Here is a 68,708-nt window from a genome sequence, read left to right as displayed (position 1 = left end):
TCACTGTGTCACCCTGCAGGGGGAGGGGCAGACTCACAGCTCCTTCTGTCTGTGTCACTGTGTCACCCTGCAGGGGGAGGGGCAGACTCAGCTCCTTCTGTCTGTGTCACTGTGCCACCCTGCAGGGGGAGGGGCAGGCTCACGGCTCCTTCTGTCTGTGTCACCCTGCAGGGGGAGGGGCAGACTCACAGCTCCTTCTGTCTGTGTCACCCTGCAGGGGGAGGTGCAGACTGACGGCTCCTTCTGTCTGTGTCACTGTGTCACCCTGCAGGGGGAGGGGCAGACTCACGGCTCCTTCTGTCTGTGTCACTGTGTCACCCTGCAGGGGGAGGGGCAGACTCACAGCTCCTTCTGTCTGTGTCACTGTGTCACCCTGCAGGGGGAGGGGCAGACTCACGGCTCCTTCTGTCTGTGTCACCCTGCAGGGGGAGGGGCAGACTCACAGCTCCTATCTGTGTGTATGGAGCACATTTCAGATGAACCCTATATAATGATTATTTCCTTGGCCAGCAGAGGAGGTGAAGCCAGAGAGAGAAGCTGTGAAGGACACCAAAATGAACATTCAGAAGGAAGAAGTGAAGAGCAGCAATGGGAGGAAAGAAGAGAACAGACCAGAAAGACCAAGATTTATGTTTAACATCGCAGATGGTGGGTTCACAGGTAAGGAAAGCCAGTGGGGCAGACCAGACATACCTTCGCACATATCGGTTGTGTGTAAGCGGTGATGCCCCTCAAATCTGCTTGGGGTGCTACATGGGACCCCTCAGGTAATGATTTTCCATCCTGTTGCCTGCAGAACTCCATACCCTGTGGCAGAATGAGGAGAGAGCGGCCATCTGCTCCGGCAGGCTGAATGACATCTGGCATCGCCGGCACGATTACTGGTTATTGGCCGGCATTGTGGTGTATCCTTCCCTGCACCAATCACAATGTTCAATTACTGCCCTTTGTACTCAAACGCCTTTCGATCTTTACGTTGCTTTGCATGGGTGGAGGGTTCCGTGCTCCGTCCCCAGGGGCGACTGTGAACAGTTTCTGTAGTCCTATAGGCTGTGTCTCTACTAGGGCAGTGTCTGTTTCATTTGCTTAACCCTCTCACAGACATGGCTACGCTCGCTGGCAAGACATTCAGAACGATTCCCCATTCGCCATCATCAATGAACCCTTTAAATCGGAGGCCAACAAGGGAAATTTCCTGGAGATGAAGAACAAATTTCTTGCTCGGCGATTCAAGGTCTGGCTCCGCCTTTCCACTTTTTATTATTCACCTGCGCCGTTCCCCCAACAACTCACCTTGTGTTGGTCTCATCTGTCTATCTTTGCCCCACCCACTCACCTTGTGTTGATGTCATCTGCTTATGTTTGCCCCTCCCATCTATCTGAGTTTGTCCCACCCACTCAACTGTGTAATCCCAGCCATGTATCAGTTTGCTCTGCCCTTATGTTTGTCCCTCCCATCTATCTGTTTGTCCCACCCACTCAACTGTAATCCCACCCATGTATCAGTTTGCCCCACCCACTCACCTTGTGTAGATGTCATCTGCTTATGTTTGTCCCTCCCATCTATCTAAATTTGTCCCACCCACTCAACTGTGTAATCCCACTCGTGTCAGTTTGCTGTTTGTCCCTCCCATCTTTTTGAGTTTGTCACACCCATTAAACTGTAATCCCACCCATGTATCCATTTGCTCTGCCCACTCACCTTTGTGTTGGTCTCTCCTGCTTATGTTTGTCCCTCCCATCTATCTGCATTTGTCCCACTCACTCAACTGTAATCCCATTTATGTATCCATTTGCCCCACCCACTCACCTTTGAGTTGGTCTCGCCTGCTTATGTTTGTACCTCCCACTCAACTTTGTATTCCCACCCATGTATCAGTTTGTCCCACCCACTCAATTTTGTAACCCCACCCATGTATCAGTTTGCCCCACCCACTCACCTTGTGTTGATGTCATTGTTTATGTTTGTCCCTCCCATCTATCTGAGTTTGTCCCACCCACTCAACTGTGTAATCCCACCCATGTATCAATTTGCCCCACCCACCCAACTGTAATCCCACCCATGTATCTGTTTGCTCTGCCCTTATGTTTGTCCCTCCCATCTATCTGCATTTGTCCTGCCCACTCAACTGTGTAATCCCACCCATGTATCAGTTACTTTAACCCTAATCGGGTTAAGTAAAGGGGCAGCTTGGCGTGACCTGTCTCTGTTGCTCGTTCCTTAGCTGCTGGAGCAGGCCTTAGTGATTGAGGAGCAGCTACGGAGGGCAGCCTATCTCAACATGACCCAGGACCCCTCTCACCCAGCCATGGCCCTTAACGCTCGCTTCTCCGAGGTGGAATGTCTCGCCGAGAGTCACCAGCACCTCTCCAAGGAGTCCTTAGCGGGGAACAAGCCAGCCAATGCCGTGCTTCATAAAGGTACCCGAGGGGAGACTGTTAGGGGCAAATATGCTTAATGGGGCACAGATACTGTTGGTTCTGGCTACATGTTCCGCGGAAACAAAAGACTGTAGCAACGTTGTTTCATTGGTATATGTGGCCACAACCAACAGAGCAGAGAATTACACTTTCCGTTATTTATTTTATCTGGACTCTCCGTGTTATAGTTCAACCACAATCGCGAAGCAAGGTCTTGATCCCCCATTCAAGTAAACACAAGGGATTCTGGAAACTAATTCCAAAGAAAATCCCATATACATGGGTTTATCCTGTAGGCTAAACCTGCTGGGATTAGTTCCCAGAATTCCTTGTGTTTATTTGCATACGTATGAGGCGGTCTCCTCAACCTTGTTGTCTGTGTATCCCCATTGAAGGAAAGGGAGCTCCCCCTAGTGCCAATTGAAAATAACTGCAGGTTCGGCCAGGATTCGGCCTTTTTTCAGCAGGATTCTGCCGAATCCGAGTGCCTGAAGGTCGAACCAATTAATTAAAATCAATTCTTTTGCATATGCAAATTAGGATTCGGTTTGGTAGTCGGTCGAATCGTTTTACGAAGGAGTCGGGGTTCGGCTGAATCCCAAAATCGTGGATTCGGTGCTGGGGTTGACCTTTGAGTTAACGGTTAGTATGTTATAGAAAGGCCAATTCTAAGCAGTTTTTCAATTAGTCTTCATTATTTATTTATCATGATTTTTTTTTTAACTCTTTGCAGCTTTCAAATGGGGGTCACTGACCCCTGAGCTAATAAAAACCTATTGCTCTGTGAGGCTCCAGTTTTATTATTGTTACTTTATATTATTTATTTTTCTATTCAGTCCCTCCCCTATTCATATATCAATCTTTCATTCAAACTACACCCTGGTTGCTAAGGTAATTTGGATCCTAGCAACCAAATACCTGCTGAAAATCCAAACTAGAGAGCTGCTGAACAGAAATTGAAATAATTGAAGATTTACAAATAATAAACAATGAAGACCAATTGCAAATTGTCTCAGAGTATCACTCTCTACATCATACTAAAAGCTGTACAGGGCTTACTTGCACCCTGAGGCCCCTGGATCAGTTGCTTAAATAGTGGGAGCCGCGGGTGCGACCTGCCCCCCACAGAAGGGCCCCCCCAAGGTCACTGCACACCCAGACAGGGGGGGCCCCAGTCCCTTTTTAGTACCAGGGCCCAAACTGGAGAGCTGCCGAACAAAAAGTGAAATAATTAAAAAAAACTACAAATAAAAAACAATGAAGACCAATTGCAAATCGTCTCAGAATATGACTCTCTACATCATACTAAAGGTTACCGCAAAGGTAAATGACCCCTTTAGTTGCTAGTCAGAGATAAGTATCAATAGGCATTAATAGGAGGCACGAAGGTTGGGCGCTGGGATATCAAACCTAGGCTCAATGCCATTGGCTAAAAGATAGTTTGCTCCTCGTAGGAGCGCTACATCAAGTAGGGGTGCGCCCAGGCTATTGGGTTGCCAAGAGAGGCAGGGCCCGATGGGTGAGGGGGTAAGAAGGAGTCGGGGGAGAATATTGGTAACTGTATAGAGGAAAGAAGGGGCCTAGTGGAAGTCTTGTCAGCGGTTGACAGGTACCTGGTGTCTAAGCTCCTCCTCCCTTTCCAGTGCTCAACCAGCTGGAGGAGCTGCTGAGTGATATGAAGGCGGATGTAACTCGCCTCCCCGCCTCCCTCGCACGTATCCCGCCCATCGCGGCAAGACTGCAGATGTCAGAGCGCAGTATCCTGAGCCGGCTTGCAAGCAAGGGGAGCGAGAGCACAGCTCCTCCGGTGAGAGGAAAGGGTGCAGAGGGGGAGGAACCCGTTGGATTTCTGTTACAACAGAACCCAGTATCCTCATTGGCCGACGCAAAATTTGATCCCACCGTGCAGTTTAGAATTGGCTGAAAAGTGATAGTCGAGCAGTGAGGCTTATTGTACGGGAATCTGTCTCACAGGGGGATGGGGTAAAGAGACTGGAAATACACATCCCATTCTGAGTCCTTTATCTTTCTGTCTCCTACAGGTGTTCCCTCCTGGCCCTTACACCACTCCTCCCATGTTTGGGGCCACATTCCCCAGCAACCCCCAGTCGGCAGCACTCACGGGGACGAACTATAACCAGATGCCTCTCGGCTCTTTCCTGTCTGGTAAGAAACACTGCTTACAATGGGGGGGGATCAGATAGGATCTGTGCCACTGTGACAGAATGCTCTGTTATACAGATAGCTAGAATCTCAGCCATAAAGCAGGGCAGGACTGCTGCTTACAATGGGGGGGATCAGATAGGATCTGTGCCAGTGTGACAGAATGCTCTGTTATACAGATAGCTAGAATCTCAGCCATAAAGCAGGGCAGGACTGCTGCTTACAATGGGGGGATCAGATAGGATCTGTGCCACTGTGACAGAATGCTCTGTTATACAGATAGCTAGAATCTCAGCCATAAAGCAGGGCAGGACTGCTGCTTACAATGGGGGGATCAGATAGGATCTGTGCCACTGTGACAGAATGCTCTGTTATACAGATAGCTAGAATCTCAGCCATAAAGCAGGGCAGGACTGCTGCTTACAATGGGGGGATCAGATAGGATCTGTGCCACTGTGACAGAATGCTCTGTTATACAGATAGCTAGAATCTCAGCCATAAAGCAGGGCAGGACTGCTGCTTACAATGGGGGGGATCAGATAGGATCTGTGCCACTGTGACAGAATGCTCTGTTATACAGATAGCTAGAATCTCAGCCATAAAGCAGGGCAGGACTGCTGCTTACAATGGGGGGATCAGATAGGATCTGTGCCACTGTGACAGAATGCTCTGTTATACAGATAGCTAGAATCTCAGCCATAAAGCAGGGCAGGACTGCTGCTTACAATGGGGGGATCAGATAGGATCTGTGCCACTGTGACAGAAGGCTCTGTTATACAGATAGCTAGAATCTCAGCCATAAAGCAGGGCAGGACTGCTGCTTACAATGGGGGGTGGATCAGATAGGATCTGTGCCACTGTGACAGAATGCTCTGTTATACAGATATCTAGAATCTCGGCCATAAAGCAGGGCAGGACTGCTGCTTACAATGGGGGGTGGATCAGATAGGATCTGTGCCACTGTGACAGAATGCTCTGTTATACAGATAGCTAGAATCTCAGCCATAAAGCAGGGCAGGACTGCTGCTTACAATGGGGGTATCCATAAATCTATATTATGTTTTTACCCCTTCAGCTTCTAACGGACCCCCAGTTCTTGTGAAAAAGGAGCGAGAGATGGATTTGCTGGACAGAAAGGAGAGCCGAGGAGGGGAGGTAATCTGCATTGATGACTGAAGCACTTACCCCCGCCTCCCACTCGCTAAGCCAATGGGTGAAGCCCAGTATTAAGGGCGACCCAGGATGGAGGATGACAAACCGGGACTGTCTGTATAGCGCTGCCGCTTTCAGTGTCACACAGGGGGGCTACCAATCGGCCCCCTCTCCTGCTTGGTGACATACAAGTGCAATGAATCCTGTTCCCGCCCCTCCCAGAAAGGGGCCGAGCAGTGCTACCCCCTGAGTCTCCCCCGTGACCCCGCCCCCTTTCCAGTGACCTCTGTTCCCGCCGACGTTGTATACCATGTATATACTCACACACATCGCTTCCCGTATACCGCTGCCTGGCCTGCAACGCCTCGTGTGGTTCTGTCTTTCATATGGTCTGCTCCTCCCCGCCCCGTGATGTACATATAAATTATACTTTTTATTTCTGTCCGCAAGAGAACTCCGCCTCCTTTGTCCGCCGGTACTTCTTGTAACTTTCAGTATAATGCAGAGACAATTTGCAGTTGGTCGTCTTTTTTATTAGTATTGGTAGTTCATAAATTAATTTTACCTTTTTGTCCCGCAGCCGCTCCAGTTTGGAATTTCAGCTAGGGTTGCTAGGGTCCTGTTTACCTTAGCAACCAGGGAGTGGTTTGAGTGAGAGACTGATATATGAATAGGAGAGGGGCTGAATAGAAAGGTAAGTAATATAAAGTAACAATAACGATAAAACTGGAGCCTCACAGAGCTGCCGGGGTCACTGACCCCCATTTGAAAGCTGGAAAGAGTCAGAAGAAGGCGGCAAATCAAAATCTATATAAAATAAAAAATGAAGACCAATTGAAAAGTTGCATAGAATTGGCCATTCTGTCACTTTTTAAAAGTTAAAATGGTCGAGAGATATTCTGAGACAGTTTGCAGTTGGTCTTCATTTTTTGTCTCACAGAGCAATAGGTTTTTGGCTGCCGGGGTCAGTGACCCCCATTTGAAAGCTGCAAAGAGTCAGAATCTATTAAAAAAAAAATGACCAATTGAAAAGTTGCATAGAATTGGCAATTCTATAACTTTCTCTAGTACGGCCCTACCTGTCAGTGCAGACGCCATGGGTTAAGTATCCCTTCCGGAGGCAGGACAGAAGAAGAAAAAAAAACTTCTCGGCTCCTCCTTCTCCCTATAAACCAGTGCTCCTCCTTTTGGCTTCAGTTTTTTCTTCTTCTGTCCTGCTAGGAGGTTAGGACAGACTGCATTTTGCTTTATTTTATTTATTTATTTATTTATTTATTTATTTTTTTCTCTGTGGATATCTTTGGATTGCACTGGTCTATGCACACCACAGGTCTGCAGACCAAAATTCCCCACAAACGCTATCACTGTTGGGGCATCCCTGGGCTACACGCCACACCACAGGTCTGGCCAGCCTTCAGGTGTGATACTGGGGCCATTACCATCTCCCAGAGATCGGTACCCCCTACCTCTCTTTCCCCCGTTGCGTGCACAAGCAGACTGCACGGACAGGAAGGCGCCTCCAGGACGCGCGGTTTGTACAGAGGCGCGCACCACTAAGGATGCGCGCCATCTCTGTGCGAGGCGCGCGCACGAACGTAGACGCGCGTGCCGCGTCATCATAGTGCGCCTCCGATTCGCGCCATGTACTAGAGGCGCATGCGCAATCAAGCGCTCACATTAACACAGCGGCTGTACACGGGAACGGAGCTGCAGTGCTGATACAGCGATTCGGCTCCTGCCTGCTTACATGCTCATGTTATGAGGTACAAATTGTAGTTTCACTACAGTACACCTTACACTCTCCCCTACCACATGACATAAACCTATCTTACATAGGTATTACTGAGATATCTCCCAATCTGTCCCCCCTTTTACTAGATGGAGCCTAACAATCCACTGGAAGAGCTTAGGAAGGATATGGCCACTACTACACCTACATCAAAGGCCAAAAAAGCTACTGACAAGAGGGCCACCACTCAATTCAAAAAATGCAGAGTCTGTAAACACACTCTGCGCAAAGGGGAACAAGGAGAGTGCATGGACTGTGCGGAGCCAACAATAACCGCACCAGTATTATCTCCCCAACCAGATACGGCACTGACTGCGATAACTCATACTCAGAACAGTGCCAATCAAACTCAATCCACTCACATACCCATCACACCAGAACCGGACAGGGAACCTAGCCCGTCCACATCTGCAAAACCACCACAACTAGAGGACTTGTTCGATTGGATAAAATCGACTATACAGTCCACTATCAGACAGTCCTCTACGCACACTAGGAAACGCAAAGCACAGACATTGCTTGACGCTAATTCCTCTGACACGGAGCTCAGTGAACAAGATAGTGAACCAGAGGCGGGTGAAATATCAGATAGTGACTCCGATACGGATGACTCAGGAAGAGATCAACACTACCACTCTATCGCGGGGCCGGACACGGCAAAGCGACTACTACGAGACATGCTAACCACATTAGAGATCAAAGATGAGAGAACAACTGCATCCAAAGCCGACAGGGTACTGGGGATACAGGCCAAGAAGGCTAGAACATTTCCCGTCTTCAATTCCATTTCCCAATTAATCGACAACGAGTGGGCAAAGCCAGATCACCGCCTTAATCTAACACAACGCTTCCTCACCACTTATCCCATACCAGAAGAACAACAAAAACTCTGGGACAAAGCCCCCAGAGTTGACTCCGCAGTGGCCCGCCTTTCCAAAAATACGGCATTACCCACTGAGGAGGCCACTTTCAAAGAACCTATGGATAAGAAAATGGAGGTCGCCCTCAGGAAAGGCTTCACTCACGCAACAGCAATCCTCAGGCCTGCAGTAGCATCAGCAGGGTTGGCGAGGACAGCAAAGTTTTGGTGCCAGGAACTAATCAAGCACCCGCCGTCCTCACCACAAGCACTGCAGGAGGCTCTAGATCAAATTGGGGCTTCCCTAGCCTTCCTATCAGACGCTGCCATGGACACAGTACGATTAGCAGCCAAAACCAGCATGGACACGGTGGTAGCCAGACGAGCACTATGGTTACGCCATTGGTCCGGAGACACAGCCTCAAAATCCAAGCTCCTTAACCTCAAGTTCACGGGAGACACTCTCTTCGGACCCGACCTGAAACAAATAATTTCTGATGTCTCCGGGGGCAAGAGCTCCTTCTTACCCTCAGGCAAGAAGGCCAGGCCCGAACCCACCAACAGACCCTACAACAGACAGTGGAATACTCAGGGCCGTTCGTTTCGCTCCTTTCGCAACTCATCATACCGCACATCGCAAGGTAGCGGAGACACCAGGAAGAATAGACCATCCTGGTCGCAACAACACAAACAAAACAGGAAAGCGGGACCCGCAAAACCCGCCTCTACATGACTGCGCACCGAGGTCAGAGAGCGTAGGCGGACGCCTTCAAAAATTTGTGGCAACCTGGCAAACACACACACAGGACAACTGGGTACTGTCAATCATCAAAGAAGGATACAGAATCCCATTCGACAATCTGCCCCCTCGGACATTTACCCGCTCAGCCACTCCAAAGAATCCAATCAGGCAACTTGCTCTCACAAACATCGTAGAGGAGCTCCTGGCCAACAATGTAATCTCTCCAGTTCCTTGGCAGGAGCGCTACACAGGTTTCTACTCGAAATTATTCCTGGTAGAAAAGAAGGACAGTACTTTCCGCCCAGTCCTCAACCTCAAACCCTTGAACCCGTTTGTATCCACACAAAAGTTCCGCATGGAATCCCTGAGGTCAGTGAGCATGTCCATGACACCACAATGCTACATGACGACAGTGGACCTACAGGACGCATACTTACACGTCCCCATCAGGAAAGGTTCACAAAAGTACCTGAGGTTCACGGTCCAGGGAAGGCATTATCAGTTCAGGGCCCTCCCCTTCGGACTCTGTACAGCACCCAGAGTCTTCACAAAAGTGCTCAGCCCAGTTGTAGCACACCTCAGACGTATGGGAATAGCGCTCACTCCTTACTTGGACGACATCCTAATTCGCTCCCACTCCTACCAACAAGCCTCGAAAGACACACAGATCTGCATAACGACCTTGTCACAGCACGGCTGGGTGGTGAACTACAAGAAGAGCCACCTGTCGCCAACTCAGCGCATCCAATACCTAGGAATGTGGTTCGACTCCACATCTCAAACCATATCGCTACCAACCGAGAAGGTTCAAAGACTAACATCTGCAGCTCAGGACATGAGCGACCTGAGATCAACAACGGCAGAGGGGTGCCTCAAACTATTAGGTTACATGGCGGCTGCCTTGGAAGCACTACCATTCGGCCGTTTCCACATGAGAGGCCTACAAAACCATTTCCTAAGACACTGGAACAAGGATCACTCAAACCTATCACAAGACATCCCTATAACCAAACCAGTACGTCAATCCCTCGAGTGGTGGACTTGCCCACACAATCTAGCCAAGGGCAGGAAATGGACCTTACCACCATGGACAGTCATCACTACGGATGCAAGCCTCTCAGGCTGGGGGGCAATTTTCCCCCCACACACATGTCAAGGGACATGGACGGCCGAGGAGGCGAAACTGCCAATCAACGTCCTGGAAATCAGGGCCATACGAAACGCCATCTTTCATTGGTCCCCACACTTCACAGGCCAGCCCCTGCGCGTACAGTCGGACAATGCCACTGCGGTTGCCTACATCAACAAGCAGGGAGGCACCCGCAGCAGCCAAGCCATGCAAGAGGTATCCATGATACTCAATTGGGCAGAATCACACGTCCCGGCACTGTCAGCCGTCTACATACCCGGCGTCCAGAACTGGGAGGCGGATTACCTCAGTCGACAACGGATAGATCAAGGGGAGTGGGCACTCCACCCGGACATTTTCGACCTAATCGTGGACAAATGGGGATGCCCGGACATAGACATGCTAGCATCCAGGCGCAACTTCAAAGTTCCTATGTACTGCGCCAGGTCACAGGACCCGGGGGCGTCATACGTGGATGCCTTAGTCATACCGTGGACTTTCAACAAAGTCTATGCGTTTCCTCCGCTCGCTCTCTTACCTCGAATAATACGCAAGATTCAACAGGAACACACAGTGACAATTCTAATTGCCCCAGACTGGCCCAGGCGGACCTGGTATGCGGACCTTGTGACAATGTCGATAGCTCCACCATTGCGACTACCTCTCAGACCGGATTTACTGACCCAAGGTCCAATCAAACACGAGAATCCAGCAATGCTACATTTGACGGGCTGGCTATTGAAACCGACCTATGGCGGGCAAAGGGTTTCTCTAATTCAGCCATCGACATCCTGCTGAAAGCCAGAAAACCTACTACTACGAAGGTTTATTATAGAACTTGGAAAGCTTTTATGGACCACTCTGCCTCAACACACATGCCATGGCAACAAGCTTCCACCCAGACGATCATTGAGTTCCTAGCCAAGGGGTTTCACCTGGGTCTCTCTCTAGCTACCCTTAAATCTCAAATCTCTGCTCTCTCTCTTCTACTCCAGCACCACTGGGCAAGGGAATCAGACGTAGCTCAGTTCCTACAGGGCGTGGGTAGAACCAGACCACCATACAGGGACCCAACGCCACCCTGGGACCTAAACTTAGTCCTAACTGCCTTACAAGGTCCCCCTTTCGAACCACTAGGTGTTTGTGACCTAAAGTTCCTTACTTGGAAAGTGACCTTCCTGATAGCAATTGCGTCAGCAAAAAGGGTGTCTGACATAGCGGCTTTATCACACATAGAGCCTTGGCTTGTCATACACCAAGACAGAGCAGTTTTCAGAACAGTTCCGTCCTTCACACCAAAGGTGGTATCCCCGTTCCATATCAACGAGGAAATTAACCTTCCATCACTATGCCCACGACCCACTAATGCTAAGGAAAAAGCCCTTCACAAACTAGATGTAGTTAGAGCAATTAGATTCTATTTGGATAGATCCAAATCCTACAGGAAGGCGGACGCCTTCCTGGTCACTTACGGGGCAAACAAGGGCTCTGCTGCATCTAAACGTACGATAGCCAGATGGCTGGTCAACACGATAAACTATGCATACGACCTCAAAAAACAGCCCAAACCCTTTCGTGTTAAAGCACACTCTACTAGAGCAGTCAGCACTTCATGGGCGCTGTACAATTCCGCCACAGCAGAACAAATCTGCAAGGCAGCTACGTGGGCATCACTCTCCACGTTTGCAAAATTTTATAGACTCCAGGTTTTTCACTCTGCTCCAGCAGCTTTTGGTAGGAAGGTCCTACAAGCTGCAGTACAACACTAGAGCACACCAGGGAATTCACCCACCCTAGTTACGGGACAGCTTTAGGACGTCCCCATGGCGTCTGCACTGACAGGTAGGGCCGTACTAGAGAAAGGAGGATTTTTTAACTTACCGTAAAATCCTTTTCTAGACGGCCCGTACTGTCAGTGCAGTAAGCCCCACCCTTAGGTTATTGTTAGTTTAGTTCAGTTATACTGGTTGCACAAGTTTTAGTTACTACTTCTGGCTCCTTCCTAACTATTACTGTATTTACCTCTATCTACTCCTCCTAACTGGTCTATTATAACAAAAAACTGAAGCCAAAAGGAGGAGCACTGGTTTATAGGGAGAAGGAGGAGCCGAGAAGTTTTTTTTTCTTCTTCTGTCCTGCCTCCGGAAGGGATACTTAACCCATGGCGTCTGCACTGACAGTACGGGCCGTCTAGAAAAGGATTTTACGGTAAGTTAAAAAATCCTCCTTTTTCAAAATTAACTTATGGTCGAGAGTGATATTCTGAGACAGTTTTATTTGTAGTTTTTTCTTTTTAATTCATTTTCAGTTCTGCAGCTCTCCTGTTTGGAGTTTCAGCGGCTATTTGGTTGCTAGGGTTCAAGTTTCCTTAGCAACCAGGGAGTGGTTTGGATAAAAAAGGGACTGGTTTATGAATAGGAGAGGGACTGAATGGAAAAGTTACCTGTAGAACCGGAGCCTCACAGAGCAATAGGTTTTGGCTGCCGGGGTCAGTGACCCCCATTTGAAAGCTGCAGGCAAATAGTTAAAAAAACTATAAGAAATAAATCATGACGGCCAATTGAAAAGCTGCTTAGAATTGCCCATTCTATAACATACACTCTCATCAGTGCCCCAATATGGGGCTTGTCCAATGGGGTTTCCTACCCTGCCCGATAGTGTTTGTCTCGGTATTGGTCGTACAACGGTCAGTAGCGGCCAACTCCGTCTTAAAGGGGCGGCAGTAGAAGTATTTTCAGTTCAGCAGCTCTCCGGTTTGGAGTTTCAGCAGCTATGTGGTTGCTAGGGTCCAAGTTACCTTAGCAACCAGGGAGTGGTTTGAATGAGAGACTCCTATATGAATAGGAGAGGGGCTGAAAAAAGACAATTGACTTCTTCTTCCAGATCTTTGCAGTTTTTAAATAGGGGGGGGCAGGGGTCACTGACCCCGGCAGGCAAAAAAACTATTGTTCTTTGAAGCTCCAGTTTTATTGTTACTTTCTTTTCTATTCATAGTTACACAGGGTTGAAAAAAGACCAGAGACCATCAAGTTCAACCCTTACACGTAAACCCAGCTTGGAAGGGTTGAACTTGATGGACTCTAGTCTTTTTTCAACCCTATGTAACTATGAATAGAAAAGAAAGTGACAATAAAACTGCAGCCTCAAAAAACAATAGTTTTTTGGCTGCCGGGGTTGGTGACCCCCCCATGAAAAAACTGCAAAGAGCTGGAAGAAGAAGTCAAATAGGTAATGAAGACCAATTGAAAAGTTGCTTAGTTAACGTAAAGGTGAACCGCCCCTTTAAATGCTGAACTGGAACAAAGGAATTCAGTCCACAGCGACCACTTCCGGAATCTTCTGATACTTGATAAGGAAATAAGGGTAGGACTGGTCGTTGTCGAACACAACAAAGATGTCGGGGCGGTTGGTCTTGGACACACAGGAGTCGTAGAGGGGACTGGCAGGGTCCTCGGGAAATAAAGGCGGGGGCCGGCGTAGTGCCGTTTTGCCAAGCGCCGGCCGCCCCACTAAGACTTTGGCTAGGAACATAAAGTGCTGCCCGCTGCTGTTGGGGCTGGAGTACTTATGGGAGTAACTGGCGTTGGTGGAGAAGTAGCTGCCCTGGCCGTAACTGGTGGCGTGTTTGCCGCACACCCGCGCGTCGAAGTTCTGCTTGCAAATGGCTTCCACCAGCGAATGGTCCGTGCCGTGGAAAAGATGCCGCTCCAGGCTGGCCCTCTCAGCCTCGCTGCAGCTCCGAGCCATGTGATCCCGCTTTCTACAAGGAAAAAGGTTCAGATTTGACATTAAAGGGGAACTTCGCCCAAACGCAACTTTTGAAAAATATAATATGGTTTGGACTAGTTCAGTAAGCCCCGCCCCCTGTTCCCCTGCTGATCTGGCTGCCTGTCCTCAGTCTGCATCCTCCCAATCCCACAATCCCCTGCTGCACACGTGATGTCCATAAGAAAAGGAACATCCCAGTATAATGCATTGTGGGTTATGTAGTTCCTGTAAGCTGTGGAGAAGTTGTTACAATTTGTAACATCAGTGTTTTAGTCCCTCCCCCCCTGCCAGTATTTCAAATGATGCAGAAAGAGAAGAACCGTTTTGCAGCTGAAATTCAGTATATTAAAATGGTATTTATTCATATATTTGGTTTGGAAGGCGGAGTTCCCCTTTAAAGGGGGTGGTTCACTTTTAAGTTAACTTAGTATGTTATAGAATGCCCTATTCCTAGCAACTTTGCAGTTGGTCTTCATTATTTTATTTTATTTACAGTTTTTTAATTATTTTGCCTCAAATGGGGGTCAGTGACCCCGGCAGCCAAACCCTATTGCTCTGTGAGGCTCCGGTTTTATTGTTATTGTTACTTTTTATAACTTATATTTCTATTCAGCCCTTATCCTATTCATATTCCCATCTCTGCTTCAAACCGCTGCCTGGTTACTAGGGTAAACAAGACCCTAGCAACCAGCTAGCTGCAAAAATACCCAATGCAGAGCTGCTGAATAAAAAGCTAAATAACTGAAAAACCATCCAAAATAAAAAATGAAGACCAATTGCAAACTCTCTCAGAATATCAATGTCTACATCATATTCAAAGTTCATTTTAGGGGAACAACCCCCTTTCCGGTACGCGGGTAGAACTTGTCCTTGTTAAAATTTGAAAGCCAGAGCTTTCCTAGAGTCTTTCCTAATACACGGACAGACCCGCAAAGCTCCGCCCCCGCGCCATTCCAAGAATGGGACAATGACTCTACTCACCGTGCGTATTTCTCCCACTGGAAATAGTTCTGGATCCTGGAGATCTCTAGAACGACGTATTCGGTCTCTCTCATGGTCTTGTGAAAGCAGCGATACACACGGGGGAACTCTCCATCCTCGCAACGCAAAGGGACGGGGTCGAAGGCCGGCAGCGGCGAGACGTTGTCCATCAACCAGATTTTAGGGTACGGCGGAGGGTTAGGAGTGGGCGCCGCGCAGCAGCTCCCGGCACTTCGGAGAGTCCTACAGGAACAGAAATAAGGTGCAAGAGTTTATCCACACTCGGCTCAGATATTTGTATATAAATAACTAAGGTCATTTGGACCCTAGCAACCAGATAATGGCTCTAATTCCAAACGGGAGAGTTGCTGAACAAGTAGTAAAATATTTAAAAAAAAAACAACAAACAACAAATAATAAAAAATGAAGACCAATTGCAAGATTTTAGATCTGAAAGAGAACAAGGGCTTGAAGGTGGGTGGGGCCTGTATTTGATCCCAACTAAGATATAATTACCCCTTATTGGGGCAGAACAGCCCTATTGGGTTTATTTAATGGTTAAATGATTCCCTTTTCTCTGTAATAATAAAACAGTACCTGTACTTGATCCCAACTAAGATATAATTACCCCTTATTGGGGCAGAACAGTCCTATTGGGTTTATTTAATGGTTAAATGAATCCCTTTTCTCTGTAATAATAAAACAGTACCTGTACTTGATCCCAACTAAGATATAATTACCCCTTATTGGGGCAGAACAGCCCTATTGGGTTTATTTCATGGTTAAATGATTCCCTTTTTCTCTGTAATAATAAAACAGTACCTGTACCTGATCCCAACTAAGATATAATTACCCCTTATTGGGGGCAGAACAGCCCTATTGGGTTTATTTCATGGTTAAATGATTCCCTTTTCTCTGTAATAATAAAACAGTACCTGTACTTGATCCCAACTAAGATATAATTACCCCTTATTGGGGCAGAACAGCCCTATTGGGTTTATTTCATGGTTAAATGATTCCCTTTTCTCTGTAATAATAAAACAGTACCTGTACTTGATCCCAACTAAGATATAATTACCCCTTATTGGGGCAGAACAGCCCTATTGGGTTTATTTAATGGTTAAATGATTCCCTTTTCTCTGTAATAATAAAACAGTACCTGTACTTGATCCCAACTAAGATATAATTACCCCTTATTGGGGGCAGAACAGCCCTATTGGGTTTATTTCATGGTTAAATGATTCCCTTTTCTCTGTAATAATAAAACAGTACCTGTACTTGATCCCAACTAAGATATAATTACCCCTTATTGGGGGCAGAACAGCCCTATTGGGTTTATTTCATGGTTAAATGATTCCCTTTTCTCTGTAATAATAAAACAGTACCTGTACTTGATCCCAACTAAGATATAATTACCCCTTATTGGGGGCAGAACAGCCCTATTGGGTTTATTTAATGGTTAAATGATTCCCTTTTCTCTGTAATAATAAAACAGTACCTGTACTTGATCCCAACTAAGATATAATTACCCCTTATTGGGGCAGAACAGCCCTATGAGTGCATAGGAAGCACTTACTAATATCCTGACCACCATCCCAGGTCCCTCTTACCACAAATCCGCCATCATCTCCAGGGGGGATCTGAATAGGGGGCGGGCTCTCATGCGCCTCCTGGTGGCTGTCTGGAGGTTCTCCTGGTAGGACTTGCTGAGGTGTAGGACATAGCGGAACTGGAAGCTGCTGCACAGAACGTCATGGAAGCCTTCCCTCAGCCCTTCCTCGATGCTCTGCACAAAATTCTATAGGGAGATTTATCCAAATGAGTAAAACTATAAACCATTTTCATATAAATATACTTTATTAGCAGTATGTGCCATTGGGTAATCCTTAATAGAAAGTCGCCATTTTAAGTACTAAGCCCCGCCCCCTGGGATCATAGGAGTCACAGTGCACACAAACAAGCCAAGGCACACATACATGCTAGGCCCCATCAGCCAATGAATGGGCAGAGTTCTGCCTTTTGCTCCCATACTACTTCCTGTTACAGTTAGAGCCGCATCACTTCCTGTCAGCTGATCTCTGATGGAGCACACAAAATGGCGGCTCAAGGGAAAGGATGTAAAAGGACAATATTTACTGATATATTCTTTAAAAGTCCACTTAACTTAATTTCTTCACTCCCCCTCCCCATTCAAGTCTCTCATTCAAACCAGTGCCTGGTTGCTAAGGTAAACACAACCTAGCAACCGGATATTTGCAAATTGTTTCAGAATTCCACTCTCTGCAACATACTGTAAGTTAATTTAAAGGGGAACAACCCCTGAGAAAGAGAGATTGGAGCATAGAATTCTGTATGTAACACTTACCGGGCCGTATTCAACCCAATGGCTGTCCTTCTCCTCGTAATAATACCTGTAGCTGGTGTGGAAAGGGACGGAGGGACTGGTGGAGGTGGAGAGACGTCTGGCGCGGCTGAATATGGGGCTGTGATCGACCCCCATGGTGGTAAAGTCTACGGTAAATTTTTTGCCTCTGAAAAGTAAAGAAAAAAGCAAAAATGGGAGTCGTTCTCCTGTGCTCACAGGCGCCCCTAGTGGCAACTTGGAGTAGCACATAGAGCGCGCAGTATGGTCGCTGTACTTACTGGTGCACACATTTAACTTGTGTCCTTGCCGGGTCACAGAACAGCCGCTCCAGGGCCTCCTGTGCCCACCCCCCCACGGTGTACCATGTGCCGGTGCTTGCCACCTTCAGCTGCCAGGTGTAAGGGAGCATGGCGTGGTGCCGGGGGCACAGGGACCCCTGAGGGCACTTCCCAACCAGAAAGCGAGAACAGATCTCAATGTCGTCCTCCATGTGGATAAAGTATGTCGGGTCTGTCTGCTCCTCTGCCATGTCACTGTCACCCGTGGCCCCCTGTTGTGCTTCCCCGGCCCCCCATTCCAGTCTCTGCAGCTCCTCTTCCTCCTGGGTGGGCTCCGTGCCCGTGACTTTCCTACAGCTGGGCAGTGGGTACGGGGAGAAGCACATTCCGGGCAAGGAGAGCGGGAACATCTGTAGGGCAGAGATGGGCAACATGATGAACTCTATGTGTATTATCAGGGATAATGTACCCCCTACTGTAAATGATAAGGATATTAGCAGTCACTGAGGGGTTCTGTGCCCATATAAAGGCACAAGGCTGCAGGCTGAGTTATACAGGGAACTCTGAGTATCACTCATGTATTATAAGGGATAATGTACCCCCTACTGTAAATGATAAGGATATTAGCAGTCACTGAGGGGTTCTGTGCCCCCCATATAAAGGCACAAGGCTGCAGGCTGAGTTATACAGGGAACTCTGAGTATCACTCATGTATTATAAGGGATAATGTACCCCCTACTGTAAATGATAAGGATATTAGCAGTCACTGGGGGGTTCTGTGCCCCCCATATAAAGGCACAAGGCTGCAGGCTGAGTTATACAGGGAACTCTGAGTATCACTCATGTATTATAAGGGGTAATGTACCCCCTACTGTAAATGATAAGGATATTAGCAGTCACTGAGGGGTTCTGTGCCCCCCATATAAAGGCACAAGGCTGCAGGCTGAGTTATACAGGGAACTCTGAGTATCACTCATGTATTATAAGGGATAATGTACCCCCTACTGTAAATGATAAGGATATTAGCAGTCACTGAGGGGTTCTGTGCCCCCCATATAAAGGCACAAGGCTGCAGGCTGAGTTATACAGGGAACTCTGAGTATCACTCATGTATTATAAGGGATAATGTACCCCCTACTGTAAATGATAAGGATATTAGCAGTCACTGAGGGGTTCTGTGCCCCCCATATAAAGGCACAAGGCTGCAGGCTGAGTTATACAGGGAACTCTGAGTATCACTCATGTATTATAAGGGATAATGTACCCCCTACTGTAAATGATAAGGATATTAGCAGTCACTGAGGGGTTCTGTGCCCATATAAAGGCACAAGGCTGCAGGCTGAGTTATACAGGGAACTCTGAGTATCACTCATGTATTATAAGGGATAATGTACCCCCTACTGTAAATGATAAGGATATTAGCAGTCACTGAGGGGTTCTGTGCCCATATAAAGGCACAAGGCTGCAGGCTGAGTTATACAGGGAACTCTGAGTATCACTCATGTATTATAAGGGGTAATGTACCCCCTACTGTAAATGATAAGGATATTAGCAGTCACTGAGGGGTTCTGTGCCCCCCATATAAAGGCACAAGGCTGCAGGCTGAGTTATACAGGGAACTCTGAGTATCACTCATGTATTATAAGGGATAATGTACCCCCTACTGTAAATGATAAGGATATTAGCAGTCACTGAGGGGTTCTGTGCCCCCCATATAAAGGCACAAGGCTGCAGGCTGAGTTATACAGGGAACTCTGAGTATCACTCATGTATTATAAGGGATAATGTACCCCCTACTGTAAATGATAAGGATATTAGCAGTCACTGAGGGGTTCTGTGCCCCCCATATAAAGGCACAAGGCTGCAGGCTGAGTTATACAGGGAACTCTGAGTATCACTCATGTATTATAAGGGATAATGTACCCCCTACTGTAAATGATAAGGATATTAGCAGTCACTGAGGGGTTCTGTGCCCCCCATATAAACAGCAACGCTAACACCCAAGCAATTGGCAGGAAAGTACCTGGGAAGGAAACAAGCAGAGAGACACAAGCCTTACTTTGCTTTACTGCCCCTCCCACTAAGGGCTGGCCCCTCCCCCTATTGCCCCCCCCCCATACAGTTTGGCGCTGTAGGAAAGTTCCAGCAGAGGAATGAGTGGTACAGTACCTGTACGGGAGCCGGGATGGGACAGCAGAGGAATGAGTGGTACAGTACCTGTACGGGAGCCGGGATGGGACAGCAGAGGAATGAGTGGTACAGTACCTGTACGGGAGCCGGGATGGGACAGCAGAGGAATGAGTGGTACAGTACCTGTACGGGAGCCGGGATGGGACAGCTCAGTCTCCGGGTGCTTCCGGGATTGTTACTTTCACTTTCTGTATGACGTCACTCCCGGTCAGTCCCGGTGCCTCTCACTCCCTTATACACTCCCCTTCTACTCACCGTCCCACTCCCGGAGCCCCGCCCCCTGCCCCTCCCCTACAGGTACATGGGCACAACTGACCAATCAGAGGGGCATTATCAAACTATAGGGATTATCAATATACTTGTCCTCTCTCACACAGACCTGTCTGTCTCTCCCAGCAGCCTCTATCTCTCTCTCTCACACAGACCTGTCTGTCTCTCCCAGCAGCCTCTATCTCTCTCTCATACAGACCTGTCTGTCTCTCCCAGCAGCCTCCATCTCTCTCTCACACAGACCTGTCTGTCTCTCCCAGCAGCCTCCATCTCTCTCTCACACAGACCTGTCTGTCTCTCCCAGCAGCCTCCATCTCTCTCTCACACAGACCTGTCTGTCTCTCCCAGCAGCCTCTATCTCTCTCTCATACAGACCTGTCTGTCTCTCCCAGCAGCCTCTATCTCTCTCTCACACAGACCTGTCTGTCTCTCCCAGCAGCCTCTATCTCTCTCTCATACAGACCTGTCTGTCTCTCCCAGCAGCCTCCATCTCTCTCTCACACAGACCTGTCTGTCTCTCCCAGCAGCCTCTATCTCTCTCTCATACAGACCTGTCTGTCTCTCCCAGCAGCCTCCATCTCTCTCTCACACAGACCTGTCTGTCTCTCCCAGCAGCCTCTATCTCTCTCTCACACAGACCTGTCTGTCTCTCCCAGCAGCCTCTATCTCTCTCTCACACAGACCTGTCTGTCTCTCCCAGCAGCCTCCATCTCTCTCTCACACAGACCTATCTCTCTCTCACACAGACCTGTCTGTCTCTCCCAGCAGCCTCTATCTCTCTCTCTCACACAGAGCTGTCTGTCTCTCCCAGCAGCCTCTATCTCTCTCTCACACAGACCTGTCTGTCTCTCCCAGCAGCCTCTATCTCTCTCTCATACAGACCTGTCTGTCTCTCCCAGCAGCCTCCATCTGTCTCTCTCACACAGACCTGTCTGTCTCTCCCAGCAGCCTCTATCTCTCCCTCACACAGACCTGTCAGTCTCTCCCAGCAGCCTCTATCTCTCTCTCTCTCACACAGACCTGTCTGTCTCTCCCAGCAGCCTCTATCTCTCTCTCATACAGACCTGTCTGTCTCTCCCAGCAGCCTCCATCTCTCTCTCTCACACAGACCTGTCTGTCTCTCCCAGCAGCCTCTATCTCTCTCTCACACAGACCTGTCTGTCTCTCCCAGCAGCCTCTATCTCTCTCTCACACAGACCTGTCTGTCTCTCCCAGCAGCCTCCATCTCTCTCTCACACAGACCTGTCTGTCTCTCCCAGCAGCCCCCATCTCTCTCTCTCACACAGACCTGTCTGTCTCTCCCAGCAGCCTCTATCTCTCTCTCACACAGACCTGTCTGTCTCTCCCAGCAGCCTCTATCTCTCTCTCACACACAGACCTGTCTGTCTCTCCCAGCAGCCTCCATCTCTCTCTCATACAGAGCTGTCTGTCTCTCCCAGCAGCCTCCATCTCTCTCTCACACAGACCTGTCTGTCTCTCCCAGCAGCCTCCATCTCTCTCTCACACAGACCTGTCTGTCTCTCCCAGCAGCCTCTATCTCTCTCTCATACAGACCTGTCTGTCTCTCCCAGCAGCCTCCATCTCTCTCTCACACAGACCTGTCTGTCTCTCCCAGCAGCCTCCATCTCTCTCTCACACAGACCTGTCTGTCTCTCCCAGCAGCCTCCATCTCTCTCTCACACAGACCTGTCTGTCTCTCCCAGCAGCCTCTATCTCTCTCTCACACAGACCTGTCTGTCTCTCCCAGCAGCCTCTATCTCTCTCTCACACAGACCTGTCTGTCTCTCCCAGCAGCCTCCATCTCTCTCTCATACAGACCTGTCTGTCTCTCCCAGCAGCCTCCATCTCTCTCTCTCACACAGACCTGTCTGTCTCTCCCAGCAGCCTCTATCTCTCTCTCACACAGACCTGTCTGTCTCTCCCAGCAGCCTCTATCTCTCTCTCACACAGACCTGTCTGTCTCTCCCAGCAGCCTCCATCTCTCTCTCTCACACAGACCTGTCTGTCTCTCCCAGCAGCCTCTATCTCTCTCTCACACAGACCTGTCTGTCTCTCCCAGCAGCCTCTATCTCTCTCTCACACAGACCTGTCTGTCTCTCCCAGCAGCCTCTATCTCTCTCTCACACAGACCTGTCTGTCTCTCCCAGCAGCCTCCATCTCTCTCTCACACAGACCTGTCTGTCTCTCCCAGCAGCCTCTATCTCTCTCTCACACAGACCTGTCTGTCTCTCCCAGCAGCCTCCATCTCTCTCTCATACAGACCTGTCTGTCTCTCCCAGCAGCCTCTATCTCTCTCTCACACAGACCTGTCTGTCTCTCCCAGCAGCCTCCATCTCTCTCTCTCACACAGACCTGTCTGTCTCTCCCAGCAGCCTCTATCTCTCTCTCATACAGACCTGTCTGTCTCTCCCAGCAGCCTCTATCTCTCTCTCACACAGACCTGTCTGTCTCTCCCAGCAGCCTCTATCTCTCTCTCTCACAAAGACCTGTCTGTCTCTCCCAGCAGCCTCTATCTCTCTCTCACACAGACCTGTCTGTCTCTCCCAGCAGCCTCCATCTCTCTCTCTCATACAGACCTGTCTGTCTCTCCCAGCAGCCTCTATCTCTCTCTCACACAGACCTGTCTGTCTCTCCCAGCAGCCTCCATCTCTCTCTCTCACACAGACCTGTCTGTCTCTCCCAGCAGCCTCTATCTCTCTCTCATACAGACCTGTCTGTCTCTCCCAGCAGCCTCTATCTCTCTCTCACACAGACCTGTCTGTCTCTCCCAGCAGCCTCTATCTCTCTCTCTCACACAGACCTGTCTGTCTCTCCCAGCAGCCTCTATCTCTCTCTCACACAGACCTGTCTGTCTCTCCCAGCAGCCTCTATCTCTCTCTCTCACACAGACCTGTCTGTCTCTCCCAGCAGCCTCTATCTCTCTCTCACACAGACCTGTCTGTCTCTCCCAGCAGCCTCCATCTCTCTCTCTCACACAGACCTGTCTGTCTCTCCCAGCAGCCTCTATCTCTCTCTCACACAGACCTGTCTGTCTCTCCCAGCAGCCTCCATCTCTCTCTCTCACACAGACCTGTCTGTCTCTCCCAGCAGCCTCTATCTCTCTCTCACACAGACCTGTCTGTCTCTCCCAGCAGCCTCCATCTCTCTCTCTCACACAGACCTGTCTGTCTCTCCCAGCAGCCTCTATCTCTCTCTCATACAGACCTGTCTGTCTCTCCCAGCAGCCTCCATCTCTCTCTCATACAGAGCTGTCTGTCTCTCCCAGCAGCCTCTATCTCTCTCTCATACAGACCTGTCTTTCTCTCCCAGCAGCCTCCATCTCTCTCTCACACAGACCTGTCTGTCTCTCCCAGCAGCCTCTATCTCTCTCTCATACAGACCTGTCTGTCTCTCCCAGCAGCCTCCATCTCTCTCTCACACAGACCTGTCTGTCTCTCCCAGCAGCCTCTATCTCTCTCTCATACAGACCTGTCTGTCTCTCCCAGCAGCCTCTATCTCTCTCTCATACAGACCTGTCTGTCTCTCCCAGCAGCCTCTATCTCTCTCTCACACAGAGCTGTCTGTCTCTCCCAGCAGCCTCTATCTCTCTCTCACACAGAGCTGTCTGTCTCTAGACCTTGCGGTGCTGGCTATACATATACATTTAGATGTCGGCTACACTGGTTTCCATGCAGCCAAGCAGTGTGTAACTGCTGTAAAGCCAGACCAGGAAGGGAACCGGTTCCTCGGTGGCTGTCAGGCCCTGAGAACAGAATGGGTTAAACCCGCCCGGATCCCCTCCCTGCGGCCAGCGGGAGGGTATGTATCATCGCTGCTGTCACTGCCCAGGTGACTCTGGGGATATAAAAAGGCAGAAGGGAAAGTGAAAGTGACGACTGGAGTCAGGCAGGGGATGGGTGCAGCCACGGTAAGTTACCCCCCCCCGGGGGGCTTCTCTCATTTCTCCCTTTGTTTGCCCTCATCTGGCTATTTGTGTATGTTGCTGTTAAAGGGCAAGTAAAGCTCTATCAGATTGTGGCTTCAGAATGCACGCGGATATTGTACAGCGCACTAACGACCTGTGACTAGGACCCAACCATCAGCCCCACATACTCCCGACTGTTGTGCAGTGTAGCACCTTGGCACCCAGGGGAGTCGGCCGTGACTAAAACCCAGAAGCAGAAGGTACAGGAAGTGGTGAGGCCAAGCCTGCATAGCGCTGCTTTACTTTCAGCCAGTACGGCAGCTCCTCTTATTATGTCAGTGACACTATCAGTAAGGTTTTACTTTCCCTTTAATCCTGATTCCCCCGCAACACTGATGTGGGGGGTACTCGTGGGCGACCTGTGAAATGGGCAGTATTCACACACCAGGAGACATATTTATTATCAAGAGTGTACTACAGTTCACCAGTGGGGAATTCCACAGCTCGCTGTTCACCAGAGCTGGTTTTTTAGGGACCTAATTATGAAGAGGTGAACGTTGACCATGGTTGTCCAGGCCCAGAGTACCAACAAATACAGTGTTCCTTCACCTTGATGCCCTACTCACTGCTCTGATGGGTGTAACTGGGGGATTGAACCTGAGGTCTTCCAAAGTCTTCAGAAGAGAAAGCATGCCTCTTCTGAGGTCTTCCAAGGTCTTCAAAAGAGAAAACATGTCTTTTTTTAGATCTTCCAAGGTCTTCAGAAGAGAACATGCCTCTTCTGAGGTCTACATGCCTCTTCTGAGGTCTTCCAAGGTCTTCAGAAGAGAAAACATGCCTCTTCTGAGGTCTACATGCCTCTTCTGAGGTCTTCCAAGGTCTTCATAAGAGAAAACATGCCTCTTCTGAGGTCTACATGCCTCTTCTGAGGTCTTGCAAGGTCTTCAGAAGAGAAAACATGCCTTTTCTGAGGGCTTCCAAGGTCTTCTGGTGATACTGGCGAGACCTGCTGGTCATTAGGTGAGGTACTGGGTGATACTGGCGAGACCTGCTGATCATTAGGGGAGGTACTGGGTGATACTGGCGAGACCTGCTGGTTATTAGGTGAGGTACTGGGTGATGGGACTAGGGATGTAGAGGCCAGCCCGATACTGGCGAGACCTGCTGGTCATTAGGGGAGGTACTGGGTGATACTGGCGAGACCTGCTGGTCATTAGGGGAGGTATTGGGTGATACTGGCGAGACCTGCTGGTCATTAGGGGAGGTACTGGATGATATTGGCGAGACCTGCTGGTCATTAGGGGAGGTACTGGGTGATACTGGCGAGACCTGCTGGTCATTAGGGGAGGTACTGGATGATATTGGCGAGACCTGCTGGTCATTAGGGGAGGTACTGGGTGATACTGGCGAGACCTGCTGGTCATTAGGGGAGGTACTGGGTGATACTGGCGAGACCTGCTGGTCATTAAGTGAGGTACTGGGTGATACTGGCGAGACCTGCTGGTCATTAGGTGAGGTACTGGGTGATACTGGCGAGACCTGCTGGTCATTAGGTGAGGTACTGGGTGCTGGGACTAGTGATGTGGAGGCTAGCCCGATACTGGCGAGACCTGCTGGTCATTAGGTGAGGTACTGGGTCATACTGGCGAGACCTGCTGGTCATTAGGTGAGGTACTGGGTGATACTGGCGAGACCTGCTGGTCATTAGGGGAGGTACTGGGTGATGGGACTAGTGATGTGGAGGCCAGCCCGATACTGGCGAGACCTGCTGGTCATTAGGGGAGGTACTGGGTGATACTGGCGAGACCTGCTGGTCATTAGGGGAGGTATTGGGTGATACTGGCGAGACCTGCTGGTCATTAGGTGAGGTACTGGGTGATACTGGCGAGACCTGCTGGTCATTAGGGGAGGTACTGGGTGATGGGACTAGTGATGTGGAGGCCAGCCCGATACTGGCGAGACCTGCTGGTCATTAGGGGAGGTACTGGGTGATACTGGCGAGACCTGCTGGTCATTAGGGGAGGTACTGGGTGATACTGGCGAGACCTGCTGGTCATTAGGGGAGGTACTGGGTGATACTTGCGAGACCTGCTGGTCATTAGGGGAGGTACTGGGTGATACTGGCGAGACCTGCTGGTCATTAAGTGAGGTACTGGGTGATACTGGCGAGACCTGCTGGTCATTAGGTGAGGTACTGGGACTAGTGATGTGAGGGCCAGCCCGATACTGGCGAGACCTGCTGGTCATTAAGTGAGGTACTGGGTGATACTGGCGAGACCTGCTGGTCATTAGGGGAGGTACTGGGTGATACTGGCGAGACCTGCTGGTCATTAGAGGAGGTACTGGGTGATACTGGCGAGACCTGCTGGTCATTAGGTGAGGTACTGAGTGATACTGGCGAGACCTGCTGGTCATTAGGGGAGGTACTGGGTGATACTGGCGAGACCTGCTGGTCATTAGGTGAGGTACTGAGTGATACTGGCGAGACCTGCTGGTCATTAGGGGAGGTACTGGGTGATACTGGCGAGACCTGCTGGTCATTAGGGGAGGTACTGGGTGATACTGGCGAGACCTGCTGGTCATTAAGTGAGGTACTGGGTGATACTGGCGAGACCTGCTGGTCATTAGGGGAGGTACTGGGTGATACTGGCGAGACCTGCTGGTCATTGGGGGAGGTACTGGGTGATACTGGCGAGACCTGCTGGTCATTAAGTGAGGTACTGGGTGATACTGGCGAGACCTGCTGGTCATTAAGTGAGGTACTGGGTGATACTGGCGAGACCTGCTGGTCATTAGGGGAGGTACTGGGTGATACTGGCGAGACCTGCTGGTCATTAGGGGAGGTACTGGGTGATACTGGCGAGACCTGCTGGTCATTAAGTGAGGTACTGGGTGATACTGGCGAGACCTGCTGGTCATTAGGTGAGGTACTGGGTGATGAGACTAGTGATGTGGAGGCCAGCCCGATACTGGCGAGACCTGCTGGTCATTAGGTGAGGTACTGGGACTAGTGATGTGAGGGCCAGCCCGATACTGGCGAGACCTGCTGGTCATTAAGTGAGGTACTGGGTGATACTGGCGAGACCTGCTGGTCATTAGGGGAGGTACTGGGTGATACTGGCAAGACCTGCTGGTCATTAAGTGAGGTACTGGGTGATACTGGCGAGACCTGCTGGTCATTAGGTGAGGTACTGAGTGATACTGGCGAGACCTGCTGGTCATTAGGGGAGGTACTGGGTGATACTGGCGAGACCTGCTGGTCATTAGGGGAGGTACTGGGTGATACTGGCGAGACCTGCTGGTCATTAGGGGAGGTACTGGGTGATACTGGCGAGACCTGCTGGTCATTAAGTGAGGTACTGGGTGATACTGGCGAGACCTGCTGGTCGGGCGGGTTTGGGACCTCGGCCCAACATGAGCTCTCCCTGACCTTACACTGCTCTCTGATTTATATGTGTTTGCCCACCCCGCCCCTTTTGACATCACTGGTGGGCGGGTCTGACACGGGCCTATAAATAGAGGGGACTAGCCGGGTCAAGTTTTAGTCGACCCGCACATCACTACTGGGCGGTAGTGATCTGCACCTGACCCTAACCCACCCGTTCCCAGCCCTAACGCTACCCGACCCCGCTAGTCCCCTCTATTTATAGACCCGTGCCTGCCCCACCCCACTGATGATGTCACAAAGGGGGTGGGGCATGGCCGGTGCGCACATATATATTCACAAATGGTCTGCCGAGGTCGGCCCCAAACCGCCCGACCCATGGGTCCCACTGGCACTGGGCCGGCCCACACATCATGCCCCAAGTGTCCCTGATTGGTTTGTACTTATTGATGGGACTTGCAATGAACTGGTCTGACGCATGACCCGGGGGGGGGGGGGGGGGGATGTGCATAGTAGGGTCCAGTTATTGTTAGTAGAAGATACCAGTGACATTGCCCCCCCCGTAGGGTTTCGTGCAGTAGCCGCTTACAGGAACCTCTGGCCGCTGCTGAATCACAGGGTGGAACATTAACATGATGGGAATCTCAACTGGGTGTAACTGGAAACAAACTGGGAAGAAAGAATGTTCCTGTGCGAGTGTCTGTTACTGACAGTCAGTGGGGGGCAGTTACGTGGGAACCGCACAGCGACCGTTACACCCCCTCATGGGGAAACCCAAATCTGTGAAAGGAAACAGTTACTTGTGAAATATTCCTCTGAGCCCTTCATAACAACGAGGGGGCTGTTCCTGCTGAATTGTGCTTAGTACAGGGGAATCCCTATGTGCCATAGTTTTATGGTATCTCTCTGTACAGGCTATGAGCAAACTCAGGGGGCTGTTCCTGCTGAATTGTGCTTAGTACAGGGGAATCCCTATGTGCCATAGTTTTATGGTATCTCTCTGTACAGGCTATGAGCAAACTTAGGGGGCTGTTCCTGCTGAATTGTGCTTAGTACAGGGGAATCCCTATGTGCCATAGTTTTATGGTATCTCTCTGTACAGGCTATGGGCAAACTTAGGGGGCTGTTCCTGCTGAATTGTGCTTAGTACAGGGGAATCCCTATGTGCCATAGTTTTATGGTATCTCTCTGTACAGGCTATGAGCAAACTTAGGGGCTGTTCCTGCTGAATTGTGTATAGTAGTCACTAAGGGAAACTGGTAGTCACACTGTGGGAATTCCCTCTTGCAGAAATGGCCACAACAACACAATAAAAAGGAAAGCGCGTGATGTTTGTGTCCCTGAGTGAATCATATTTCTCATAAACACGACTGACCCTGAGCCGCCTCAGTGGCCAATAGGTACCAGTAATTAGCCCGTGTCCTTTAATTTAACGTTTAGTACATTATAAAATGGCCAATTCTGAGCAACTTTTCAATTGGTCTTTATTATTTATTTCTTAATGTTTTTGAACTATTTGCCTTCTTCTTATGTTTCTTTGCAGCTTTCAAATGGGGGTCAGTGACCCCGGCAGCCAAACCCTATTGCTCTGTGAGGCTCCAGTTTTATTGTTACTTTTTATTCCTTATCTTTCTATTCAGCCCCTCTCCTATTCATATACCAGTCTCTCATCCAAACCACTCCCTGGTTGCTAAGGTACTTTGGACCCTAGCAACCAGATAGCTGCTGAAACTCCAAACTGGAGAGCTGCTGAACAAAAATTGAAATAATTATAAAACTACAAATAATAAAAAATGAAGACCAATTGCAAACTGTCTCAGAATATCATTCTCTACATCCTACTAAATGTTAACTCAGAGGTGAACTTCCCCTTGCACCCTGAGGCCCCTGGATCAGTTGCATAAATACTAGTGGGACCCGCCCCCCAAGGTCACTGCCCATCCATACTGGGGGGCCCCAGTCCCTTTTTAGTACCAGGGCCCCAATGCCGGCATGACAAAATAAGGCACCCACACCCACCCCTGATTGACCCCTCCTCCACCCAGTCACCCACAATAACAGCCCAGTCACCCGTGTAAGTATTTTGCATCCAAATCTCAACTTTAGCTTGCCATAAAACTGCACAGAAGGGTCCTGAAAAGCAGCTGGAGCAAGAAAGGGTTGGGGGCGTGGCCTGAGTGGAACAGGGAGAGGCCTGAGTGAAACAGGGAGTGGCCTGAGTGGAACAGGGAGAGGCCTGAGTGAAACAGGGAGTGGCCTGAGTGGAACAGGGAGAGGCCTGAGTGAAACAGGGAGGGGCCTGAGTGGAACAGGGAGTGGCCTGAGTGAAACAGGGAGGGGCCTGAGTGGAACAGGGAGAGGCCTGAGTGGAACAGGGAGTGGCCTGAGTGGAACAGGGAGAGGCCTGAGTGGAACAGGGAGAGGCCTGAGTGGAACAGGGAGTGGCCTGAGTGGAACAGGGAGGGGCCTGAGTGGAACAGGGAGAGGCCAGAGTGGAACAGGGAGTGGCCTGAGTGGAACAGGGAGAGGCCTGAGTGGAACAGGGAGGGGCCTGAGTGGAACAGGGAGAGGCCTGAGTGGAACAGGGAGAGGCCAGAGTGGAACAATGGAACAGGGAGTGGCCTGAGTGGAACAAGGAGTGGCCTGAGTAGAACAGGGAGGGGCTTGAATGGAACAGGGAGAGGCCTGAGTGGAACAATGGAACAGGGAGTGGCCATAGTGGAACAAGGAGTGGCCTGAGTGGAACAGGGAGAGGCCTGAGTGGAACAATGGAACAGGGAGTGGCCTGAGTGGAACAAGGAGTGGCCTGAGTGGAACAGGGAGGGGCCTGAATGGAACAGGGAGAGGCTTGAGTGGAGCAATGGAACAGGGAGTGGCCTGAGTGGAACAGGGAGTGGCCTGAGTGGAACAGGGAGTGACCTGAGTGGAACAGGGAGTGGCCTGAGTGAAACAGGGAGGGGCCTGAGTGGAACAGGGAGTGGCCTGAGTGGAACAGGGAGTGGCCTGAGTGGAACAGGGAGTGACCTGAGTGGAACAGGGAGTGGCCTGAGTGAAACAGGGAGTGGCCTGAGTGAAACAGGGAGGGGCCTGAGTGGAACAGGGAGAGGCCAGAGTGGAACAGGGAGTGGCCTGAGTGGAACATGGAGAGGTCTGAGTGGAACAGGGAGGGGCCTGAGTGGAACAGGGAGAGGCCAGAGTGGAACAGGGAGTGGCCTGAGTGGAACAGGGAGAGGCCTGAGTGGAACAGGGAGAGGCCTGAGTGGAACAGGGAGTGGCCTGAGTGGAACAGGGAGGGGCCTGAGTGGAACAGGGAGAGGCCAGAGTGGAACAGGGAGTGGCCTGAGTGGAACAGGGAGAGGCCTGAGTGGAACAGGGAGGGGCCTGAGTGGAACAGAGAGAGGCCTGAGTGGAACAGGGAGAGGCCAGAGTGGAACAATGGAACAGGGAGTGGCCTGAGTGGAACAAGGAGTGGCCTGAGTAGAACAGGGAGGGGCTTGAATGGAACAGGGAGAGGCCTGAGTGGAACAATGGAACAGGGAGTGGCCATAGTGGAACAAGGAGTGGCCTGAGTGGAACAGGGAGTGGCCTGAATGGAACAAGGAGTGTCTGGGGGTGATGGTAAACATGCACCCACATATGGGCTGCCACCTCTGCATCTACTTCCTGCCCCCATTCTAGGGGAACAAAAAATCGTGGGGGCAACATGCAAAGTAAAAAAAACACAGGGCACTCTGAGCCTATTCTTTCTACTTATATATATATTTTTTATAATATATCGTATATTAATATATATATTAAGTCTGCATTGTAAAAACACTTAGGGGGTTATGCAATAAAGGGAGCAAATGTCTGCCCCAGGTCTATTAACCCATAGCAACAAATCAGCAGGTAGCAAACATTGGTTGCTCTGGGTTACTTGACCTTTTATTACATTACCCTTATAAATGTGACAAAGACTGAATCAGGCCTAGTAACCCACAACTCAGAAAAAAAATAAATAAAAACAAGTAGCATGTGTGTCATTTCAAACCAGACATCTGATTGGTTGCTATGGGTTATTAGATCTAGTGCAAACTTTATTACATTACCCCATAACTATCTAAGCAAGAAGACAAGCATACTTTTCACCTTTTTCTTATTCACATTGCAGGTTGCTCCAAGAAGGTCCCATGATGGTGGGCGGGGCATGAACAGGCCATAGGGTATTTGTATAAGTCACAGGATTGGACATAGATGGGTAAGCTCCGCCTTCTACATTTTTCTTTTATCTTTGGTATTAAACATAATATCATTACCCTGGTCAGTCAAGTCAGTTGGGTATTTTCAAGGTCTGGACCTGCATTCATCTGCCCTGTTTATATTCCCACCCATATACCTCTACTGACCTGACCTGGGACCTCTACTGACCTGACCTGGGACCTCTACTGACCTGACCTGGGACCTCTACTGACCTGACCTGGGACCTCTACTGACCTGACCTGGGACTTCTACTGACCTGACCTGGGACCTCTACTGACCTGGGACTTCTACTGACCTGACCTGGGACCTCTACTGACCTGACCTGGGACCTCTACTGACCTGACCTGGGACCTCTACTGACCTGACCTGGGACCTCTACTGACCTGGGACTTCTACTGACCTGACCTGGGACCTCTACTGACCTGACGTGGGACCTCTACTGACCTGACCTGGGACCTCTACTGACCTGACCTGGGACCTTTACTGACCTGACCTGGGACCTTTACTGACCTGACCTGGGACCTTTACTGACCTGACCTGGGACCTCTACTGACCTGACGTGGGACCTCTACTGACCTGACCTGGGACCTCTACTGACCTGACCTGGGACCTCTACTGACCTGACCTGGGAAGCTTTTAGAAGTGGAACAGGGAGTGGGGTAAGCTCCGCCTTCTATGTCTCTACATTTTTCTTTTATCTTTAGTATTAAAAATAATATTATAACCCTGGTCAGTCAAGTCAGTTGTGTATTTTCAAGGTCTGGACCTGCATTCATCTGCCCTGTTTATATTCCCACCCATATACCTCTACTGACCTGACCTGGGACCTCTACTGACCTGACCTGGGAAGCTTTTAGAACATTAGAAGATGTGGGTGGACCAACTGATATCTCTTCCCTCTTAATACTTCATTATACCCTTTGTCATTTCAGGATTGTCCTATAACAGTGCCCTAAAATGCGTCATAGACGTCAAAGTGCTCCCTTGTCATCTGAGGTGACCGGCCTGGAACCCACAAAAGAGGAGACTGCCCTGCATGAACTAGAATCTGACATTTCTACAGATACCTCAACTGTTCCATGTGGAAGGAGATATCCAGAGGTTCTACCACAGGAACCGGTAACCTTCTATTCAGAGTATCCAGATTTCGGCTACCATGTCCATCAGGAAGACAATGTAGATATCTGCTCCAGCTTCCTTGTTGGGCAATGCCTTCAGGGTTCCCATTGCCCAAGACACCACACGGTGCTTCCATATACATGGCAAGTGAGAGAAAAGAACACGACTCGGTGGACTAATGTTGAAGAAGGGGCACATCAGGCCCTAGAGAGACTGTTTAGTGACCCCCATGTTGTACAGGTGACAGGAATGTACAAGTAAGTAAGAGAGTGATAGGACGATTGTCCCTGACACACCTCTCAGCATCCTCACCAATCACCTCACTTGTATTTGCACATCTGCAACTCCATCATCTTCATTTGAGTTTTACCATACCTGAGGTAACGGCCCTAGAAGTTCCCTGCGTTTGTTTAAGATAGCAGCTGCCATTTTAGCTCGGCCTCCGTAGCTTTCGTGCTACAGCTCTGGCTGCTGGTAGCTCAGATTACACAGAGATGGGAGGGGGTTTGAATTCTGATGGGAAGGGGAGGGGGAGAGGAGAAAACTGAGCAGACTCCTGCCCGTGCCCTGAAGGATTTTTCTGAGAGCAGGAAGTCTGATACGGAAGAACATGGATACACAAAACAAGACAAGAAATCCTGTGTATCTTTTGATAGAGGACTCTATGAGTGCTTATGGCTGTATTTACATAGACTTTTCTAAGAACGCTTACTTAGTTTTTACCTTCCTTTTCCTTTAAACCCCACTTGAAGTCCTACCTATTTCCAAATCCACGGCTTGGACCTTCTTTCTCCCTCTCTCATGTCCACCATGTCTCCCATTTTCTCATTCCATTCAGCCTCTTACTCTTTCTCACTTCTCTTGCCTCTCCCAGGGGTATTCAGGTCTTTATAGACTTCAGCACCATGGACATCTACAACAGTCCAGAAATTGACCGAGTACGACGTCTCTCCACCTCCACTGACCCTTCCGTCTACTTTCACACCTCCTACAGGTTTTTCTACGAAGAGTCAGATGACAAGTGGATTGAATATGATAAGGTTGTAGGATTTTTATCTATAATTTCTCCTCCAGTGCCAAGGGTAGAACTTCTTTATGGGTATTTAATATTTGGCCTTTGGATGTGGTACCTTGGGGACAAATCAGAATGAGGACTGGCTATCTGTGGGTTCTGGCAAAGCCAGAGGGGCTGCTGTAAGATGCCATCATATTGGGCGTGTATGGGCCTCTGTGTACTGAGGGCTTATTTTGAGCCCCAGTCCAGACCTTGTGCAGAGAGATACCATAAACCTGTGCCACAACAGTTATTGGTCTCTACTGAGCACAATTGAGAGGAACATCTATAGAAGGAGTCAGCTATGGTGGCTCATAATGTCACCCTCGTAGTTGTGACCTCTACGAAGCCTTCGTTTTCTGACAATGATGTGATCCCTGCAGGTATTTACAAGCGCCATTGCTGAAGGCCATCGGAATAAACAAGACATCGTGACGTACAGCAATCCCCTTTTCAAATATGTTCTCCACCTGACCATGATGTACCAGCAGAACCTACAGACAGGAACGATGAGGAGGATAGCAAGGAGACCCGTCTTCAGGTCCACCGTGGCCATGCAGTTTGAACTCCGGTGAGTTGGTTGACTACTCTTCCATTGTTCATGGGGAATGATTGGGACTGCTGGGCCATCATACACCTTTTCTGTGCAGGTAAAGCCACCATAAATCACTCTGCTAGGTAAAGACAGTGAGAAGTTCAGATATTGCCTCATTGTACTAACCTACAGCAATAAACAAGACATTTGTTTGTTATACATCAAGCTGATGAAAGCTAATTACTGATTGGTTGGTGTTAATTACTCCATCTGAGTCCATCTGAGTCCATCTTATTGTGTCCTGTGGTACTGCCCATTAGTTAATGATTTCTTGTTTCTCTCCCACCTAAGGCCTTCTCTGGTTGTGATGCCAGTTCCAATTCTACACCTAGAACCCCCTTTAGTGATCTCTTGTTTTTCTCCCACCTAGGACCTTCTCTGTTTGTGATGCCAGTTCCAATTCTACCCCTAGAACCCCCTTTAGTGAGCTCTTGTTTTTCTCCCACCTAGGACCTTCTCTGGTTGTGATGCCAGTTCCAATTCTACACCTAGAACCCCCTTTAGTGATCTCTTGTTTTTCTCCCACCTAGGACCTTCTCTGCTTGTGATGCCAGTTCCAATTCTACCCCTAGAACCCCCTTTAGTGATCTCTTGTTTTTCTCCCACCTAGGACCTTCTCTGCTTGTGATGCCAGTTCCAATTCTACCCCTAGAAACCCCTTTAGTGAGCTCTTGTTTTTCTCCCACCTAGGACCTTCTCTGGTTGTGATGCCAGTTACAATTCTACCCCTAGAACCCCCTTTAGTGATCTCTTGTTTTTCTCCCACCTAGGACCTTCTCTGGTTGTGATGTCAGTTCCAATTCTACCCCTAGAACCCCCTTTAATGATCTCTTGTTACTCTCCCATCTAGGACCTTCTCTGGTTGTGATGCCAGTTACAATTCTACCCCTAGAACCCCCTTTAATGATCTCTTGTTTCTCTCCCATCTAGGACCTTCTCTGGTTGTGATGCCAGTTACAATTCTACCCCTAGAACCCCCTTTAATGATCTCTTGTTTTTCTCTCAACTAGGACCTTGTCTGGTTGTGATGCCAGTTCCAATTCTACCCCTAGAACCCCCTTTAACGATCTCTTGATTTTCTCCCACCTAGGACCTTCTCTGGTTGTGATGCCAGCTCCAGTTCTACCCCTAGAACCCCCTTTAATGATCTCTTGTTTCTCTCCCACCTAGGACCTTCTCTGGTTGTGATGCCAGTTCTAATTCTACCCCTAGAACCCCCTGTAATGATCTCATGTTTCTCTCCCATCTAGGACCTTCTCTGGTTGCAATGCCAGTTCCAATTCTACCCCTAGAACCCCCGGTTCTGATATCACAGCTCAGTTCCCTGGCTCCTGGATCATCACCAACCCCGAACTGACCCATGAAAGCATCCTGCTGAGTTACGGGGATCAGGAATTTGCTCACGTTTACACCTATTTCCACAGCACAATGTCTGAGTCCCAGTATATAATCCTGGAGATCTCTAGGATCCAGAACTACTTCCAGTGGGACAAGTACCGACGGTGAGATATAGGGTGTTAGGCAGCAGGGACATATTTATATAAATATAAATAAGTTAGGTGGTTTAATAAAGTCTTTATGGTATGATATGTCTTATAGAAAAAGAGACCACATGATTCAGCAACTGAATGAAGGTGAGCGGAATCGGCTGGAGCGACATCTTTTCCACGGCACGGAGCATACGTTGGTGGAGGCCATCTGCCGTCAGAACTTTGATCCCAGAGTGAGTGGCAAGAATGGCACCATTTATGGTCAAGGGTGCTACTTTGCCAAGGACGCTAGTTACTCCCACCGCTACGCCAAGCCTACCTCCGAGGGTTACCATTACATGTTCCTGGCCAAAGTCTTGGTGGGACGTCCAGCCAAAGGAACACACAATCTCCGTCGCCCGCCTCCCATATACCCCGATGACCCCTCCAGCCCACTCTATGACTCCTGTGTGTCCCAGCTCAATAATCCAGACATTTTTGTTATATTCGACAATGACCAGTTCTACCCGTACTTCCTCATCAAGTATCAGAAGACTCAGAACATGGTCATCCTCGGTTGAAGGACCTAGAACTGACTTGGAATTGTTTACTCCTATCTGTTACTTAGAAAAACAAGAATTCCTTGGTAGTAAAAATCCATTTTATTGGTGTGTTTGCCAATCTGTCCTCAGACATGTTTAATGTGTACATACCAACCAATCAGATCTTTGCTTTCATATTCAAATTACTCTACTGGACTGATAAAACCTAACTACTGATTGGTTAGTTAAAGGGGTGGTTTACCTTAAAGTTTTAGTATTTTATAGAATGCTGGTCTTCATTATTTTTTTTTTTATATAGTTTTTGAATTATTTGCTTTTTCCTTCTGCCTTTTCCAAGCTTTCGAATGGGGGGGGGGTCACTGACCCCCGCAGCCAAAACCTATTGCTCTGTGAGGCTCCAGTTTTATTGTTATTGTTACTTTTTATTACTTATATTTCTATACAGCCCCTATACTATTTATATTTCCATGTCTCGTTTAAACGGCTGCCCAGTCGCTAGGGTAAATAAGACCTTAGCAACCAGGCTGCCCCAGGTCTACCCCAGGTTTGCCAAGCCACCTCTTCTTGACACTTCCCTGGAGTGACCCACCACAGGAACTTCACCTTCAGGGTCAACATTTAGAAGTGGTTGTGGATAGAGCTACATAGGGGTTACGTAGATGTGGAAAAGGAAAGGGTTGATTGGATTTGCCCTTTGCTGGGGCATGGTGAGGCAAATTCCATTGATTCCTGGCCCTAACCAGCCTTGGGTATGTGCAGCTACAAGATACACAATTATGAGAACCATCTGACCTAGAATCAATAATATGTGCCTTTCTAGCTGCTGAAAACAGACAACTGATCTAGACACTGTAGAGTGGTACAGAACCCACCCCAGCAGGTTCCTGCTTCCTCCTTCCTTACAGCTGGGGCAAATGCAGTGCAATAGACACATTAATGGTACGTATGACTTACAGACGCCACCGTTTTGCTCAAGAATGATCTAGACCTCAGCAAGGGGGAGGAGCTCCTAAGCTTGCTCTGATGCCAGCTGCCTCCAGTAATACACTCTGAGCTGCCCCAGGTTTGCCAAACCACCTCTTCTTGACATGTCCCACTGGGGTGACTCACCACAGGAACTTCACCTTCACGGTCCATGGTTAGAAGTGGTTGTGGATAGAGCTAAATAGGAGTTACAGAGATGTGGAAAAGGAATGGGTTGATTGGATTTGCCCTTTGCTGGGGCATATTCCATTGATTCCTGGCCCTAACCAGCCCTGGGTATGTGCGGCTACAAGATACACAATGATGAGCAACATCTGACCTAGAATCAATAACATGTGCCTTTCCTGCTGCTGAAAACAGGCAACTGATCTAGACAGGGTAGAGTGGTACAGAACCCACCCCAGCAGGTTCTTGCTTCCTCCTTCCTTACTGCTGGGGCAGATGCAGTGCAATAGACACATTCAAGGTACATATGACTTGCAGATGCCACTGTTTTACTCAAGAATGATCTAGACCTCAGCATATGGGAGGAGCTCCTAAGCTTGCCCTGATGTCAGCTGCCTCCATTAATACACTCTGAGTTGCCCCAGGTCTACCCCAGGTTTGCCAAGTCATCTCTTCTTGGCACTTCCACCCACCACAGGAACTTCACCTTCAGGGTCAACGTTTAGAAGTGGTTGTGGATAGAGCTAAATAGGGGTTACACAGACATGGAAAAGGAAAGGGTTGATTGGATTTGCCCTTTGCTGGGGCATGATGAGGCAAATTCTATTGACTCCTGGACCTAACCAGCCCTGGGTATGTGCAGCTACAAGATACACAATAACGTGTCTTTCCTGCTGCTGAAAACAGGCAACTGATCTAGACGCGGTAGAGTGGTACAGAACCCACCCCGCAGGTTCCTGCTTCCTCCTTCCTTACTGCTGGGGCAAATGCAGTGCAATAGACACACTCACGGTATATATGACCGTTTTGCTCAAGAATGATCAAGACCTCAGCAAGGGGGAGGAGCTCCTGAGCTCAGTGAAGGCGAAAGTAGTCTAGAACGGTCTATACCCGGCGGGAAGAGAGGAGGAAGTGCGCCAAACGGCCTGTGAGTGGGCGGAGCAGATACGCGGGGTTCTTGCGGAGCCAAGGGGCGGAACCTAGAGCCAAAGGCACAGGGGGGCATTGTGCTGCATCGGGCACCCTTACTCGGGCGATTAGGTGAGGCCTGGAATGTATTGTGTCGCTTGGGACTCCCTGCTACCCTGAGGGCCCAACACAGAGGCCCCCTATGTCCCAGCAGCTGTACCTGTGTAGGGCATTAGGGCCCCTTCCCCAGGGGGGGGGGGGTCTGACTCCTACTGTAATTGCCCTGCCCATGTATTATATACCCCCAAGCCAGGGAGAAATAAACACTGTGAGCAACATCCAAGGGGTTGAGGAGCAGTTGACCTTGAGTTGGTCTTGAGCCCCTGGTTGGGGATCGCTGCTCTAGCTGCTCCTATTGGATGGCCAATAAAATAGAATATATTGGGTCGTCTCTAGAGTTGACCAATGTCGTGTTCTCAGGACTCTCCCTTACTGTTCTGTTCGTTCCCTACAGCCCCAGTTCCCTCCCTCAATAATGTTCCTCAAAGTATCGGTGAGTCTCCAGGCTGGATCTTCTTCCCTACAAAGTCCAAGCGCAGACGTTCCCTTCAGGGTTACAGACCTGGAACCAAGCGACGATGAGCTGGCTCTGCAAGAACTCGAATCCCAGACGGGTCCTGCCCTGATGTGGACCTCGCTTACAAACCAAGGTGGCGGCAAATTCGAAGAATTGGTGGCTTTTCCCCGATGTCGTATCCACCAGGAGGAAGGGATTGATATCTGCTCAGACTTCCTAGGTGGACAGTGTGCCCAGGGGGATTGGTGCCCACAGCACCATGCCCTTCTCCCCTACTGGTGGCAGATTAGGGAGTTGGACGGCGACGTCTGGGATGATGTAGACTTTCGTGCCCAGGATGTCTTCGAGATGTTGTTTTGTGACCCCAAAAGAGAAGATGTTTCTGTTTTCTATCAGTAAGTACGAGGCAAAAGTATATTGTCCTGCTGGGGGTGAGGGGGGGGGGGTATCACTCCAACTTGCAGCGCAGCAGTAAAGTGCCTGAGTCTGAGCTTTCAGCCAGCGCTACACATTAGAACTGCTTTCAGCTAACCTATTGTTTCTCCTACTCCCATGTAACTGGAGGAGTCCAAAGCCGGACTTGGATTTCTTACTATTGAGTGCTATTCTGATACCTACTGGGAGCTGCTATCTTGCTCCCTTCCCATTGTTCTGCTGATCGGCTGCTGGGGGTGAGGGGGGGATATCACTCCAACTTGCAGCGAAGCAGTAAAGTGTGCCTGAGTCTGAGCTTTCAGCCAGCGCTACACATTAGAACTGCTTTCAGCTAACCTATTGTTTCTCCTACTCCCATGTAACTGGAGGAGTCCCAAGCCGGACTTGGATTTCTTACTATTGAGTGCTATTCTGATACCTACTGGGAGCTGCTATCTTGCTCCCTTCCCATTGTTCTGCTGATCGGCTGCTGGGGGTGAGGGGGGGATATCACTCCAACTTGCAGCGAAGCAGTAAAGTGTGCCTGAGTCTGAGCTTTCAGCCAGCGCTACACATTAGAACTGCTTTCAGCTAACCTATTGTTTCTCCTACTCCCATGTAACTGGAGGAGTCCCAAGCCGGACTTGGATTTCTTACTATTGAGTGCTATTCTGATACCTACTGGGAGCTGCTATCTTGCTCCCTTCCCATTGTTCTGCTGATCGGCTGCTGGGGGTGGGGGGGGGGTTATCACTCCAACTTGCAGCGCAGCAGTAAAGTGTGCCTGAGTCTGAGCTTTCAGCCAGCACTACACATTAGAACTGCTCTCAGCTAACCTATTGTTTCTCCTACTCCCATGTAACTGGAGGAGTCCCAAGCCGGACTTGGATTTGAACGTGTATGTTTTGGGATTAACATGAATTATAATGCATGTTTTCCTTCTTCCAGGAATTCTTGGTTGAATATTAACTTCACCACTATGGAAGTCTGGGGTCTCCCGCACTTCAATCGCATACGGCGTCTTTCTACCGGCACCTCCTCCTTCCGCCCCTTCTTTACCGAGTACAGGTATTACTATGAGGCAGCGAAAGACTCCTGGGAAGAGTACAGTCCAGTAAGTGTCTCTTTTACTCGATGTAAATCAAGATCTTTATAGTATAACAGATCCTATCCCCATTGTAAGCAGCAGTCCTGCCCTGCTTTATGGCTGAGATTCTAGCTATCTGTATAACAGAGCATTCTGTCACAGTGGCACAGATCCTATCTGATCCCCCCATTGTAAGCAGCAGTCCTGCCCTGCTTTATGGCTGAGATTCTAGCTATCTGTATAACAGAGCATTCTGTCACAGTGGCACAGATCCTATCTGATCCCCCATTGTAAGCAGCAGTCCTGCCCTGCTTTATGGCTGAGATTCTAGCTATCTGTATAACAGAGCATTCTGTCACAGTGGCACAGATCCTATCTGATCCCCCCATTGTAAGCAGCAGTCCTGCCCTGCTTTATGGCTGAGATTCTAGCTATCTGTATAACAGAGCATTCTGTCACAGTGGCACAGATCCTATCTGATCCCCCCCATTGTAAGCAGCAGTCCTGCCCTGCTTTATGGCTGAGATTCTAGCTATCTGTATAACAGAGCATTCTGTCACAGTGGCACAGATCCTATCTGATCCCCCCATTGTAAGCAGCAGTCCTGCCCTGCTTTATGGCTGAGATTCTAGCTATCTGTATAACAGAGCATTCTGTCACAGTGGCACAGATCCTATCTGATCCCCCCATTGTAAGCAGCAGTCCTGCCCTGCTTTATGGCTGAGATTCTAGCTATCTGTATAACAGAGCATTCTGTCACAGTGGCACAGATCCTATCTGATCCCCCCCATTGTAAGCAGCAGTCCTGCCCTGCTTTATGGCTGAGATTCTAGCTATCTGTATAACAGAGCATTCTGTCACAGTGGCACAGATCCTATCTGATCCCCCCATTGTAAGCAGCAGTCCTGCCCTGCTTTATGGCTGAGATTCTAGCTATCTGTATAACAGAGCATTCTGTCACAGTGGCACAGATCCTATCTGATCCCCCCATTGTAAGCAGCAGTCCTGCCCTGCTTTATGGCTGAGATTCTAGCTATCTGTATAACAGAGCATTCTGTCACAGTGGCACAGATCCTATCTGATCCCCCCATTGTAACCAGCAGTCCTGCCCTGCTTTATGGCTGAGATTCTAGCTATCTATATAACAGAGCATTCTGTCACAGTGGCACAGATCCTATCTGATCCCCCCATTTTAAGCAGCAGTCCTGCCCTGCTTTATGGCTGAGATTCTAGCTATCTGTATAACAGAGCATTCTGTCACAGTGGCACAGATCCTATCTGATCCCCCCATTGTAAGCAGCAGTCCTGCCCTGCTTTATGGCTGAGATTCTAGCTATCTGTATAACAGAGCATTCTGTCACAGTGGCACAGATCCTATCTGACCCCCCCATTGTAAGCAGCAGTCCTGCCCTGCTTTATGGCTGAGATTCTAGCTATCTGTATAACAGAGCATTCTGTCACAGTGGCACAGATCCTATCTGATCCCCCATTGTAAGCAGCAGTCCTGCCCTGCTTTATGGCTGAGATTCTAGCTATCTGTATAACAGAGCATTCTGTCACAGTGGCACAGATCCTATCTGATCCCCCCATTGTAAGCAGCAGTCCTGCCCTGCTTTATGGCTGAGATTCTAGCTATCTGTATAACAGAGCATTCTGTCACAGTGGCACAGATCCTATCTGACCCCCCCATTGTAAGCAGCAGTCCTGCCCTGCTTTATGGCTGAGATTCTAGCTATCTGTATAACAGAGCATTCTGTCACAGTGGCACAGATCCTATCTGATCCCCCCATTGTAAGCAGCAGTCCTGCCCTGCTTTATGGCTGAGATTCTAGCTATCTGTATAACAGAGCATTCTGTCACAGTGGCACAGATCCTATCTGATCCCCCCATTGTAAGCAGCAGTCCTGCCCTGCTTTATGGCTGAGATTCTAGCTATCTGTATAACAGAGCATTCTGTCACAGTGGCACAGATCCTATCTGATCCCCCCATTGTAAGCAGCAGTCCTGCCCTGCTTTATGGCTGAGATTCTAGCTATCTGTATAACAGAGCATTCTGTCACAGTGGCACAGATCCTATCTGATCCCCCATTGTAAGCAGCAGTCCTGCCCTGCTTTATGGCTGAGATTCTAGCTATCTGTATAACAGAGCATTCTGTCACAGTGGCACAGATCCTATCTGATCCACCCCCCATTGTAAGCAGCAGTCCTGCCCTGCTTTATGGCTGAGGTTGTGGATAATATATTACAGGAGCTGGTTAGGCGCATAGAGAGAGGGCTCGCGAGGGACAAGAAGACAACGAGCTGCTCAGTGAACGGACACAGCTTCTCCCTGCACCTCGCTATGATGTATCAGGTGAACAAGGATACGGGCAGGAAGAGACGCATGAGAAAGCGCCCGCTGTTTAGATCATTAGCCATCTTGGCCCCTGAGTTACGGTAAGGGCCACTCCCCTTTTCCCCCAGCAGGGGGCGGGGCTGAGTAACCGCAGATAAATGATTTTTTTTGTGTCTCGTTATGCAGGACTCTGCCCAGGTTCGTCCCCTGTATCATTCTCAACGACCAATCAGATCTGGGGAGCTTGTGCCCAAAGTCTTGGTTTGTTAGTAACGCTTTGTTAATCTACGAGAAAGTTCCGCTCACCTGTCACCATAGAGAATTCTTCCATATCTACCAATACTTCCACTCCACTATGCCTGAATCCACCTACAGGATCTCGGAGATATCCCGAATCCAGAACTATTTCCAGTGGGAGAGATACAGCCGGTAACCGACCCCTCTTTAAATCCTTATATACAGGGAACTGTATTATAAGGGATAATGTACCCCCTACTGTAAATGATAAGGATATTAGCAGTCACTGAGGGGTTCTGTGCCCCCCATATAAAGGCACAAGGCTGCAGGCTGAGTTATACAGGGAACTCTGAGTATCACTCATGTATTATAAGGGATAATGTACCCCCTACTGTAAATGATAAGGATATTAGCAGTCACTGAGGGGTTCTGTGCCCATATAAAGGCACAAGGCTGCAGGCTGAGTTATACAGGGAACTCTGAGTATCACTCATGTATTATAAGGGATAATGTACCCCCTACTGTAAATGATAAGGATATTAGCAGTCACTGAGGGGTTCTGTGCCCCCATATAAAGGCACAAGGCTGCAGGCTGAGTTATACAGGGAACTCTGAGTATCACTCATGTATTATAAGGGGTAATGTACCCCCTACTGTAAATGATAAGGATATTAGCAGTCACTGAGGGGTTCTGTGCCCCCCATATAAAGGCACAAGGCTGCAGGCTGAGTTATACAGGGAACTCTGAGTATCACTCATGTATTATAAGGGATAATGTACCCCCTACTGTAAATGATAAGGATATTAGCAGTCACTGAGGGGTTCTGTGCCCCCCATATAAAGGCACAAGGCTGCAGGCTGAGTTATACAGGGAACTCTGAGTATCACTCATGTATTATAAGGGATAATGTACCCCCTACTGTAAATGATAAGGATATTAGCAGTCACTGAGGGGTTCTGTGCCCATATAAAGGCACAAGGCTGCAGGCTGAGTTATACAGGGAACTCTGAGTATCACTCATGTATTATAAGGGATAATGTACCCCCTACTGTAAATGATAAGGATATTGCCATTGCTGACGTGGGTCTGTTTGCAGGAAGAGAGCCCATATGAGGCAGAGTGGGGATGAGAGGCTGCTGGAGAGACATTTGTTCCATGGGACGGACCCCGGCTCGGTTGAGGCCATTTGCAGGCAGAACTTTGACCCCCGCGTGAGTGGGAAGAACGGGGCAGTTTACGGCCAAGGATGCTACTTTGCTCGGGACGCCAGTAACTCGCACAAGTTTACCCGGGGCAGTTTGCAGGGGCATCACTTCATGTTCCTGGCTAAAGTGCTGGTGGGGCGCCCGGCCCTAGGCCACGAATCATTCCGCCGCCCCCCACAAATAACCCCCGATGATCCGTGCAGCCCCCTCTACGACTCCTGTGTCTCCTGTAACTGGGACCCCTCCATCTTTGTTATCTTTGATAATGACCAGTGTTTCCCATATTTCCTCATCAAGTATCAGAAGGTGAAAAACAGCGTCGTCCTCTGGGAATAACCTTCCATTGGAAATCTGGTTGTTGGGGGGGTCACTGACCCTAGCAACCCAAAAGCAGATCGACGGTGAGACTTTATGTTACTGTTTATTCTCATTTTGCATTGGTTTTAATTGTAGTCAGGCCTTTTACTATGACTCCCAGCTGCTTCCTAGTTGGCAAGGGAATTAAGCCCTAGCAACCAAATATTGCTACCTCAGGGGCCCCAATTATTTGTCCATTGGTCTCCTGTGTCCCCTGGGTGGTGACTTTGCCAGCAAATAGAATGGGACCCCTGTAGAATGTTAATTAACTGTACGTTAATCTGGTTGCTATGTTCCCACCTGTTGTAGCAACCAGGCAGATGTCTATTACATCATCTTGATAAAAAAAAATAAGCTATTAAGATAAAATCTGTTTTCTGGTTGCTGGGGGTTACTGACCTTAGCAACAAGAGCAGGAAGGCATATTAATTGAACGTCCCCTTTATTATACAGCAGTTATGATTGAGAGAATGCCCAGTGGGCCCGGTCGGGTTTTCTCACCTGTTAATAACGGTTATACGAGATGCAGAATTGGGGCGGAGCATATATATAATATATGCGCACATGTTAATATTATTGAGCGTCAAGTACAGATACAAATAATGATTGTTGTATGGGAGCAACAGTGGGGGTAACACTGAGATGGGGGGGTAACACTGAGATGGGGGGGTAACACTGAGATGGGGGGGTAACACTGAGATGGGGGGGTAACACTGAGATGGGGGGGTAACACTGAGATGGGGGGGTAACACTGAGATGGGGGGTAACACTGAGATGGGGGGGTAACACTGAGATGGGGGGGTAACACTGAGATGGGGGGGTAACACTGAGATGGGGGGGTAACACTGAGATGGGGGGTAACACTGAGATGGGGGGGTAACACTGAGATGGGGGGGTAACACTGAGATGGGGGGGTAACACTGAGATGGGGGGGTAACCCTTCTGCTGTTCCATTAATGGTTCTGTTTGTGGCAATAAATGGGTTTGTGTTCCTTATCCAGTGTGTGCGGTGTTGTGTACGGGCAGGGATACGGGCAGGGGTCGGCGGGAGTCGGGATACGGGGAGGGGTCGGCGGGAGTCGGGATACAGGGAGGGGTCGGCGGGAGTCGGGATACAGGGAGGGGTCGGCGGGAGTCGGGACACGGGCAGGGGTCGGCGGGAGTCGGGATACAGGGAGGGGTCGGCGGGAGTCGGGACACGGGCAGGGGTCGGCGGGATACGGGCAGGAGTCGGGACACGGGCAGGAGTCGGGATACAGGGAGGGGTCGGCGGGAGTCGGGACACGGGCAGGGGTCGGCGGGATACGGGCAGGAGTCGGGATACAGGGAGGGGTCGGCGGGAGTCGGGACACGGGCAGGGGTCGGCGGGAGTCGGGACACGGGCAGGGGTCGGCGGGAGTCGGGACACGGGCAGGGGTCGGCGGGAGTCGGGATACAGGGAGGGGTCGGCGGGAGTCGGGACACGGGCAGGGGTCGGCGGGAGTCGGGATACAGGGAGGGGTCGGCGGGAGTCGGGACACGGGCAGAGGTCGGCGGGAGTCGGGACACGGGCAGGGGTCGGCGGGATACGGGCAGGAGTCGGGATACAGGGAGGGGTCGGCGGGAGTCGGGACACGGGCAGGGGTCGGCGGGAGTTGGGACACGGGCAGGGGTCGGCGGGAGTCGGGATACAGGGAGGGGTCGGCGGGAGTCGGGACACGGGCAGAGGTCGGCGGGAGTCGGGACACGGGCAGGGGTCGGCGGGATACGGGCAGGAGTCGGGATACAGGGAGGGGTCGGCGGGAGTCGGGACACGGGCAGGGGTCGGCAGGAGTTGGGATACAGGGAGGGGTCGGCGGGACACGGGACACGGGGAGGGGTCGGCAGGAGTTGGGATACAGGGAGGGGTCGGCGGGAGTCGGGACACGGGCAGGGGTCGGCGGGATACGGGCAGGAGTCGGGATACAGGGAGGGGTCGGCGGGAGTCGGGACACGGGCAGGAGTCGGGATACAGGGAGGGGTCGGCAGGAGTCGGGACACGGGCAGGGGTCGGCGGGATACGGGCAGGAGTCGGGATACAGGGAGGGGTCGGCGGGAGTCGGGACACGGGCAGGGGTCGGCAGGAGTTGGGATACAGGGAGGGGTCGGCGGGAGTCGGGACACGGGCAGGGGTCGGCGGGAGTCGGGACATGGGCAGGGGTTGGCGGGATACGGGCAGGGGTCGGCGGGAGTCGGGATACGGGCAGGGGTCGGCGGGAGTCGGGTCACGGGCAGGGGTCGGCGGGAGTCGGGACACGGGCGGGGGTCGGCGGGAGTCGGGATAGGGCAGGGGTCGGCGGGAGTCGGGTCACGGGCAGGGGTCGGCGGGAGTCGGGACACGGGCAGGGGTCGGCGGGAGTCGGGACACGGGCAGGGGTCGGCGGGAGTCGGGTCACGGGCAGGGGTCGGCGGGAGTCGGGACACGGGCAGGGGTCGGCGGGAGTCGGGACACGGGCAGGGGTCGGCGGGAGTCGGGACACGGGCAGGGGTCGGCGGGAGTCGGGACACGGGCAGGGGTCGGCGGGAGTCGGGACACGGGCAGGGGTCGGCGGGAGTCGGGACACGGGCAGGGGTCGGCGGGAGTCGGGGCAGGGGTCGGCGGGAGTCGGGACACGGGCAGGGGTCGGCGGGAGTCGGGGCAGGGGTCGGCGGGAGTCGGGACACGGGCAGGGGTCGGCGGGAGTCGGGACACGGGCAGGGGTCGGCGGGAGTCGGGACACGGGCAGGGGTCGGCGGGAGTCGGGGCAGGGGTCGGCGGGAGTCGGGACACGGGCAGGGGTCGGCGGGAGTCGGGGCAGGGGTCGGCGGGAGTCGGGACACGGGCAGGGGTCGGCGGGAGTCGGGATACGGGCAGGGGTCGGCGGGAGTCGGGACACGGGCAGGGGACGGCGGGAGTCGGGCAGGGGTCGGTGGGAGTCGGGACACGGGCAGGGGTCGGTGGGAGTCGGGATACGGGCAGGGGTCGGCGGGAGTCGGGACACGGGCAGGGGACGGCGGGAGTCGGGACACGGGCAGGGGTCGGCGGGAGTCGAGACACGGGCAGGGGACGGCGGGAGTCGGGACACGGGCAGGGGTCGGCGGGAGTCGCGATACTGTAACTTATAGTCCTGGGAGGCTGTAACCTATAGTGCTGCTGGGTTCCTGTGCATTAACAGTGATCCGGTTGTGGGTTTAACCCATTACATTCTGGAGCATTTTGAACTCGACACTAAACCTGCAGCGCGACGTTGATCAGATTCCCGGGGCTCACGTGCCGTGGCCGTAGATTTCATGCTCCCCGGTGCTGGAAGGGTTAAAATACAACCATTATGGAATTGCAAGGGGGGAGTTCTAGTGGCGTCAGGGAGGGAGAGTTGGAAAGCGGTGGAAAGGAATCGGAGGAAAGTGTAACTATACAAAGTGGCCACTAGGTGTCACCAGCGAAACGCAAAATGTGAATAAACCTGTTGCTTTAAAATTTTCCTTCCTCAGTGAAAAATCACTGTATTAATAATAATAATAATAATAATAATGCCTTTTTGTGTTGTATCTGCTCATTGACTTGTCACTGCCCTCCCTTTCCCACATAAAATCACACGTTGCCTCGGTGACAAACATTAAAGGGCCCCGTCACTTTTCCCCCTCAATATATCCCATTACACAGTCAATATACACTGAGTTTGATTCATTTATATGTTTATCCCACCTTATAGCTTAGAAATATGATTCGTGGATACATTCCGTACTCTGCCACCAGGGGGCGCAGGCAGTGAAAACTAAAGACTCTTCCGAAACCTCTCGGACGGCGACATTGCTGCAAACACTCCGGACACCAAGGAAGAAATGGAACTTTCTATTTAGAATAATGGGATTTTTTGTTCATGTTAAATGAAAGTGTAGGGATGAGGGTGGCCGCTGAACTAGGTATGGCTGAGGGAGGGGTAATGGGAGGAGCTTATGTGGGCAGGAAACCCCCAGAAGTATAACAACATGCTTTAATGTCCTGTAGTGCATTTAAATAATAAGTAAATCTATAAAATGACTTTATACAGCCCCCAGAATAACATACCTTTTCCCTGCATCCAGATTTATATATATTGTTTCTCTATTACAAGCAGCTGAACTGCAGCTCTTTTACCGACTTCCTTGTCTTGTGTTAAGCTCCACCCCCTTCTGCGCTCCTTCTGTCTCTAACTATGATGACCTCAAAGAGGTGCCTACTGCACATGCCTGATTGATTTCCATTGGAGCAGAGGTAGTGAGCATGCCCAGTAGGCACTTCTTTGAGGTCATCATAGTTGGAGACAGAAGGAGTTCTAAAGGGGGTGGAGCTTAACACTAGACAAGGAATTATGTAAAAGAGCTTCAGTTCAGTATAGATTGGTAAGTATAGGTTGTGGGTGCTGGGTTTACTTGGATGGGTTGAACTTGATGGACTCTGGTCTTTTTTCAACCCTATGTAACTATCATAGTCAGAGAGAGAAGGAGGGCTCAGAAAGCGAAAGGGGCGGGGCTTGACACTAGACACAGAAGTAACTAAAAGCTGTAGTTGAACTGGCTGAATTAGAGACATTAAATAAATGAGAAAGGTATGATATTCTGGGGGCGGTTTAGAGTAATTTTAGGGGAGATAAAGCGATCCAACAGTCTGGAGATAAATTAAACATGTGACTTCTGCCTATGGGACCTTAGCTCCACCCCCAACTCATGCTGAGTCCAACATGAATATGCCCTGGAGGGCTGGGAAGGGGCAAAGCACTGAGCATTTATAGTGTCGATGTCCTTGTCATGTCTGCTCTCTGGTTCCCCCTAGAGATAATGCGTACTCCTTGATCTGATAGACCACGCCCAAATCTAACCACAACTCCTCCTACTTTCCTCCAGGGCTCCGCCCCATTACACTGGGAAATTCTCTACAGTTCCCATGAAAAGCAGGGCAAGTGTCAGGCTAATAGATGAATTCAGTGGGGTTCAACTCCAACTACCTGCTCCTTATCTTCACCCCCCACCCAGTGGCTACAGTCCTTGGCCCTAGCAACCACAAAGTGTTCTGAACACCACCTTGGTTTATTTTCATGTTACATTTATTTTTTTTGCTTGTGTTTTAGTCCTTGACTTTTGCAGCCATGATGTAGTCTAACTTTCCCTTTTTTCCCTAAAGCATACGGCTAAAAGAGCATCTAAACCAGAACTGTAGTTACTTCCAGTTGTCCAAGATGATCTCCCTGACGAGTTCGGCCCCTGGAAAGTCCATAATTACAACTCCTACCGACCTTTTTGCCCCAACTGCCTTCCCTTTCAGATACTCATATACTCGAGGGTTTATCTTCCGAGCCAAGGTCTCAGGCGGGTAGAGAAGCCAGTGTACCCCTGAGGTGTAGGTAAGGAACGGCCTCTCTGGGTCCCCATTTTGGGCAACGTTGAGGTGTCTCAACACCTCTGTCCATTTAACAGCATCATCGTTGACTTGGTAGGCGTCAGAAATGCTCATGGACCCTGGATATGGGGGGCCAAAGGCTGGACCTTCTCCACCAGCAGAGAAGTCCTGTAATATAACTATCTTGCCCCTGGCTTCTCCTAGGGTGGGAAGCCTGGTGGTCCTCAGAAACCATTGTTCTCCCACCTGTTTCACAGCCTCGTCTACACTCTTGTAAAAGCTTCTTGTGTTCTGGTATGGGTCGTACTCTTCCTTGACCCTCATCATCACGGTCTCCATTGGGTGTTCCATCAAAAAGGTTACGGTGTCGTTAAGAACCATTGGGAAATCAGTACGCTGGTAGGAAATACCGTGGTGGATGGGCAGGCGGTCTTGGTAATGGCGGCAGCGAATATCCAGAAATCGTATTCCAGCTTTGTATTGGTTGGGTAGACGCCAGCACTGGCACTCGGCAAGGTTGCCTCCATAAAATGCCATGGTGTCATGGGTGCCTGGGATGGCTAATGAGGAGAGTGGGAGGTAATCAGGGAGATAGGACATCCAGTCTGGCCAGGTCACAGATGGGACTTCTGATCGGTCAAAGGCTGGAGTTTGGTCTGCAAACACCTCTGCTGCCTGAAGACAAAGACATTTAAAGTGTTTAGGCTTGACCTTGGCCTTGCACCCCAACCCATAACATCCAACCAGCTATCTCCAGGCTGGACCAGACATTGCACATATTACTGTTTCATTGGCTAAAGATGTAAGCTTAGCTGATTGGATAAGAAAAGTATGAAACTTCTGACAGAGAATAAAGGTTGGGGGCACTTAGGAAAAAAGCAGGGCTCTTGGCTAAAGAGCTGATATAATCACAGAGTCAGGTTCTGTAGAGACCTCCAGTCTTCACCCATAACCCACCATTGCCTTACATTAGGCCAAGTTTAGTGACCACGGGGGAAGGGGGGGGGGGTAATTGTCTCTGGGAAGTCCCCCAACCCTTCATTCACAGAAACCGCTACACGGTGTGATGACTACGTTGTGGCACAAGATGGTAGAAGATTCAGGTGGCAGCAATAGTGCCCCACAGGGGCCTTAAGGGAGACATTACACCTAGCTGCCTCCTACTCCAGTAATAATTCTATTTTTTTAGTTTCTATTTAAAGCTTTAATGCAGTAACTTGATAGTAAAGAAGGTAGAAGAGAAGAAGAAGAGAAGGACCTATGTGAGCCAACGGAGATTGTACACTTAACCCTGTGTCCCAGGTACCATTGAACTTAGCCGGACAACCTCTGACCGTGTAAACCAATTTTAGTTTGGGTAACACATCACTGACTAATTTCTTCCAAAAGCCGAGAGATGGAGCTGCTGTGGACTTCCATTGTAAAAAGATAGAATAAGAGTTGTAAGTAGCATGAATGTTGGGCAGATCCCACCCAAGGTCCTTCAGCCCACCCAAGGTCCTTCAGCCCTCCCAAGGTCCTTCAGCCCTCCCAAGGTCCTTTAGCCCACCCAAGGTCCTACAGCCCACCCAAGGTCCTTCAGCCCTCCCAAGGTCCTTTAGCCCACCCAAGGTCCTACAGCCCACCCAAGGTCTTACAGCCCTCCTAAGGTCCTTCAGCCCACCCAAGGTCCTTTAGCCCACCCAAGGTCCTTCAGTCCACCCAAGGTCCTTTAGCCCTCCCAAGGTCCTTCAGCCCACCCAAGGCCCTTCAGCCCTCCCAAGGTCCTTCAGCCCACCCAAGGTCCTTTAGCCCTCCCAAGGTCCTTCATCCTACCCAAGGTCCTACAGCCCACCCAAGGTTCCTCAGCCTTTCCAAGTTCCTTCAGCCCACCCAAGGTCCTTCATCCCACCCAAGGTCCTTCAGCCCATCCAAGGTCCTTTAGCCCACCCAAGGTCCTTCAGCCCACCCACCCAAGAGAACTAACAGTAATTCTAATTTTCTAAGTTTGTTTTTCAGTAATATCCAAAGATTTCACATCTTCTACATACACCTACCCTATCTCTTATGAGCAGGATGGAAATTCTACCATTTTCTTCCAACATTTGCCCAAGTTCATCAGTTTACTCACCAGCAAGCAGATAATGATCCTGAATAACGGAGCCATGGAAACTCGGCACGGGGGCTTAATGGGCAGCCGCTTCTGTAAAACACAAAGGCAAGAGATATAATGGCAGCCAGTAGTGTCATGTACCGGGACTGGCTTGCTGCTGCCTGCACTGGTACCTGGGAAGGCACATAGTGGGTTGGGACTGTACCTTCAGAGCAGCACTGACTTTTCTCTGTGTCTCAGCATTTCTGAGCTATTAAATCTGCTGCTATCAGCACTGACCTGCCCGTGGGGGGGGGGGGGGGGGGGGGGGGGTAGGGGCAGGGGGTGGAGAGATAGACAAAGGGCAATCAGAAGGGAAAGTAATACACGGGCTCAGAGGCAGCCAGACTGTCATTAGAGTTTTCTCAGTAAGTGATCTGGGGAAATTGTACCCTCTACTGTGCATTATGGGATATTGGGGGTCAGTCAGGAGATGTGCTACTGTATAGAAGCACCCAGACTGTGGGGAACTGTACAGGGAACTCTGAGTATCACTTGTGTATTATAAGGGATAATGTACCCCCTACTGTAAATGATAAGGATATTAGCAGTCACTGAGGGGTTCTGTGCCCCCCATATAAAGGCACAAGGCTGCAGGCTGAGTTATACAGGGAACTGAGTATCACTCATGTATTATAAGGGATAATGTACCCCCTACTGTAAATGATAAGGATATTAGCAGTCACTGAGGGGTTTCTGTGCCCATATAAAGGCACAAGGCTGCAGGCTGAGTTATACAGGGAACTCTGAGTATCACTCATGTATTATAAGGGATAATGTACCCCCTACTGTAAATGATAAGGATATTAGCAGTCACTGAGGGGTTCTGTGCCCCCATATAAAGGCACAAGGCTGCAGGCTGAGTTATACAGGGAACTCTGGGTATCACTCATGTATTATAAGGGATAATGTACCCCCTACTGTAAATGATAAGGATATTAGCAGTCACTGAGGGGTTCTGGGCCCATATAAAGGCACAAGGCTGCAGGCTGAGTTATACAGGGAACTCTGAGTATCACTCATGTATTATAAGGGATAATGTACCCCCTACTGTAAATGATAAGGATATTAGCAGTCACTGAGGGGTTCTGTGCCCATATAAAGGCACAAGGCTGCAGGCTGAGTTATACAGGGAACTCTGAGTATCACTCATGTATTATAAGGGGTAATGTACCCCCTACTGTAAATGATAAGGATATTAGCAGTCACTGAGGGGTTCTGTGCCCCCCATATAAAGGCACAAGGCTGCAGGCTGAGTTATACAGGGAACTCTGAGTATCACTCATGTATTATAAGGGATAATGTACCCCCTACTGTAAATGATAAGGATATTAGCAGTCACTGAGGGGTTCTGTGCCCCCCATATAAAGGCACAAGGCTGCAGGCTGAGTTATACAGGGAACTCTGAGTATCACTCATGTATTATAAGGGATACTGTACCCCCTACTGTAAATGATAAGGATATTAGCAGTCACTGAGGGGTTCTGTGCCCATATAAAGGCACAAGGCTGCAGGCTGAGTTATACAGGGAACTCTGAGTATCACTCATGTATTATAAGGGATAATGTACCCCCTACTGTAAATGATAAGGATATTAGCAGTCACTGAGGGGTTCTGTGCCCCCCATATAAAGGCACAAGGCTGCAGGCTGAGTTATACAGGGAACTCTGAGTATCACTCATGTATTATAAGGGGTAATGTACCCCCTACTGTAAATGATAAGGATATTAGCAGTCACTGAGGGGTTCTGTGCCCCCCATATAAAGGCACAAGGCTGCAGGCTGAGTTATACAGGGAACTCTGAGTATCACTCATGTATTATAAGGGATAATGTACCCCCTACTGTAAATGATAAGGATATTAGCAGTCACTGGGGGGTTCTGTGCCCCCCATATAAAGGCACAAGGCTGCAGGCTGAGTTATACAGGGAACTCTGAGTATCACTCATGTATTATAAGGGATAATGTACCCCCTACTGTAAATGATAAGGATATTAGCAGTCACTGAGGGGTTCTGTGCCCCCCATATAAAGGCACAAGGCTGCAGGCTGAGTTATACAGGGAACTCTGAGTATCACTCATGTATTATAAGGGATACTGTACCCCCTACTGTAAATGATAAGGATATTATAAACCAGTGGTTAGGGTGACATCACTACCAGCCCCCTATCCCTCGAGAAAAGCCGGCAGAGGTGGCACCCCTACCTAGTGGGCAGGGTTGGACTGGGGTGTCCGGGGCCCATTGGAGCTGTCCCCTCAGGACACCCCCAACCCCAGACACAGCAGACCTTCCTCAACCTACTCTGGAACCTCCACCCTGCCCCCCCCTCACACACATAGCTCTTATTTGTGGCCGGTCTCACTTAGATTAACTTGGTCATAGCCCCGTCCACTGACATCACCGTCCGCCTCTTCCACACCCTCTTCTCCAAGGGGTCATCTGTCCGGTTTTGACCCAGACAATCCGGTTTTTGGAAGGGCTGTCGGGGTCAAAACCTTCTGCCTGGTTTTCCAAATTAGAAAATCTGGGCGGGACTCACTGAGATTGAAATGGTCATAGCCCCGCCCACTCTCATCAACGTCCACCTCTTTCATGCCCTGTGACATCACCACCAGCCCCCTGCCCCTCGAGAAAACCAGCATAGGTGGCAACCCTACCTAGTGGACAGTCTTGGACTGGGGTGTCTGGGGCCCATCGGAGCTGTCCCCTCAGGACCCCCCCAACCCCAGACACAGCAGACCTTCCTCAACCTACTCTGGAACCTCCACCCTTCCCCCCTGCACACACATAGCTCTTAATTGTGGCTGGACTCACTGAGATTGACTTGGTCATAGCCCCGCCCACTGACATTAATGTCTCCTAGAGGTCACCTGTCCGGTTTTGACCCAGAGAGTCCGGTTCTTGGAAGGGCTGTCCGGGTCAAAACCTTCTGCCTGGTTTTCCAAAGTAGGAAAACTGGGCAGGACTCACTGAAAAGCCAGCAGAGGTGGCAACCCTACCTAGTGGGCAGGGTTGGACTGGGCTGTCCCCCCATCAGAGCTGTCCCTCCAGGACACCTCTGACTGAAGTCGCAGACCTTCCTCCCTCCACTCTAGAACCTCCACCCTTCCCCCACTGCACACACACAGCTATTATTTGTGTCCGTAATCGGGGGTTGAGTTAGGAACGTCTTGGTCAGAGAGTAAGCCGACCAAGATTTTCATGGTTAGTATGGGCAACATCACTTGTAATTGGGGCCTCTAGTGAGCCTGCGGAGGCTCAGTCTGACTCTGGGCCAGTGTTTAGCATTAGTCTACACAGGTTCTTGTTTTTTCACCACTATATAAACATAGACCTAAAGAGAAAACAAACCCAAAAGTCCTAAATTAGTACTGGGTGAAGGTGAGCTGGAAAAAACGTGTATCTATAATTAACAAACTAATCAGGCCAAGCACACCTGCCAGGAATCTCAGGTCATGGAGGCAGTTGGAGGGGGAGCCTGAGAAAGGGAAGGGGCACACAGATGTTGGAGGGGGGGTTATATATGGAAATAGCAATGGGATAGTATGTTGGGATCCTTGTAGAAAATGCCCCCCCAAAGGACAGAGAGTGGAAGAACTGAGGGGATAGAGGGCTTAGCTCATAACAAGGCCCCAGACAGATGGACATAAGACACCAACATTGATAGAGATTTATTTATTTTCATATGTAGATGAATTATCAACAGGAGCTAGAAGTCTTTTGCTTTGGGGTTGTGGAATGTGTCAGTGGGAGCCTGGTCTTCTTCTGTGATGGCCGGAGACCAATGGCCGGGTGTTGAGCTGGGGCTTTAGTAAAATGATGTAACATTTGGGCGAGAAGATGCAAAAGAGGAGGCCAGCACTGGAGGACAGAATGGCAAAGATCTCGGTTGCTACGGCAAGCTTCCCGTGGGTGCTAAGGTAGGCTGGCACAAAAGAAACCCAAACACAAAGGAAGACCACCATGCTGAAGGTAATGTGTGTAGCCTCATTGAAGGCTCCGGGTAACTTCCTTGCCAGAAAGGCAGCCACAAAACAGATGGTGGAGAGCAGGCCCAAGTAGCCTAGCATAAACCAGAAGCCAAGGCCCTCATTGCACTTGATGGTGATCGTTCCCACCTGACTTTTAATATCTTGCTCAGGAAAGGGCGGGGACTGGATTATCCAGGAGAGACAGAGGGTAAGCTGGAATACAGTGCAAGAGAGAGCGATCAAGATAGGACTACGTGGTCCCATAATTAACATGAGACCTTTGCCAAGCTGGTTGGCTCGGAAGGCCAACACAACGATGACAGTCTTGGCCAGGAGGCATGATATGCAAAGAGCGAAGAGTATCCCGAAGGCTGCTTGGCGTATAAAGCACAAGAAGGTTCCTGGTGGGAAAAGGAGCAGCAAGGGACAGAGAAAAGACAACAAGAGTGCAGCCAGCAGGAGGAAGCTGAGTCCACGGTTATTGGCCCGGACTAGTGGAGTGTCTCGGTTCCTGATGAAAATGACAAGGACAGCAGCCGGCAGGAGAGATCCTATTACAGCGGTGGTCCCAAGGGAGAGACCAAAAGGTTCAGAGAGGGACAGCAGCTCTATGGCGCGGGACAGGCAGTGGTTACGGGCAGAATTTGGCCATTCATCATCTGAGCACAGGTAGCACTCTACGGAGTCTGAGGAGGACACATATTAGAGTTAACATGGAACAGACCATTTGGAATTATTGGCCACCACATCAAAATCTATATCTAATATAATCTAATTTCTAAAATGTTCCACCTGAGCTCAGGACAACACTTACCAGTCTGATTGGAGACCTCTCCAGAAGAGCACGGAACACAATCGAAGCAGCAGTTGGGTTGTCCCTGCCGTATTGCTTTCCTGAAGCCAGGTGTGCAATGCTCGGAGCATACAGAACTAGGCCACTACAACAGCAAAACAGGCAGTTAGTAATATTATAGATTATCTTTACATCATAAATAGAAAATTGTGTTCTTGTACCTTCTAAATACCTTCTGCCCAGTGGATAAAATTGTCATTAATGAGCATGTCTTGCCCAGGATGGGCGCCACTTTCATAGCTGCCCACCGTTACCATTACTGGTGCTTCCTGAAGGTTGGGGGGACTTGGGAGATGTAGTCAGGAGAAAAGCAGGGCTCTTGGCTAAAGAGCTTATATAATCACAGAGTCAGGTTCTATAGAGACCTCTTTCATCCAGTCTTCACCCAGAAGCCACCATTGCCTTACATTAGGCCAAACTTGGAGGGGGGTCATTGTCCTTGGAGCAAGGGTTATCTCAAACTCAGGGAAGTCCCCCAGCCCTTCATTCACAGAAACCGCTACACTGTATGATGACTACGTTGGTGGCACAAGATGGTAGAAGATTCAGGTGGCAGCAATAGTGCCCCACATGGGCCGTAAGGGAGACATTACACCTCTTACTCCAGTAATAATTCTATTTTTTTTAGTTTCTATTTAAAGCTTTAATGCAGTAACTTGATAGTAAAGAAGGTAGAAGAGGAAGAGAAGAAGAGAAGAACCTATGTGAGCCAACGGAGATTGTACACTTAACCCTGTGTCCCAGGTACCATTGAACTTAGCCGGACAACCTCTGGCCGTGTAAACCAATACAGAACTAGCCCACAACAACAGCCAAATAGGTAGTTAGAAACATAGGAATCATGATTAGAAAATTATGTTCTTGTACCTTCTTAATACCTTCTGCCCAGTGGATAAAATTGTCATTAATGAGCATGTCTTGCCCAGGAGGGGCGCCACTTTCATAGCTGCCCACCGTTACCCAACCGGTGCTTCCTGAAGGAGCTGATTGCCAATTAATGATGTCATATACGGCCGGAGCATTTCCCAACACGTCAAAATACAAATCATCTCCAATATTCCCCTTGGTATGTACTCGGCGGAGGTACTGATGGAACTAAGGGAAGATGGACAAAAAGAAGGAGTAAATAATAGAAAAGTGAGCAAAAAACATCTCCATCTACCTTCTCCATCTCACCTGCCATGGTTTGAAATCACTCATGTTGACACATTTGCCCCCAGGCAGTGGCCCTTCTCCATCTCTGCACTTGGACATATCCCTCAGAGCTCCGGACACCATCCTCACCGCCTTGTAGACATTGTACGTCACTCGGAGGTCTCCAATATCTGAGAAGAGCTGAAGAGAACCTGGTTTCTCTTTACCTGTGCATAATACTTGGTGAGGAGAGGAGGACGTTGTAGATGAAAAAGTGGGAGTTGTTGAAGGAGATATGGATGAGACTGTTAGATTAGGAGTAAAGGAAGAAGTATCTGCACTTGCATCCCAACGACACCCAAATGCTTCCTCCCAGAACTCTATAAGAAATGGGTCTTTGTGTAGGGTGCTGGGTTGTAACCCAAAGACAAACTCTTTGAATCCAGGGGCAGCTCCATTACGAAGAACGAGACCCAGAGATCCCCGAAGGAACTGGGAGAGCCAAGGAGCTACCAGCCCTGGAGATGTGGACCAGCCTTCAGTGGTCAACCAGATCCTTGGTCTACTGTCTCCTTTAAGGGCCAAGTCCAGAAGTACAGGATTCAGATAAGCCTCAAGGGAGAACACCACCACCACCGTAGCTGTGGACTCTCTGACAACTGACACTATCCGACTGACGTCCGCTGATACAGAGGGAACGTTCTCTTTGAAGGCTACACAGATTCCTGAGCCTTCAAGTTCCCTGAGGAACGTCTGAGCTACTGTCGAGACACTTCCCTCCTGGACAAGGACGCCCACCCAGGACCAGCCAAAGAACTGAAGAAGTCGAATAAGGCCTTTAGCCTGTGCTGTTAGAGCAGGGGCCACGCTGAGGGATGTGGGGAAGAGGACTCGGTTGCTGAGCTCAGGAGGAGGAATGAAATAACTGACCTGAAGAAGAGAACATCTAATGAGTGATAGCGTCCTATTGATATAGTTACAATTATTATCAATTGACAGCTGGTCATAGGGCCAACAGAGAATCTGCCCCTGGGCCACCAACATCAGAAAATAAATTATTCTGCCCCCAAATATTCATGTTCTACTCAGCAAACGCAAATCCATGAATGGTCCATATAATATCCCTTTACTCCGCCCCTTCTCCCTCTTGCCCCTCTCCCTTCTCACCTGTGGGTACCTGTACAGCCCCAGTACATTTGCAACGCTCAGCACAGAGTCAGCCCCTGAGTCGGCGAGCACTGCGGCCAGTTGAGAAGAAGACCTCTGACAATGATGAGTTAAAGTTCCACCAGGGGCCCCAGACAGGAGCCAGGCTGCACCCTTCAGAGCTCTGCTGGCACTGCTGCACGTATCCAACACTCCTACACCCAATGTCATGTTGGGCAAGGACTGAGGGGTCCTGTTGAGCTCCACAATTGCAAACATCATTGCAAGAACCCAACGATAGGAGCGGAAGCTGAACCTGATGAAGGAAACATATTATAGTACTGGGACTAATAACCCATGTCCATCAAGCTCTGCAGAACTTTCATGCACCTCTACTGTCTGGAATTGGAGCCCATTGGTTGCTGGGGCTCCAGTTATCCTAGAAACCAGTGAGTAGCTTAAAATTCAGATTGGTTTTAACCATGGGAAGGAGGGGTCTGGTCTATATATATATTGTGTTGATTCATACCCCACCTTTGGAGCCTATGATTACATGCTAGGTAAGCATGAAACGCGTTAGGCTAGTCACATGGGGCTGATAATGTCTTTAATTGGTTGAAATAAACCAAGTTTTAACTATTTTTGAGCAGTACAGAAGTTTATAATTGGAACAATAGAAGGTAGCCTCACAGTGAGCCGTTTTTGGGGTTAAGGGGGGCAGTGATCCTGACCTACCTACCTGGTCATCGGTTTACAATGCAATAAAAACTGTAGACCAGGGGACATGGGGTTCCCAACCTAGAGAGCAACACAGGAATGAAAAAAGTTTCTGGAGGTTCCAAATGAGGGCTGTAATTGGCTTTTTGGTAGCCTCTCTGTGGACTGGCAACCTATAAAAGGCTCTGTTTTGCAGAACACCTGGTTTTTATGCAACCAAAAATAACCACCTGCTTTGAGGCCACTGGAAGCAACATCCAAGGGGTTGTGGAGCAGCATGTTGACCCTGAGCCACTGGTTGAGGATCACTGCTGTAGACCAATCGGAAATGTGCTAGCAATTGGATATGTCATGTTGTATTAGTAGACTCCTTCTCAGCCTTCATTGTTCTCCTCAAGACCACTGGCTCGTGCTTTGAGTCCCTCTCTAGTAGGAGAAGCAATTGGTGGTGGAGGGTCTGATCAGTCATGGTCAGTTAGGGTCAACCAAGATCTACCAAGCTAATCCCAGCATCAAGTTGGCCTTTTTTTTTTTTTTTACCAAAAAGCACAAGTTTGCTGCAGGTACAAAGGCTAATTGCCGACGCAGGTGCCTTCATAGTATCCCAGGCCCAATGCAGTGTAAATTAGGGGTTGTCCACCTTGAAATTGACTATTACTATGATATAGACATTGATATTCTGAGACAATTTGCCATTGGTTTTCATTTTTTTATCTTTTGTAGCTTTTCATATCTTTTGGAATTTCAGCATCTGGTTGCTAAGGTCTTGTTTCCCTTAGCAACTAGGCAGTGGTGTGAACGAGAGATGGAAATATGAATGGAAGAGGAACTAAATAGAAAGATAAGGAATTAAAAGTAACAAAAACAATAAAATTGTAGCCTTAAGGATTTTGGCTGGCGGTGGTAGGTGGCCCCCATGAGAAAGCTGGGAAGATGTAGGCAACTAAAGGCAAATAATTCAATAACTATAAAAAATAAATAATGAAGACCAATTGCAAAGTTGCTAGGAATAGTACATTCTATAACACGCTAAAGAATTTTTCTCACCTTTTGCATGGGGCCGAGGTTGGTGGTTCTGTAAAGCTTTGGAGGGAAGAGTCAGGGTCAAGGTGTAAGGGAAACATCCCCCAAAGTGTTATGTCCCCCTCTTCTACGTATCCGCTCACCCCCTGTCGATTCAGGAAGCACGAACACCTCAAGGGAGATGGGAGCGAGAGGAGGAGCCACAGAGATGCAATGGTTGAAATCATTGTCCATCAATTAGGTGAGGAGGACAATGGGACTTGGGGTTCCAGGCTGCTCCACAAAGGTCCTGAGGAGAAACCCAAGCTGGCTGCCAGTTGTGGGTTCAATAGGAAGGCGGTTTTATGGTTGCTGGTTGGTTCCTGCCAGGTTTATTGGTGAAGAGAAAGAACCTGTACCCGTGCCGGGCCTTGATGCAGAATTTATTGAAGTATTGAGGATGTATCTCCATGAAACTAACCTCAGCCGCCTCCCCCAGCAGTCAAATGCACAGTTTCGCTCCCACTTCAGGGGTATTTAAGTATGTTGCCCTCTAGGGAACCGTTAAACCTGGAAAATCCACTGAGATTGCTCTTATTAGACGTGTTGACGCGTTTACAGTTCAGCTTTTGTAGTTATTATCCTTTCCAACAACATCATTACTATTACGGCTTGGCCTAGTGCCTTTGGCTAGGGCCTAGGGTTGCCAGATATTTGGTTCTGAGCTGGACAGTCCAGATTTTAAACAAGTTGTTTGGTTCAAAAATGTCTGTCTGGATTTCAGAAGGATGCAATCTGGCCAATCACAGGCCGACGTATCTCAAAGCCACAGGCCCACCCCTGACATTAACCCTCCCCACCAAAGTCTCCCACTCCACCCCCTGTCTTGATAGTTTGCCGATCAAAGGTGGCAATCTTAACATGGCTATACACAGGCCAATTCAGGTCCTTTAGACCATGTATGGGAACCCCCGACGGACCTACCCGACTGAGATATGGCCTAAAATTGGCAAGATCTTAATTGTAAATCCTCATGAGATATATAGATCTAAGCAGATATAGTAGAGAAGGAGCTTACCCATGGTACATGGTGGTCCAGGTGCTCATGCCCCAGACCCTCAGCAAGGGGAGCCAATTAGGAATCAGATAAACGAGATAGGCAGGCACTCCAGAATTCCATTGAGGTTAAATAAAGCTCAGGTATAAAGTAAAATCAATGTAATTTATTGAATTATACACGTAAATGCTATAAAGCCTTACGCGTTTCGTACCATACTGGGTACTTAATCATAGGCTAGGTATTTAAAGGTATTTTAAATAAAATTAAATACCTTGTGTCTATAGGATGTTATCTAGCCTATGATTAAGTACCCAGTATGGTACGAAACGCGTAAGGCTTTATAGCATTTACGTGTATAATTCAATAAATTACATTGATTTTACTTTATACCTGAGTTTTATTCAACCTCAATGGAATTCCGGAGTGCCTGCCTATCTCGCTTATCTAAGATCTTGATCGGGCAGGTTTGATCTTCTGTCGAACCAGGGACCGATATGATCCCCGATCCAATGGCGCCCATGCCTGTTGTTGTAATTCGATCATTTGCCCCTAGAGCCAAATGACTGAATTAGCCTGATACCACCCACCTTTAGGTGGACATATCGGGAGAAGATCCACACTAGGCAACCCTGCCAAACAGCTAATCTTCCCGTGTATGGCCACCTTTAGCCCCAAGGGATCGCTGATCTAATTGTGTGGAGCTTGGCTAATGCCTGGATCACATAAGGGGCCTGGCCCACTGATCTCTAATTAAGTCCCAAGTGTAGGAGGGTCAAGTTTTTCCCAAACCTTTAGTTATTGAGCATTGAGGTACCCAGCTAGGTGTCCTGATAACTTGGGAGGGGGAGTAGATCCCTTAGTTACAAAGGTGCCAGGTTTCCTAAAGTAATAAAAAGGGTTCCCCTACTCACAGGAGGAGGTGCAGTGTGGAAAAATGTAGAAGTGGCAAATAGCTTGAAAAATATAAAAAAATAAATGAAGACCAATTGCAAAGTTGCTAGGAATAGGTAATTCTATAACTGGATGAGTTGGAGGCCAATATCTCTATAGGCAAGGTGTTTCCCTAAGGCATCTCTAGAACCCTCCTTGTGTTCCTTTCCTCTTCCCTGCTCTAGACAATGTTAAGAAATGTGGATAAGAACATGTCAATATTGAATACAATTGTATGGGAGTAGGAAGATCCAGTGAGAATTGGTGCAACTGCCCTTGACCATGTCTATGGCCTGGCAAAGAGGTAGTTACAGGTAGAAAATGTTTGGAGGAGTAGGTATAGCAGAGCAAGATGGCGACAGTATGGAAAGATGGCAACAGTAGGACATGGTGGACCACTCTTCGATATGGAATGCTTGCCCAAAGTTAAACCACCAAAAGGTGCTACCTGCCTCACTGGCCACCTCCCACAGTAAGTGGGCAATTGAGATCAGCCAACCAGAATACCCTACTGGGACCCTTCTTCGATATGGAATGCTTGCCCAAAGTAAAACCACCATAAGGGGCTACCTGCCCCGCTGGCCACCTTCCACAGTAAGTGGGCAATTGAGATCAGCCAACCAGAATACTCTCCTGGGACCCTTCTTCGATGTGGAATGCTTGCCCAAAGTAAAACCACCAAAAGGGGCTACCTGCCCCGCTGGCCACCTCCCACAGTAATTGGGCAATTGAGATCAGCCGACCAGAATACCTTCCTGGGACCCTTCATCGATATGGAATGCTTGCCCAAAGTAAAACCACTAAAAGGGGCTACCTGCCTCGCTGGTCACCTCCCACAGTAAGTGGGCAATTGAGATCAGCCAACCAGAATACCCTCCTGGGACCCTTCTTCAATATGGAATGTTTGCCCAAAGTAAAACCACCAAAAGGGACTACCTGCCTCGCTGGTCACCTCCCACAGTAAGTGGGCAATTGAGATCAGCCAAGCAGAATACCCTCTTGGGACCCTTCTTCAAGGTGACCATAACCAACACTAGCATGCTAGAGCTTCAAACTTGGGCTCAGGCTTCCAGTATGGGCAAGTATTCCCGAGTCTGGCATTTTAAACAGTGTAGGCACCCCCTAAAGGTGCAAGATGGAGATAGTAGGGCCGGTTCCTGGCAATAATAATGCAGAGCAATGGTGTCCGAGCTGTGGCCTTCAACTATTGCTGAAATACAGGAGCCAGATTGACTGAAGCTGAAGACTATGGGGGGGGGGGGCTCTCTTTTGTCCTGGGCTTCTCCACAACTAAAATCAAATGTAGGTAGTCGGCCATCCATTGCTTTTCCATATCACATGTTGTGTCTGTACTCACTGTACCAAGTCACACCCTCGGGGCTAAAGAAGTGAGGCTGAGAAGCTAAGTTGGGGTTGCCTGGCAAGGTCATACATTGAGCACTGAGTAACTGATGAAGGTGTCGGAGATACACCACAACTTCTCTCCTTCAGTATAAAAGTGCTGGCAGTGCATAGCACAATTTTGACCCACAATGGACCAATAATGGACCAATATGTCTAGTTTTAAAGAGTGAGTAGCAAGTGTATTACTCCACTGTAACCATTGTGATTCTGTTGAAATCAAGCTAGCAGGCCGTGCTTACACCTCCTCCTCTGGAGACGACGAGGACGCCTATAACGCGCCTCAGGTCCTACAGAAATGACATACAAATTATATAACAATTGTAGGGACCCATAGGGTTAACATGCCCCTATGGCTTTAAACCCTACAGCTTCCTTGGTTTGTACTGCTACTGGGCAAAGTCCCATGTATCAGTTTAGAGTTTGCCTTATGCCTTATTATGGTTGATCACACCCCTTGCACCCCAATATAGTGTTTAGCAAGGGGGTGTGGCTTCCTCTTTGGCTGCCTCTGTGTCTCAGGTGAAGGCTGGGAACCACTGGGCCCCAGTAAAGCCATAATTTACCCTAGAGTCATCACCTACTCTAGTGAAGTCGGGGACAGGGACCCCGTGAACGAGGACCAGTTAGATAGTTACTCTTGTGGAGCACTCTCTAGGAGGGTGAGATAGAGAGGGAAGGAAGCAAGAGCAGTTTGGGCTCCACCAAGGAAAGTAGCTGGAAGTACCTCTCAGGCACTGTTGCCTCAGCATAGGGCCACGGTTAAGACACAGGAGACAGGCAGTACCTAAACCCTGTTCCACAGTCGGCTGTAGGACTCTCAAGCTAGGGGTATCCAACCTGAGGGCTGAGGTATCTATCCTGGCTGCTTCCATAGGGATGCCAAGCTGTCCCGGTGCATTTACCCTGCCAAGACTCCCAACAGAGGTGGGATAAACCGGTGTGCATCCTCTCTTGGCTGTCCTCTGGGAGTACTATCATATAACATCTTTATGTGAGTATATTGCACTAACCATGCACATTGATTGTCTTTGACAATAAACCTGTCTATTGCTCAACTGCAAGAACCTTCTGGCGTCCATCTTTGCTAAATTGCACTGCACCCAGCTACAGTGAGTTGTAGTTATACATCACCCCTGGTTCCCTGGTTACTTCCACATAGCGAAGGCCCATCCTGAAGGATTGAGTCGCATGTACCCCATGCTCTAAACCTACACTAGCCGTGCTTGGCCAGTTTTACAGCCAAATAGGGGTTACACAACCATAGAATCAAAGTAACAATTAACATGGATAAAATCTATACACCCCAATATGGAATGCTTGCCCAAAGTAAAATCACCAAAAGGGGCTACTACCAACCTTGCTGGGCACCTCCCACAGGAGTGATAAGTGGGTCATTGAGATTGGCCAACCAGAATACCCCACCGGGACCCTTCTTCAAGGTGACCATAACCAACAGTAGCACGCTAGTGCTTCAACCTTGGGCACCCAGTATTGGCAAACATTCCCCAGCCTGGCCACTTGACACCTTAAGCAGTGTAGGCACCCCCTAAACCTCACATAAGTTCTGGATGCCTGATACCCAGGGGCACCAGGGGCACCTTATTTCTCCTCTCAACAGAATTCCAGCTGTTGGCACAGTGAGGTATGAGATGCCATTAATCTATGAAAAGACTATTCTTCTATTGGGGGAAAGCTGCCCATAACATTTTGCAAACTAGCTGATCAGAAAACCCAACCTACCTTAAGATACATTAACCTGCTGATTTCCCAATGGCTTAACCACCCCCTCCAGGCTGACTCTGTATGCAAGGAGGGATAATATGGTTTTTTTACTAAAACTGTTGTGATTTCTTGTTCAACCACCAGGTGGTGATGTTGGGAAGTGGATGGAGAAGCTATTATAGAGGCCACTACCTCTTTTGGCTGATGAGAAAGGGGATAGTGCATGATGCCAGGGAGCCTGAGATAGGCCACCTCACTAAGGCAAAAGGGGAGATAGTGATAGGAGAGATTTGTTAGGTGGTGAGAACAGAGTGAAGATATGAGCAGCTGAGGCTCCAATGAGGAGAAAGTGAGGGACTAGTGTCCTGGCGGTGTTTACCCAGAAAGATAGGGACTAGGGTAAGTAGGGCCTAGTGTACCTAGACTGACCCCTCTGCTGGTAAGGAACAGCATCCTTGGGAAAGTAGGCAGAAGGCGGGACCTGGTGGTCTGGGAGACCCCTAACCAACCTACTAACCAACCAACCTGGCCAGCATAAATAATAATAATAATAAGTAAAAGAGATTTGGAAGAGTAGGGGAAATAATCATTTTAAAAAGCTAGATGGGCCCCCCCAATCACATGGACCCCTTGCTTTGCCTGATGATTGTGGTCTTGTGTCTCCCTAAATACAGCCTAGAAGGGGGGGCCTGTACAAAGTGTAGCCTAGGGGCCCCACATATCATTAAACTGCCACTGTGTACAACAAAGAGTAAGGGCAAGGGGATACTATTAACATCTAAGTATTTACCTTGCAAGGAACAAAGAAAAAGTAGCTTCAACTCCCCTGTTTGCCCCGTGTAGTTCAAAAAACAACAAAAACATTAGAATTGTCAAGGTTGACATGGCGATCAGCAATTGGCCCCGCCCCCATGACATCATGCTAGAGAAAAGGTTTTGTGAGATCAGATTTCCAAAACTGTAATGCAGAAACCATCTGTCATTTTCATTGAGTTTTTAGGAGCAAATTATTCTGTCAAGTGATGATCTGGTTCTAGTTTCATATTAAAACTGGTAATGGGGAAAAAAAACAAGCTTGTGAGCAAAATAATATGCAAAATATGGAAAATAAATATAAATAAAATAAATAAATAAATATAATCAATTCATAAAACAAATAAATAAAAATAGTAAAAAAAATAAATACATAATAAATAATATTTATACAAATAAATGAAAAATCATAAAATAAATACAAACTAATGGAATAAATACATAAAAATAAATATAATAAAGAAAATATATAAATAAAATCATGTATAATAAATAGGAATGAGCGAATCTGTCCCATTTTGCTTTGGCGAAAAATTCTGGAATCTTTCAAAAGATTTGAGAAATGGGGGAAAATTTTGCGAAACGCCGAAATTTAGCGCAAATCATTTTTTTCTATGCCTGGTGGAAAATTTTACCCATCATTAATAATAAACAAATAATACAAAAAAAAAATATAATAAATTAATAAAACAATGACAATTGTACATAAAATAAATACAGGAAAAAATGTGTACAAATAAATGAACATTTATAAAATAATACCTAAATAAAAATGATGCATAAAAATGAAATAAATACATAAAAATAAATAAATTAAATAAAACAAATGAAAATAGTACATAAAATAAATACATACAAATAAATATAATAAACTAAATAAAACAAATAAAAATAGTATTATTATTATTATTAACATATATGAAGTGCCAACATATTCTGCAGCGCTGTACAATAAGTGGGTTACATACATTGGACATACAGAGTAACATATAAAGCAATCAATAACCGATATAAAATAAATATAAATATAATAAATTAAATAAAAAAATTAAATAGTACATAAAATAAATACATAAAAATAAATATAATAAATTAAATAAAAAAAATGAAAATGGTACATAAAATAAATATATAAACATAAATATAATAAATTAAATAAAAAAAATAAAAATGGTACATAAAATAAATACATAAAAATAAATATAATAAATTAAATAAAAAAATGAAAATGGTACATAAAATAAATATATAAAAATAAATATAATAAATTAAATAAAAAAATGAAAATGGTACATAAAATAAATATATAAACATAAATATAATAAATTAAATAAAAAAAATAAAAATGGTACATAAAATAAATACATAAAAATAAATATAATAAATTAAATAAAAAAATGAAAATGGTACATAAAATAAATATAATAAATTAAATAAAAAAAATAAAAATAGTATATAAAATAAATATATAAAAATAAATATAATAAATTAAATAAAAAAATGAAAATGGTACATAAAATAAATACATAAAAATAAATATAATAAATTAAATAAAAAAATAAAAATAGTACATAAAATAAATACATAAAAATAAATATAATAAATTAAATAAAAAATGAAAATGGTACATAAAATAAATATATAAAAATAAATATAATAAATTAAATAAAAAAATGAAAATGGTACATAAAATAAATATATAAACATAAATATAATAAATTAAATAAAAAAATAAAAATGGTACA

At 48.6% G+C, this 68,708-nt stretch overlaps 6 protein-coding genes across 14 annotated transcripts in view; 3 read left to right on the top strand and 3 right to left on the bottom strand.

Moving 5' to 3' along the window:
- The window catches only part of chd3 (chromodomain helicase DNA binding protein 3), a 51,725-nt gene extending 45,535 nt beyond the window's left edge, over window positions 1-6,190 (top strand). For 2 of the 5 annotated variants that reach the window (XM_002940828.5, XM_031899554.1), the window contains exons 34-40: window positions 511-660; window positions 797-905; window positions 1,102-1,234; window positions 2,226-2,421; window positions 4,065-4,228; window positions 4,464-4,587; window positions 5,660-6,190. In XM_002940828.5, the coding sequence (XP_002940874.3) occupies window positions 511-660; window positions 797-905; window positions 1,102-1,234; window positions 2,226-2,421; window positions 4,065-4,228; window positions 4,464-4,587; window positions 5,660-5,760 (977 nt within the window). In that variant the 3' untranslated portion in view covers window positions 5,761-6,190. The remainder of the gene's footprint in view (window positions 1-510; window positions 661-796; window positions 906-1,101; window positions 1,235-2,225; window positions 2,422-4,064; window positions 4,229-4,463; window positions 4,588-5,659) is intronic. The other 3 variants (XM_031899553.1, XM_031899555.1, XM_031899556.1) reach the window with 2 other exon arrangements.
- Window positions 6,191-13,394: 7,204 nt separating this feature from the next.
- On the bottom strand, window positions 13,395-20,275 carry LOC100494987 (protein mono-ADP-ribosyltransferase TIPARP). Of its 2 annotated transcripts, none has more exons than XM_031899552.1 (6): window positions 19,961-20,275; window positions 17,648-18,057; window positions 17,370-17,535; window positions 16,615-16,802; window positions 15,005-15,247; window positions 13,395-14,015 (listed from the first exon to the last, which is right to left on the bottom strand). In XM_031899552.1, the coding sequence occupies exons 2-6, from the start codon at window positions 18,055-18,057 to the stop codon at window positions 13,565-13,567; spliced, it is 1,458 nt and encodes a 485-aa protein (XP_031755412.1). In that variant the 5' UTR covers window positions 19,961-20,275; the 3' UTR covers window positions 13,395-13,564. The 2 variants fall into 2 exon arrangements, with proteins under 2 accessions (XP_031755412.1, XP_031755411.1); XM_031899551.1 differs by lacking the exon at window positions 19,961-20,275 and adding an exon at window positions 19,817-19,895.
- LOC100494827 (protein mono-ADP-ribosyltransferase TIPARP) lies at window positions 19,874-36,701 on the top strand. 3 transcript variants are annotated; one of them, XM_031899550.1, is made up of 7 exons: window positions 19,874-19,951; window positions 31,547-31,633; window positions 32,568-33,011; window positions 33,629-33,794; window positions 34,192-34,379; window positions 35,654-35,905; window positions 36,003-36,701. In XM_031899550.1, exons 3-7 carry the CDS (start codon window positions 32,593-32,595, stop codon window positions 36,451-36,453), a joined length of 1,476 nt encoding a protein of 491 aa, XP_031755410.1. In that variant the 5' UTR covers window positions 19,874-19,951; window positions 31,547-31,633; window positions 32,568-32,592; the 3' UTR covers window positions 36,454-36,701. The 3 variants fall into 3 exon arrangements, with proteins under 3 accessions (XP_031755410.1, XP_031755409.1, XP_002940872.3); XM_031899549.1 differs by lacking the exon at window positions 19,874-19,951 and adding an exon at window positions 23,635-24,014; XM_002940826.4 differs by lacking the exon at window positions 19,874-19,951 and having other exon boundaries at window positions 31,090-31,633.
- Window positions 36,702-38,159: 1,458 nt separating this feature from the next.
- Window positions 38,160-45,350, top strand: LOC101732240 (protein mono-ADP-ribosyltransferase TIPARP). The gene is made up of 6 exons (XM_004913206.4): window positions 38,160-38,625; window positions 39,008-39,465; window positions 40,433-40,598; window positions 42,820-43,007; window positions 43,093-43,335; window positions 44,241-45,350. The coding sequence occupies exons 2-6, from the start codon at window positions 39,029-39,031 to the stop codon at window positions 44,683-44,685; spliced, it is 1,479 nt and encodes a 492-aa protein (XP_004913263.2). The 5' UTR covers window positions 38,160-38,625; window positions 39,008-39,028; the 3' UTR covers window positions 44,686-45,350.
- Window positions 45,351-49,769: 4,419 nt separating this feature from the next.
- Window positions 49,770-52,452, bottom strand: LOC100494672 (1-phosphatidylinositol phosphodiesterase). Of its 2 annotated transcripts, XM_002940825.5 has the most exons (3): window positions 52,378-52,452; window positions 52,191-52,262; window positions 49,770-50,755 (listed from the first exon to the last, which is right to left on the bottom strand). In XM_002940825.5, the coding sequence occupies exons 2-3, from the start codon at window positions 52,224-52,226 to the stop codon at window positions 49,901-49,903; spliced, it is 891 nt and encodes a 296-aa protein (XP_002940871.2). In that variant the 5' UTR covers window positions 52,227-52,262; window positions 52,378-52,452; the 3' UTR covers window positions 49,770-49,900. The 2 variants fall into 2 exon arrangements, with proteins under 2 accessions (XP_002940871.2, XP_017948242.1); XM_018092753.2 differs by lacking the exon at window positions 52,378-52,452 and having other exon boundaries at window positions 52,191-52,351.
- A 3,502-nt stretch (window positions 52,453-55,954) lies between these two features.
- On the bottom strand, window positions 55,955-60,062 carry LOC116409583 (extracellular calcium-sensing receptor-like). Its single transcript, XM_031898311.1, has 6 exons — window positions 60,055-60,062; window positions 59,337-59,631; window positions 58,212-59,099; window positions 57,903-58,130; window positions 56,997-57,120; window positions 55,955-56,868 (listed from the first exon to the last, which is right to left on the bottom strand). Exons 1-6 carry the CDS (start codon window positions 60,060-60,062, stop codon window positions 55,955-55,957), a joined length of 2,457 nt encoding a protein of 818 aa, XP_031754171.1.
- Window positions 60,063-68,708: the final 8,646 nt, after the last annotated feature.

Source organism: Xenopus tropicalis, chromosome 3 (genome assembly GCF_000004195.4).
Source record: "Xenopus tropicalis strain Nigerian chromosome 3, UCB_Xtro_10.0, whole genome shotgun sequence".
NCBI lineage: Eukaryota > Metazoa > Chordata > Amphibia > Anura > Pipidae > Xenopus > Xenopus tropicalis.
The sequence above is the reverse complement of the archived record's forward strand: the minus strand, read 5'-3'. Positions and strand labels throughout refer to the sequence as shown.

What these genes read in the sequence shown, in the direction of transcription:
- LOC100494672 (XM_002940825.5), bottom strand. Translation starts at nt 52,226, where the DNA reads ATGGCTCCGTTATTCAGGATCATTATCTGCTTGCTG. An exon ending in GGATCATTATCTGCTTGCTG is followed by an intron (nt 50,756 to 52,190) that starts GTGAGTAAACTG and finishes CTTTGTCTTCAG; the next exon opens with GCAGCAGAGGTGTTTGCAGA.
- LOC100494987 (XM_031899552.1), bottom strand. Translation starts at nt 18,057, where the DNA reads ATGTTCCCGCTCTCCTTGCCCGGAATGTGCTTCTCCCCGTACCCACTG. An exon ending in GAGATGATGGCGGATTTGTG is followed by an intron (nt 15,248 to 16,614) that starts GTAAGAGGGACC and finishes CTGTTCCTGTAG; the next exon opens with GACTCTCCGAAGTGCCGGGA. An exon ending in CAGTGGGAGAAATACGCACG is followed by an intron (nt 14,016 to 15,004) that starts GTGAGTAGAGTC and finishes TTTTCCTTGTAG; the next exon opens with AAAGCGGGATCACATGGCTC.
- LOC116409583 (XM_031898311.1), bottom strand. An exon ending in GGGCAGAAGGTATTAAGAAG is followed by an intron (nt 57,121 to 57,902) that starts GTACAAGAACAT and finishes TTGCTGTTGTAG; the next exon opens with TGGCCTAGTTCTGTATGCTC. An exon ending in AGAGGTCTCCAATCAGACTG is followed by an intron (nt 56,869 to 56,996) that starts GTAAGTGTTGTC and finishes TGTCCTCCTCAG; the next exon opens with ACTCCGTAGAGTGCTACCTG.
- LOC101732240 (XM_004913206.4), top strand. Translation starts at nt 39,029, where the DNA reads ATGTTCCTCAAAGTATCGGTGAGTCTCCAGGCTGGATCTTCTTCCCTA. An exon ending in ATCTTGGCCCCTGAGTTACG is followed by an intron (nt 43,008 to 43,092) that starts GTAAGGGCCACT and finishes CTCGTTATGCAG; the next exon opens with GACTCTGCCCAGGTTCGTCC. An exon ending in CAGTGGGAGAGATACAGCCG is followed by an intron (nt 43,336 to 44,240) that starts GTAACCGACCCC and finishes GTCTGTTTGCAG; the next exon opens with GAAGAGAGCCCATATGAGGC.
- LOC100494827 (XM_031899550.1), top strand. Translation starts at nt 32,593, where the DNA reads ATGCGTCATAGACGTCAAAGTGCTCCCTTGTCATCTGAGGTGACCGGC. An exon ending in CAGGTGACAGGAATGTACAA is followed by an intron (nt 33,012 to 33,628) that starts GTAAGTAAGAGA and finishes TGCCTCTCCCAG; the next exon opens with GGGTATTCAGGTCTTTATAG. An exon ending in CAGTGGGACAAGTACCGACG is followed by an intron (nt 35,906 to 36,002) that starts GTGAGATATAGG and finishes TATGTCTTATAG; the next exon opens with AAAAAGAGACCACATGATTC.